The following is a 72,089-nucleotide window of genomic DNA, read 5'->3' on the forward strand; positions in this document are numbered from 1 at the left end:
TGCCATTACCACACACTGTTGATTATTATAGCTATATATTCAGCTTTAAAATTTGGTACGCTGATTCATTCTACTTTATTCTTCTTTTTACAAGATTATTTTAGGTATTAGCTATATGAAGAGGCTATATGAAAAAGCATTTGTCCTATAAAGTTTAGAATAATAATGAAAAAATACAAAAAATCTTACAGAGACTTTAATAGGAATTTTGTTAAACTTGTATATCAATTAGGGGAGAATTGACACCTCTACTGTGTTGAGTCTTTTAATTCATAAAATAGTATGTATCTCCTTTTATTTAGATTTTCTTTGACCTCTTTTATCAGCAAAGAGTGACTGATGAGGAAGTCTGCAACACACCAAAAGTACTGCCTGTTTTTTTTTCCAATTTATATAGGTACAAATATGAAGAATATATGTGGCAATGGATATTAAGGGAGTGAGAAAATGATGAAAGGAACATAAAGATAGATCAGGGAAAATGTACTGAGATAGCCCCACTAGGCAAAGATTATTTATTTTAGCTTGAAGGGTTAGCAAGGATTTGGGTGTTTGGTTGGTTGACATGGGCTGAAGGATGGTCTACACCAACTGAAGTTCAAATGCCAGAAATACCTTGGAATACTGTCTAGGAAGGTATGTATTGGCTTAGGGCAGTTGGAATATTAGAGTGGATTACCATGTAGGATGTGCTCACACACCCTGGGAAGGTCCAGAAAAGACAGGTTTTATCACAACTGAGATAAACAGATTTTGGTGGAGAGCCCCCAGCATCCTTAAAGAGCTCTGTGGTCCCTCTTCTTAGTAGTTCAGAATTTGCAGTGGGAACTGCTACCATGAAACTAAATATTAATACGGATAATGGAATCTCTGGTGACAGAATAAATGACAGCACTTGATCACCAGACAAAATTGCTATGGTTCCTGTTATATGTGTAAGAGCCAAAGTGGTGACTAGAATAGTCTAACTTGCAGAGGTCTATGGCTTTGGCTCGTTCATTATGATAGTTCAGGAAAAGAAATAGATAGTCAGGTTACTAAGTTCTTAATTCATTGGTATAAGCAGAAGAGTCCTAGGTCTATTGAACAGAATTCTAAGTTGAATCTCCAAAACAGAGAGTCATGCATAGTCCCACAAAAATTCTCAGTGCCAGTTTACAATACCAGAGTCTCGAAATGAAGGAAGGTGAGGTACCTTCAGAGAGAAATGTGCTGCATGGTCTAAAACTTATTATTCATCTGTTGTCATCATTTTACAAACATCACTATGGCTATCATCAATAAAAGCCAAGTCGAAGACACTAGAACTGTCGTGGCTAGAAACATAGTAAATGAAAAGCAATAAAGCATTCTTGGAGGGATTGCAGAGATGAGTGCCACGAGCAAGGGCTGAAGAGATGCACACTAATGATTCCCACCACATGTCCTGTTGACTTCCCTATTTAGCCTGTGCAGAAACAAATGGATCTTGGAAAATGGCACTGAAACGTTGTCAACTTAATCAGGCAGTTTATCCAATTCCAGATGCACTGTCATATGTAGTTTCATTGCTTGAGAAAATTAACACATGCCCTAGGAACTGGTATGGAGCTATTAATTTGGCTTTTTAAAATCTATACTGCTTAGTAATGACCAACAGAGGCAGTTTGTTTTCAGCTGGCAAGGTCAGAAATACACATTCACTGTCTTATCTTAGGAGTATGTCAACTCTCTGTTCCATAATTTAGTTCATAGGGACCTTGATTGCCTTTCTCCTCCATAAAACATTATGACGGTTCATTACATTGATGGTATTGTGCTGATTAGACCTGGTGAGAAGAAAGTAACAACTATTCTAGAAATACTGACAAGACATTTGCATGTCAGAGGGTGGAAAATAAATCTGATGAAAATTCAGGGACCTTTCATATCAGTGAATTTTGGTCATATGTGGCATGTTGAAATATCCCTTCAAAGGTAAGGAATAAGTTACTGTTTTTAGCCCCTCATATCACCAATAAAGAGGTAGAAGGATTAGTGATCTTCTTTGGATTTTGGAGGCAACATATTCCTTATTTGGGTGTGATACTAGGGCCTATTATCAGAGTGACCTATAAAGATACTAGCTTGAGTGGAACCCAAAACAACAGAATGCTTTGCAATTCTGCTGCTGTGCAAGCTGCTCTGCCATCCATTAACTGAGGAAGAGAAAAATTAGGCCTAGTTTACAGATGATTCTGTGTGATATTAGAGCAACACCAGAAAGTGCTCCAGCACTACCATGTTTTTCTGGAACATTCCTAATGAACAATGGCAAACAAAATTCATCCAGTTGGCAGAAATTTTAGCAGTGCACCTGGTTGTTCATTTTGCCTGGGGGGAGAAATGGCCAGAAGTGAAAATCTATAGCAATTCACCCCAGCATCATGCAATATTCCCATGTGACAAATCTGCATGTGTGTCCCAACTATCTAAAGTAAAAGTTAATTTTTTAAAAAATCAATTCAATGGCTGTGGCCAATGATTTGGCTGGAATACCATTGAATAGTAAGGAACATGATTGAAAATTGGAGACAAGGAGTTCTGGGAACAAGGTATGTGGATACTCTTATATGAGTGGACAAAAAATGTAGATATTTGTGTCCTATGTGAATGCTTGCTGAAGGGTGATCTAGAAGAAGAAGATGTAAACAAGCAAGTGAATAGGATGACCTGTTCTGTGGAGACCAGTTATTCCCTTTCCCAGTAATTGCTGTCATTGTGCCATAGATTCATTAAAAAATGGCCATGGTAACAGGGGTGAGATTATGCATGGGCTCAGGTACACGGACATCCACTCATCAAGGGCAATTTGGCAATAGCCAGTGATGCATGTCACATCTGTCAGCAGCAGAGACCAGCGCTGAGTCCCTGATATGGCACCATTCCCTTGGGCGATACATTAGCTACCTCTTGGCAGGTTGATTACATTGGAACACTTCCATCATGGAAGGGGAAGTGTTTTATTCTTACTGGTATAGACACTCAAATATGTATTTGGATTCTCTGCATGCAATGTTTCTGCCAAAACTACCATCTGTACAGTTACAGAATGCCTTATCCATTTTCATGGAATCCCCCACAGCATTGTTTGCAATTAAAGAACTGACTTCACAAGTGAAGTGTTCCAATGGGCCAATGCTCATGTAATTCTGTGGTCTAACCATGGCCACCATCATCTTTAAGCAGATGGTTTGACAGAATGATCTCCAAACCTATTGTCTTTTAGACCACCCCAGTACAGGGGTTACACCCAAGACCCGTGACTGCTACTGCCTGACTGCTGCTGATGTTTATTCAAGGCTCAAGACCACTATAATTAGCAGGTGGTGAAGCCAGCCATAACTTGAGTCTATCCCACTAGGGTGGGAAATTCCCTTCTGACCCAGAGTGGGTCTAGAAGTGCTATTTGGGAGCAATGGCCTGGAATCAGAGGCTTTGGGATTTTGCCTGGTGATGTTTTACTGTGGTAAGGCTGGTACCAGATTGCAAGACAAGGTCCTCTATTCGCTTTCCTCTCCTTCCCCCAGGAAGAAGATTTTCTGCATACTGCACTGCCTGGAGCTGTAGGAGAGATGACACAGGCAGCCTCGCGGCTGCCATGGCTGATGTTGTGCTGGTGTGCATCCTGAGCCCACAGCCTCTGAGACCAGTGCAGCACTATGGTTTGCCAGGGAACTCAGCTGTTACTCAGCTGTTACAAGCTCGTTGCCACTCAAACTTATTCGGGGCCCAAGAACACATTAGTCAGCTGGCGATGAAGTAGGCCAGGACTTGAGTTTACCCTGCTGGGGCAGCCAATTCCCTTCCGGACCAGGGCAGGTCTGGGAGCTCTGTTCAGGGGCCATGGAGATCTGCCCAGTGCTGTTTTACTGTTATGGGTCTAGTACAGGGTTCCAAGGTAACACTCCCTGCACACTTCCCTCTCCCTCCGTCACACAGACAGATCCTCTCTCTGCATTGCACTGCCTGGGGTTGAGGGAAGAGTGGTGCAAGCAATGCAAGACTGTCCTTCTTAGCCTCTTCAATAGGTCTTTTATAATTATTGTGTTAAAACAAAGTACTGTAACCTCTCACCTGTTTTTTGAATTCTTGTGAAGGAGTTTGAGGGCATGGATAGTTGTTCAATTTGATATCCGTCTTGGGGTGGTGGGGATCACTAGGGGATTCTATTAGTCCGTCTTCAAGATTGGTTATTTGGGAGATTTTTATATTAAAACTTAGTTTTCTTCAGAATTATAGAGATACTCAAGTTATCTATTTCATATTGCATAACATATGGTAGATTTTTAAAAATAGTTCCTTTTATGTACCTTATCAAAATTATAAGTCCAAAAGTTGTAGGGTTTTCTTATTTTTTTGATGCTTATAGGAGGTGTAGCAATATCTCCTGTCTCATTCCTGATATTATTGCTTTGTGTTTTCTCTTTTTTATTTCTTTGCCAATCTTACTCAAATGTTAAAGTATTATGAATGATTTAAGAAATCATGATTTTGAATAATTTGTCTTCTTTTTTATTAAAATTTCATTTCATTTTATGCTTGTATTTATTATTTTCTTCTTGTTTTTGGTTTCTAATTTTCTTATTTTCTAGATTTTTGAGCTTGTGGTTTTGATTATTGATTGAAGAATTTTTCACTTTCCTAATTAATACATTTAGTGTTATGAGTTATCCTCTTAAGTTTATATTTTCATTCAGTTCAATGAATATTTTAATTTTCATTTCTTTTGAACTTTGGATTATTTATAAGTGTGTTACTTAGTTTCCAAGTGTTCAGATTTTTCTCTTTTCTTGCTCCCTTTATGCATTTCATATACTAACACTGATGCTCACTGGTAGTACTAACTCTCTTTAATTCCATCATGGTTGAAGAACACTCTGTGTATGATTTCCTTAAAACTTGTTAATGTTTGTTTTATGGGCCATAATATAAGCTATATTGGTAAATCCTTTATGAACCCTTCAAAAAATGTGTATTCCAATGTTGTGTGGGAGAGTATTTTATAAATGTTGACTATAGCCTGTTGACTGATGATATTGTTAAGATCTTCTGTATCCTCTCTGACTTTCTGTCTGGTTGTTTTATCATTTTTGACATGTGGGGGTTTTATTGTTGTTGTTGTTTTGTGACAGAGTATCACTCTGTCGCCCAGGCTGGAGTGTAGTTGTGCCATCTCGGCTCACTGCCACCTCTGTCTCCCGGGTTCATGCGATTCTCCTGCTTCAGCTTCCCGAGTAGCTGGGACTACAGGCATGCACCACCATGCCTGGCTGTTTTTTGTATTTTTAGTAGAGACGGTTTCGCCATGTTGGCAAGGCTGGTCTCGAACTTCTGACCTCAAGTGATACATCTGTCTGGGCCTCCCGAAGTGCTGGGGTTACAGGTATGAGCCACCGTTCCCAGCTGACATGTGGGTTTTAAAATGTCCACCTTTAATTCTAGATTTATTTATCTAGTTTTTTTCTTAATTCTGTCTGTTTTTGTCTTAAACGTTTTGCAGCACTGATGTTTGATTTATAGCCATGTAAAATTGCTGTATGTTCTTGGTAGATTGACATCATTTTATTATCATACAATGTCTCTCTCTATCTCTGATAATTTTTAATGCTCTGAAATCTAGTTTTTCTAATATTAACATAGAGACATCTGCTTTCCTTTGATTAATGTTTGTGTGATATATCTTTTTCTGTTTATTTTACTCTAACCTACCTAGATTATTATATTTGAAGTGAGTTTCTTATAGGCAGCATACAGTTTCATGATTTTTTTCAAATTCACTACCAATTTCCATTATTTAATTGTTGTGGTTAGACCATTTATATTTAAAGTTTTTGGTAATATCCTATTGCTTGCCATATTAAAAAATTCTCTGTTTTGTTTTTCATTTATCTGTTTTATTTTTTTCCTGCCTTCTCATTTTTTAAAATAATTCAATTTTGATTTTTCTATGGTGATTTTGGGCATACTCCTTTGAGTGGGGTAGAAATCTTATCTTTCCTTGCATTTATTTATTCCTTTATCCTCCCCTGCTTATAATTGTCTTAAATATTTTCTCTATGTACATTTAGAACCACATCTAAAAATGTTATAATTTTTGCTTCACATATTAAGCACACTAACAATTTAGATAAGTGAAGAGGGGAAGAAAGACCTATTATATTTACCATATTTTTACTATGTTCTTTCTGATGTTCAAAGGTTCATTCTATTGTTTCTGTTTATAAAAAGTACTTTACTCATTCTTCTGTGGAGCATTTACTGTGACTAATAATCCTAGTTTTCTTTTATCTGAGAATATCTTTGGGCTTCTTTCATTTCTGAGGGATATTTTCACTGAATGTAAGATTCTAGATTGGCAGTTCTTTTTTTATTTCGACATTTGAGAAATATTATGCTATTTCCTTCTGGCCTCCATATCCACTATTATTCATTTTGTTTTGCCCCTATAGTCAAAGGGTAATATTTCTATGATTGCTTTCAGGATATTTTTTTCATCTTTAGTTTTTAGAAATTTAATTATGATGTGTATTAAAAGGGTTTTACTTGGGTTAGTCTTTTAAGGAATGTACTTAGTTCTTTCAATCAGTAGAGTTATATTTCTTGCTGAAAGTAGAACATATTTAGCCACTATATCCTTAAGTACTTTTTTGCCCTGTTTTCCTTATCCACTCTAATACTTCAATAACACAAATGTTAGAATTATTTTTATAGACCCACAGGGTCTGAGGCTCTCTTTCATTTGTTTTTTTGTTTTTATTTTCTCTCTATTGTTCAGATTAAATATTTTACATTTTTTTGAGTTTACTAATTCTTTCCTACGTTCTCTGATGATGTCCTCTTCAGTCTGCCGAAGAGCCCAAATTCAGAGCCTTTATTTGGGTTGTTGTATTTTTTACTTATGACATTTCTATTTTATTTCGTGCTGAAACTTTCTATTCCTTTGCTGAGGCTTTCTGTTCTTTTCATTTCATTTGTCTCAAGCATGTTCATAATAGTTTGCTGATACATTCTTACTCTTACTGCTTTACCATCTTTGTCGGATAATTATCTGTCATCTTAGTGCTGGTATCTATTGCATTTTTAAAAAGTTATCTTGAGATGTTTCTGATTCTTAGTATGAATGTGATTTTCAAATAAAAACTTGACATTCTTATATTATTTTATGTGACTCTGGATCTTATTTCAATGTTCTTGGCCAGTTTGTTTTGCTGGATAAAGGAAGAGATGGGATATGGAAAGATTTTGCCTCAGTACTGCCAAGTAGAGGTTTCCTGTCTTCCACGTATTCTCTGTTGACACTTAGGAGGGGAGGCTCTTCACTTCTGCTGAGTTGGAGTGAGAGTTCTGCCCTCATGTCGTCATTACTGACATATTGGAGGTGGGAGGGTTTACTATGGGTCAGTGGTGATGAATGCACTGAATCCCTATTTGACCTTCAGTGACATAAACCAGGCAGATGCCTCATTACATCCTCCTGAGGATGGAAGTTTAGGTACTCCCCTGGGGCTTTGCTGGCATGGATTGGAGTAGAGCCACAGTAGTTTTCAGTAGTTTTTATCTGAATTAGAACAGTTATTATCTAAAAATATTATGTGTCTATGGGGTCCCCCTTTCTTCCTCATGTGGTTAGAGGTGGCAAGTTTTTTTGGCTTCTCTGTATCTGTTGGCATTTCTGGGGTGAAATCTTTTTTTTCTTTTATTTATTTTTTTTTATTATACTTTAAGTTCTAGGGTACATGTGCACAATGTGCAGGTTTGTTACATATGTATACATGTGCCATGTTGGTGTGCTGCACCCATTAACTCGTTATTTACCTTAGGTATATCTCCTAATGCTATCCCTCCCCACTCCCCCCACCCCACAACAGGCCCCGGTGTGTGTGATGTTCCTCACCCTGTGTCCAAGTGTTCTCATTGTTCAGTTCCCACCTATGAGTGAGAACATGCAGTGTTTGGTTTTCTGTCCTTGCAATAGTTTGCTCAGAATGATGGTTTCCAGCTTCATCCATGTTCCTACAAAGGACATGAACTCATCCTTTTTTATGGCTGCATAGTTTTCCATGGTGTATATGTGCCACATTTTCTTAATCCAGTCTATCATTGTTGGACATTTGGGTTGGTTCCAAGTCTTTGCTATGGTGAATAGTGCCACAGTAAACATACGTGTGCATGTGTCTTTATGGCAGCATGATTTATAATCCTTTGGGTATATGCTCAGTAATGGGATGGCTGGGTCAAATGGTATTTCTAGTTCTAGATCCTTGAGGAATCTCTACACTGTCTTCCACAATGGTTGAACTAGTTTACAGTCCCACCAACAGTGTAAAAGTGTTCCTATTTCCCCACATCCTCTCAGCACCTGTTGTTTCCTGACTTTTTAAAGATCACCATTCTAACTGGTGTGAGATGGTATCTCATTGTGGTTTTGATTTCTCTGATGGTCAGTGATGAGCATTTTTTCATGTGTCTGTTGGCTGCATAAATGTCTTCTTTTGAGAAGTGTCTGTTCATATCCTTTGCCCACTTTTTGATGGGGTTGTTTGATTTTTTTCTTGTAAATTTGTTTAAGCTCTTTGTAGATTCTGGATATTAGCCCTTTGTCAGATGGGTAGATTGTAAAAAATTTCTCCCATTCTGTAGGTTGCCTGTTCACTCTGATGGTAGTTTCTTCTGCTCTGCAGAAGCTCTTTAGTTTAATTAGATCCCATTGGTCAATTTTGGCTTTTGTTGCCATTGCTTTTGGTGTTTTAGTCATGAAGTCCTTGACCACGCCTATGTCCTGAATGGTATTGCCTAGGTTTTCTTCTAGGGTTTTTATGGTTTTAAGTCTAACATTTAAGTTTTTAATCCATCTTGAATTAATTTTTGTATAAGATGTAAGGCAGGGATCCAGTTTCAGCTTTCTACATATGGCCAGCCAGTTTTCCCAGCACCATTTATTAAATAGGGAATCCTTTCCTCTGGGGTGAAATCTTCTTAAGCTCCAAATCTAGAACATATGAGACAAGAGGGAAACCCAAAGGCTCACACTATATTGTTCCCTGGTTTTGGCTATACCTGTGAATCTGTCTTCTTCTCTCCAGCTTTTAAAGTCTTCCTGTGAGTGTTTTCTATATCATATTCAGGGCTTTTAATTGAACTTAATAAGCAGGAATAGGAAAATGTGTGTCTACTCCATGTTAGAAGCATCTAATATTTTCATCATATTTGAAGGTTTATATAAGGTTTTAATATATCACATTGTATGGAACAAAATCTACTCTTTGAAAAAAAGGGGAGAAGTAGAAATGAAAGAATAGTAGAACTTCAAATGAAATTTTGTACTTTTGTAAAATCTTCTATAGTGTTTTTAGTTTCTGATTCTTGAAAAGTAGGACCCATTTGGCAAATTGTGAAACAAATACATTATAGTTAGCAATAGAATTAAACATGAGTAATCTCCTTTACATTTATCATTTTTAATATATAAGTGCCTCACTGCTATAGACACCTGTTAATAAATATGATAAAAATTCTAGAACATTGTTCCCATGGACCATCATGTTAGAGTTTATAATTTTGATGTAAATTTACTTTACTTTTCCTGATTCACTTCAATTATTGGAATAGCAAAAGTTTCTCACTGGGAAATTGTGATAAAGTTTAGTAGATACAGCAACTGTGACAAGATAGATGTATGTTTTATCCTCTAAGATTGCTGTAATTAAAAAGTGATTTAACAACATTCAATATTATAGAAAACAAGAATAATCATCTCCTAAAACGAATGACGCTCAGGCTACAGTAGCTTGTGATATGCAAAGACCATCCCATATACTAAGAATGACTCTTGCTGGTATTCTTAACTTTCTCTTCATCTCCATCCCCCATACACAATCTTACTAGTGAGATCATTTATCAATTTTTTTATATCACCTTCTGTAGTCTATGTTTGAAAGACATAATCTTTCAAATATGAAATGTATATGATTTATCTGTGTTCTTCTTGATTCCTGAATATTTTTTACATTAAGTTATTTTTAGTGGAATAATAACCCAAATCTCTTCAAAACAGCTAGCTAAAGTTTTAAACTTAGACATGTTGTTTAACCTCTCTGGGTCTCAGATATCTTTTCTGTAAAATGAGAAAGTCAGAACAGGATTATATCTAATGGTTTTGTGCTTTAAGTTTTTTTTTTGTCTGTTCAAATATGCTAATTTATTAAAGAGAGAAAGTTCTATTTGAAAGTTTTTTTAAAAAATTATTGTATTTATGAAACATCTTAAGAATTCCAATTTTCAGATTTTTATCTAATTGCTCAAATGGTTGTTTCCTGTGTTTATTTATTTTTTTTTCAAATAACGTTTTTAACTCAGTTTCCCTACATCACTGTTGGTTCCTTTGCTTTTTGAACTCTTCTAATTTTGAGAAGATTTTTTGTTTTGTTTTTCAGTCCAGAGTAATGTCACATGTTTTTAGGCTCATGTGTGCATGTGTGTGCGTGTGTGTGTGCAAGAGAGGGTGGGGAAACAGACAGAGAGAGGAGGGAGAGAGAAGGGAGACTGTAGGGAGCAACTATTTGGTTTTTACCAACTTCTGCAACAAAGCAGGTTGACCAGTGGTGGAAGCTGTTATAAACATTGGGGAAGCAGAAGTGTGATACAAAAATTGATAGTAAAAAACAGACAAAACAAAACAAAACAAAAACAAAACATTAACTCATTTCTTCTTCTATACTGTGACTGGAACTCTAGCAATATGATTTACATTTAAAAGGTACACCAGATATAAGGGAGGCAGCTGATAATTACACTTAGTCTCGCCTTTTCGATGTGAGCTGTTGGGCTGCGATTCTTCTCTGGCTCAGTGCTCAGGTGAGCATAAGAATGTGCACACATATCCTCAAAAAATTATTTTCTATCACTGAGTAGAAAAATAATGTGATAAAAGTCAGGTATTGACTTATATTGCACAAAGTGGGAACTCAATCAATATTTATTGAATGAGTTGGTGAGTGCTCAACTCATAATAGCATTGTCAGACTATGTATTTTTATTATCACAAAGGAAACTATATTCATGCTAAAAAGGAACCTATCTCAAGTTGCTATGGTTTAAAACTGTGTCCCTCTAAAATTCATACTGAAACCTAATCCCCATTGAAGTACTTTTAAAAGGTGGAGTCTTTTGGGTGGTGATTAAGTCGTGTGGACTCTGCTCTCATGGATGGGATTAATTCCCTTATAAAGAGGCTTCAGTAAGCTACCTGGCCCTTCCACCGCTTCTGCCACATGATAGCACAGCTTTTGTCTGTTTTTCCCCCTCTGGCAGGTGAAGATGCAATGAGAAGGCAGTCTTTGAAGCAAGACAGAGCCCTCACGAGATGCTGAATCCGCTAGTGCTTTAGCATGGGACTTTCCAACCTTCAAAACTGTGAGAAACAAATTTCTATTGTCTATAAATTACCCTGTGGGAAGTATTTTGTTATAGTAGCACTAATAGACTAAGACAGAACTCAAGCATGCAATTATATTTCAGAGTACATCAAAGTTGAAGTTGACAGCTTATCAAATTAGCCACCTGTTGAAGTGCAAAAAAGAACATTAAAATAATCTTTATTATCTTTGAATTCTCAGAAGCCTCTGATCTCATACTTACATTTCTTCAAATATATCTTTTTTTTTTTTTTCCTTTGAGATGGGTTTTCAGTCTGTCACCCAGGCTGGAGTGCAGTGGCATGATCGTGGCTCACTGCAACCTTGGCTTCCCAGGCTCAAGGGATCCTCCCACTTTAGCCTCCCGAGTAGCTGGGACTACAGGTGCGTGCCACCATGCCCAGATAATATTTGTATTTTTCGTAGAGACAAGGTTTTACCCTGTTGCCCAGGCTGGTCTCAAACTCCTGGGGTTAAGCGATTCACCCACTTCAGCTTCCCAAAGTGCTGGGATTACAAGCGTGAAATACTGCACCTGGCTAAAATAATATCATTCTAGATGTAGAAATATGCGGAAAGTGTTGAGGTAGAATCATCCCACAGGAAGGGCATTTTACATTTGTTACAGTTGTCAAATAACTTTCCCTAAGGTGAATTTTTGTCAGTGTAAAGGACCAAGGCTGGAGTAGAAGCTCTGTGGCTTTGGTGAGAATCACTGGACTGAAAGACACATGAAGATTACAGGAAAATGTTTAACAGTCAAGAGCCTGTTAAACATTGGTTTCCAATGTATCTCTCTCAACAGACACACATATGCACACAGATAAAATAAATTGAAATGTAAAAATCTATAGAATGTATAAAATATTATAACTATTAAGTTAGTTTAGCAATATTACTGAATACACAATTAATGTAGAAAAATAGATGCCTGTTTATATCTCAGTAATAAAGAATAAGAAGTCAGAAAAATACATAGTATTTAAATATCTAAGCTATCTAAATATCTAAACATCATAATATATGAGGATAAATTTTTAAAATGTGTAATACCTATGCACTTAAAGCTACAAAACATTACAGAAATAATGTTAGATAAAGAATATCTAATTAAGTGAGGAGATACACTCTCTTCATGGGTCACTCAATATTTTTAAGATGCCTCTTCTCTCCAGCTGGATCTCTACATCCAGTTGATCATAGTGAAAATCCCTGCAGACTTTACTATAGCAATAGATAAGCTGATTCTAAAAGTCATACAGAAATGCAAAGGATCTAGAATAGCTAACAACACTTTGAACAAGAAGAACACAGTGGAAGGATGGCTAGGATCTGATTTCAAGACCTCTTTCCACGGAGACACACACTATTCTTCTCAGCCCTAGAAGATGGTATTGGGATTGCACAGTCTTTGACATTCTTATGTGACTTCTCTGTTTCTTTTACTCTCTTTCTTTTTCTGTCATAAACAGAGGCAATGTTTACAAACTACAAAGCATAGACCTTACCTATATAGTTTGATGAGCTTTGACAAGTGAATACACTTATTTAACCAACTACAAAAATAAAAAATTAGAATATTTTAATGCCCTAAAAATTTTCTCCACATTTGTTCTTTTTCTAGATACTTATTTTGGATATAATAGATCTTTTACATCTCCATATATGTCTAAGGATAAAATGGCTAGTCTTTACAAAAGCAAACAAAAAATCTGGGAATCTGATACAGATTGCAGTAATACAGAGATCAAATTAAAGACAAATAATAGTTTAAGAATGTAGTCATACAACCCATAAGTATAGTATATATCTCTGTTTAAACCAGGGAATGACAGGCTTTTTCTCTAAAAATCAGAAATAAAATATTTAAGTATTGTGTGTCACATATTTTTTTTCTGTCATAGACAGACCATTAGATGGAGATGTATAGACATCTCCTTAAAATTTTAAAAAAAAAAGTGCTTTGCTTGTGCACCACACTTAAACAGGCAATAGGTCAGATTGCTGTGCAGGCCATAGTTTGCCAAATCCTGATTTAGATCATTTAAAGTTACATTTTACAATATTTGTATTTTCAAGAAAATGGCCTTGTATATCACTGATAATTGTATTTCTAAGATTACAATTTTGGCATTAGTCCAAAAGGCATTGTTTTGAATTTAATTTTCTTTATTTCTGTTGCTAGTAAATAAAAAAAAAGTTACTATATCGATTTCGTGTCCCATACCTTGCTGAATCACTTATCACTTACAGTAGAGTTTTGTTCTTTCCTTAGGTTTCTCTGCATACAAAATTAAGTTTTCCATGAATAATGGCAATATCAGTTCTACTTTTGTGCCTTTTATGTCTTATTTCCAATTTATTTTATGGGATAGAATCATGAAGCTAATAGTAAATAGAAGTGGTAAACTAAGCTACCCTTTTCCTATCCTGATCTAATGGAATATGTACTAAACTTTAACCATTTATTATGATTCGTTGTAGGTTTCTTTATGGATTTTTTTTATCAAATTGAGGTTAATTGGTTCCATTCCTAAGTTATTGAGAGTTTTTTTTTTAATCATAAATAGGTATTGGTTTTGTTAAAGGCCTCTTCTGTTTGTAATCAGATATGTTTGTGATTACAGTATATTCTATATAGTGATTTATGTAGACAGGTGTTTTGCATTGTTGTGGTAAGATTCGCTTGGTCTTGATTTGTGTAGAGATGTGTTTGCCTTCTTAGTTCAGGAATTATTGGCTGTAATTTTTTAAATCTTGTAATGCCCTTGCAATTTTTAAAAATAATTGCTCAAATAAAAAATTGTAATAATCTTAAATAATGTTTATTTTGGCAACAAAAATGAATTAAGAAATATTTTTCTTTCTTTTTTTCCAGAAAGAGTATATATTTTTCCTTTTCATAATTGTGCACTGCAATTTATCATTTAAGGCATCTGGGCATTGGGTTTTACTTGTGAGAATGTTTCAGGTTACAAATTACTTTTCTAAATATACAGTTCATTATTTTGATTTTCAGTTTCTTCTTGACCCATTTTGTGAGTTATGTTTTTGCTAAACAAGTGCCTTGTCAGCCAGGTTGTCTGAGTCACTAGCATGAAGTTGCTACTCTTTATTAAGCTCTTATAGAAGTTCTTTGGTGATTTCATTTATGATATTTGTAATTTGTTTTTTCTCTCTTCTTTTCTTGGACTGGTTTACCTGTAGGTTGATCATTTTTCTTAATTGTGCTATTGCTCTTATGTACTTTCTTTTACATACATTGGGATTAATATACTCAACATTTTTCTTTATTCTTAAAAGTGAAAATTTAGATTATTCATTTTACATATTTCTTCTTTTTGAATAATTTTTAAAGGTATAAATATTGCTTTATGGTTTAAACTGCATCTCAGAAGTTTTTATATGCCATATTTCATTATTATTCAGTTTGAAATATTTCCTATTTTTTAATATCTTCTATGTTAATTATTGTGCTAATTTGAAATGTGTTGCTTTATTTCCAAATATAGAGGAGTTTTCTAAATATATTTTTGCCAATTACTTTTCACACATATCTTAAATAAAAATGACCATACTTTGAAATTTAATAAGATATTTTCATACTTTTGGTGAATGCTTTATGTGCGCTAAAGAAAATATGTATACACTGCAGTTTGGTTTTAGTCTTCTAGGCATGATAATTAGGTTTATTTAATTGATAGCTTTTTCTAATATCCTCCATTCTTAATTTTTCTGTTTTGTCCTGTCAATTATTTGGAGAAGAACGTTGAAACCTTCTAGCTTTGTGTATTGATTTCTTAATTCTGTCTAATTGTGCTCCATTTATTTTGTTAAATCAAGTTGAGCCTAAAGCTGCCTCCTTACATATTTTAAGTTTAGCCTAAAGGTTTCTCTGTACATTTTGAACTATAACAAGTAGGGATGTAAAGAGACCATAGCCTATGGTAGGCTAGTAGTAGGAGGCTATGGCCTGTTTACGTCTCCACTTGTTATAGTTCAAATGTGCAGAGAAATCAATCACAGAGTTTTGGCCAATTAAATGTAGCAAGCGCCAACCTGTAATCAATCCCGCTGTTCTTATATCTCACTTCATTTTCTGTACCTCGCTTTCCTTTTTGAGACTGTCCGATTCACAAATCGTTCATTGCTCAGTTAAAGGTTTTTTTTTGTTTGTTTGTTTGTTTTTTTTTGGACGGAGTCTCGCTCTGTCACCCAGGCTGGAGTGCAGTGGCACGATCTCGGCTCACTACAACCTCCACCTCCCTGTTCAAGCGAAGCGATTCTCCTGCCTCAGTCTCTCTAGTAGCTGGGATTATAGAAGCGCGCCACCACGCCCGGCTAGTTTTTGTTTTTTTCAGTAGAGACGGGTTTTACCATATTGGCCAGGCTGGTGTCGAACTGCTGACCTCAGGTGATCCACCCGCCTCGGCCTCTCAAAGTGCTGGCATTACAGGTGTGAGCCACAATTAAAGGTTTTTAAATTTAATTCGGCTCAGGTTTTTCTTTTCTCAAATTTGAAACTCTCTTACAGGCATTCACATATAAAGCTGTGGTATTCTTCCTGAATGGATCTCTTTCCATTATAAAATGATCCTTTGTTGTTGTTGGTTAATACTCCCCATCTTGAAATCTACTTTGCATGATATTAGGGATGCTTTATTATGACTTTCATTTACATGCAATATATTTCTACGGCAGTTTTTTCTATCTGCCTTTATTTTTAAATTGTGCCTATTTTAAAAAATGTAGAATTGTGTTTCAAATTTTAAATTTATTTAAAAATTGTGCCTATATTAAACAACATAGTATTCTTTCTTTTCTCTACTTTGACAATTTCTGCTTTAAAATCAAAGGTAGGGTTTATCTAGACTTAATGCGTTATATTTTTGTGTCTTTGGAAATTTATGTTGGTTAATCAATTATTTATTATTTTAATTATTAACGTATTTCCACGTTATTGGACTTTTAGCTATTTTGTTTTGTTTTGTTTTTTAATTTTACATTCAACAAATTACTTATGGATGGCTGGGCACTATGGCTCATTCCTGTAACCCTAGCAATTTTGGAGGCCAAGGCAAGAGGACTTCTTGAGTTCAGGAGTTTGAGACCAGCCTGAGCAATACTGTGAGACCACATCTCTATATAAAATTTTTAAAGTATTTAAAAAATTATTTATGGATTATATTATATATTAGGAAAAAGTTACAGTACACTTCACTTCTAGGGTAAAAAATCTACAATAGTAAAATTTTTTTATACTCCCTCAAGTTTTTGTATTATTATTTTCAAACATTAATTTATAAAATTTTTGTCTTACTAAATATTATTTTGCTTTATAGGACTATAACTTAAAGAAATTATAAGACATAGCCTTTTGCATTTACTAACACATTTAACATTCCTATTAATCTATGATGTTTAACATATAATTAATTATCCTTTTGGTATCATTTCTCTTTATCCTAAATAACTTTATTTAATATTTTGGTAGTACATCTCTATAAACAATAAATTCTCTTGACATTCATTTATATGATTTTTTTTGCCTTCAGTTTTAAAGAATATTTGGCTAGATATATAACTTTAAGGTGACAATTTTGTTATGTATTCTTTCTCTATTTTAGAGAATTTTCCTCCATATTTTTGGGTTTCATGGTTTCTTAGATTCATGATTTCATTTAAAAATGCAATTCAGAATAATTCAACCATTTTCATCATCACATCTGTATCATTTTCCCATTTATTTTTCACCTGATCTTTTGGAACTTCAATCACCCATATGGGAGATGACTTAATACTGTCTCACCGTCCATAATATTATGCTTTTTTTCAGTCTTTTCATTTTTATAGTTCATATTTTACTATTAACCTGTCTTCAGATTTATTAATTTTTTGTACAGTATTCATTTTTCCTTTGACCAATTTATTTAATTTTTAAATTTGGCATTTTTGTATTTCAGTTCTATAATTTTGTTGTTTTGTTTTCAAATTTCTTCTGAACTATATTATCTCTTTAGCCATTGTAGTAACCATTTTGTCTACATTTTATATTTATAATAATTATTTTAAGCTACATTTTTACAAATTTTATTATCTACATAATCAGTGAATAACCATCTATAGACCTATTTTATTTTCTTGATTTTAGGTCAAAATTTTCTGCTTTCTGCATATTTTGAAATTTATTAGTATATCCTGAACAGTCTCTTTTAGGGATATCTATAATGATTTAAATAGTTTTATTGAGATAAAATGCACATTCCATATGTATAACTGAGTCTTTTCAGTATACTCACAGTTATGTGCATCATCACCACTGGAAATTTGAGATTTTGATCCCCTCAAAAAGTAACCGATGTACTTTATGTGTTATTCCCTTGTACCACGTACACCCACCCCAAACCCTTAGCAAGCACTAATCTACTATCTGTCTTCATAGATTATCTATAGATTTTACTTTTTTGGAAATTTCATATTAAAAAGTTTTCATAGAGTATGTGGCCTTTAATGAATGGTTTTTTCACATAGCATGTGTTTTCACGGTTTATCTGTTGTAATATGTACTTCATTCTTTATGGCTTAATAATAATCCATTTCATGGATATATTACATTTTATTTGTCCATTTGGAAATTAAGTATGTAACTGAATTTCATAATAATGCAAGTGACTAGAGATTTCTGTTTACCAACCTTCTTCACTCTGACTTTCTCATGAAAATGTGAGGTTGGCAGAGAGGGATGGCTGAGGAATTTTTAGGTTAAGCAAGTTTTTTTTTTTTTTTTTTTTTTTTTTTTTTTTTTGAGACGGAGTTTTGCTCTGTCATCTAGGCTGGAGTGCAATGGTGCGATCTCGGCTCACTGCAGCCTCTGCCTCCCGGGTTCAAGCAATTCTCTGCCTCAGCTTCCTGAGTAGCTGAGGTTACAGGCGCCCACCACCACTCCCGGCTAAGTTTTTTGTATTTTTAGTAGAGATGGGATTTCACCATCTTGGCCAGGCTGGACTTGAACTCCTGACCTCGTGATCCACCTGCCTTGGCCTCCCAAAGCGCTGGGATTACAGGCGTGAGCACCACACCTGTCTAGTTTTTTGTTTTTTGGTTTTTTTGTAATTAAGTATCTTCCAGACCCTGATTCTTCCAGCCAATCCACAGTATTGTTAGAGTCTTGATGAACTTATTATTAACTCTGCACACCCCCATCGCACTAGGATTTGCCTCAGATATTGATGATGCTCTGATTTTGTACCCAACCACAAAGGATTTATTCCACTGAAATTCAATTTATTATGCTTTACTTGCATTCCTTGCTATTCAATATTTTTATAGAAAATTATGATTCTAATTATATCTAGTTGTTTCCTGTAATCACCCAGAGATCAGGGGTCTTTTATGTCCTATGTTTTAATCGAAAAGAGAAGTTCCAGCCTCATAAATACTTCTGTAGTGTGAGTTAGGTTAACAAATTAAATGGGTTCTAAATGGAATATTACTTATTTCAAATCAATGGTGTTACAATACAAAGTTTCTTATATTTCTTTTTCTAAAATGGGCTCCTCTAGGGTGGGTGGTTGGTTTCAATAACGACTTTTTACATGTCGTTTCAATGGGAAATTATTGGAATTTAATTTCATATTCAAAGAGTCAGTATGTTCAAAGAGTCGGTAAAGTTCTTTTCCCAGTCATTTTCCACACTGTTTTGTTTTGGAAAGTAGGAGTGTGAATGGAGTAGGATTGTTGTGTCTCAAAAGCAGGAAATTCAAACAGGAACACTTACTATTAACCTATCAGAAAAGTGTGTGAATTGAAGGAATCCTGGACAACAAAAGGGCCCTGGAAATCTCAAGGAGTTTGTCACTGGAAATTTCTCCTTCTTCTCCCTCTCCCCCTCCCCATCCTTCTTCTTCTTCTCCTCCTCTCCTCTCCTCCTCCTCCTCCTCCTCTCCTCCTCCTCCTCTCCTCCTCCTCCTCTCCTCCTCCTCCTCTCTTCCTCCTCTCCTCCTCCTCTCCTCCTCCTCTCCTCCTCCTCTCCTCCTCCTCTCCTCCTCCTCTCCTCCTCCTCCTCTCTTCCTCCTCTTCCTCCTCTCTTCCTCCTTCTCCTCTTCCTCTTCCTTCTTCCTTCTCTTCTCCTCTTCTCCTTCCTCTTCTCCTCTCTTCCTCTCTCCTTCCTCCTCTCTTCCTCTTCCTGCTCTTCTTCTTTCTTCTTCTTTCTTCTTCTTCTTTCCTAAGACAAGCTTACTTTTAAACTTTATTCTAATAAACTTGTTTCACTGGAAATGAGAACAAAAATGCATATCTTGCCACTGCCTCTGACTTTTGACAGAATGAACAATTTCCAAATTCGATTCAAACTTAATTGACAAAACTGTCAGATGTATTCTATAGGAAGTCAAGGAACCCACACCTAAAAAATAATATCTTTTTCTAGTTGTCAGAAAAGAAAAACTCATCACTATATTTCCCCTGTAATCACCCTGAAGTTATCCTTGAATTATGGTTCCTATGATACAAATTGATGGTGTGTATGCTTCTTGCCATAGAAAAACTGTCAAGACCAACGAAAACCTAGTGAGTGTTACTTGTACCAGGAATAGTAACCACGGCTCTTACAGAACTCGAAACTAAGTCATTAATTACTTAATTACTACACAGTACATGGGTCCAGGCACTAGTAATCGATCAGAAAGTGCTGTCCTTCAGATTTGTAATTGTTTATGGCACCTGCCTCCTCCATCATTCATTTTCTCAGTTGAGACACAAATAAGAATATTTTAATTCATAGGATTTCATAGTACAGAGACTAATTGAGTCTTCTTCATTGGACTAGAACATCATATAAAAATCAAAATATCTGAGAAGGTTATTAACTGAATAGTAGGATGGCAGAATTTTGTGATGCAGAGGAGAGGATATGAATAAGTCACCAAAACAAGCAGGAAGGGAAGAAGACAATTCAAAAAGCCAAACTACAATGTCAAAACATTGGAAAACTTCCAAGTAAATAGAAACAGAGAGTAAAACAGTTTAGATAGGCAAATGGAGAAGCGATTTTGGATGAGTATAAAAGACAGTGTACTGACTCTGGTAAGATTTTATTCTATAGTACTTTATATGATGAATTGCCAAGCCAGCTCTGATGAAAGAACTGTAGACAGAGTGTACAAAAATGAGTTGACATTGCAATAAAAAGCATTACAATATTTCCTTGTTGTCCTTGCTGAACAAATTTGTTGTATATAATTAAATTACACTAGGCCATCATAAAATGATTCTAAAAAGTATATGTAGTGCCAATTACTCATTAAGGACTTTTGGTGTGAATGTAAGTTGGAAGCACCTAAAAGTATTAACATTTCCATGCTTTTGTTCTTGGTCTTAGAGGAAAATCTGAAATGTGACAATAGGCAAAAACCGTAACAAAGGGGATTATTGTTTTCTGCTATTACGTTCCTGGTGTCTTTTCTCTGAGAACAATATATTCATCTGTAGATCTAAAAGAAATAGGAAAAATGCTTATTTCAGAGCCTTAGATAAGGATAGCAAGGTATCATTGAGGCAAATAAATTAGTGTTGCGTGTGTGTGAGAGTTTTGTATTTTATTCAGAATTCCGCCTTTACATGGAATTTTTCAACTATTTCTTTCCCTTTTTTTTTCTTTTCTTTGCTTTTTCCTTTTTTCCTTCTGTTTATTTTCAAATGAAACTTGAGACAGGATATAAGATTAAAAGTAAATGTTCTGATTGACGCAGAGGTCTGTACTGTTATCAGTCACCCATTATGTGATAGTTTATAAGGTATTTTAATGAAAGCTTAGGGATCTTTGGAACACCATTTGAGAATCATTGCATTTAAGAACCGTCAAAATTGAAACTTAGATGTAGGTGCAGACAACTGAAGATAAGCCATGTTTTTAAGGTCAGATACAGCACCCACACAAGAAAAATATCTAAGAGAATCTAAGACCAACAGAGCCTAATAAAATTCAAGTTATTAGGCAGTGTAAACAGCAGTAATAAACCTTTCCATTGAGGCCACTGAATGCTAAGCAAATTCAGTTTCAATTTGAGAGCGCTTATGTCATAGTTTTTATGGGCATGGCAGCAGAAGACCAGACTGATAAATCCTATGAATTTAGAGAAATTGTTGTAATTATGAATGACTAGCAATTATATGAGGACACATCATTAAAAATATATGAAATTTGATGTGTCTTATGTCAAAATAAATATTTATTATATGACATTATGTAGTATTGTTTTGATTCTTCCCTAACATATCTTGGGGTATTTTCCAATTTCCTCCAAGAAGTACAATTTCAGGGCTTTCTTGTTTTGGTTTGTTTGTTTGCTTTGTTTTTATTTATGTTCTTTGTGGTGTTTTTAAAAGGTTTTTTTGATGGTTATGTTCGTTTTGTTTGTTTTAACAGGGGTCAAAAGACTTTTAGAAACAAAATCATGTTTACTCCTACACAGTGGTATAGAACTCCTACACTGACAAGATTTAATATGTATATATTTATTGCTCACAGATTACTAAGTATAAATAAGCACATGAAGAAAAAAAAACATAAAAGATCTCCAATGTTCAGGTGTGGAAATCAAAGTAAGGCATGAAAATAATTTGAGCGGCCTCAGGACTCAATTGTCCTTACAACAAAATATTTACTTTCTTAAGTGGTCTTTGTACTGATGGTCAGTTTCCAAAAACAACCAATTTGTTGTCATAAGCAGGCAGAAAGCAACAATTTTCAAAGCAATTTCAAACATATAGTTAGTTTCCTGAATAATTATGTGTCATTATACTTTTAAATAATCCATTGAATGTCTTAGTGATATATTTTCTATAAAGTATTTAATTTATAAATTGGAAAAAAATGCCTTGGTATGGAGAGAAAAATAAGATCTCACTCTTCAGTTACAACACTTGTACTTTTACTTTACATGATTGAATATAAATGCATATTACAATATTTAGTGCTATCAAGTACCCCGTCTTTCCTACACATTTTTATACTCTAATACAATAACATTATTTAGTTTAATTTTAGGGAGGTAAAAGGATAATTGGCATACCTCCCCACCCCCCAGAGGAAGTTAAATGACTTTTGGTAAGAAACATGGTCTTTCCTCTTAATATGAAAACATGCTTCATATGAAACAGAGTGCTGGCAAATGAGGTTTTAGTTTAGAAAGTCAATGTACATATAAAATGTCTTGTGGTTCAAAGGCTGAAACCACAACTAGAAAGGAGGACAGTGAGAAGTAATTTTAAATTGCTTAATATTAAAATAAGCATCCTGGAAAAATTATTGGCCTCTTTGATATGGTTTAAAATAAGTGGCTAAGGTGGTACCTCTGAGATTACAGAGTGAGAACTTCCATAAATCTGTTCCCCACTAAAAATGGTAAAATTGTCGAAATTAATATTTTTGGAGCCCTAGAAATTAACCAAAACCTTGCAAGTATTTGAAAGAAGTTTAAGGAAAACTATTGAACCTCAGTACGGAAGGTTTGTGTGGATTTTTACCAAGTCACATCCTCCTACTTCATATCACCCTCTCTCTAGATCCACAGAAACGTTGAAAACCAGCAGGCTGGAAAACATATGAGCTGCAAATGTACCAATTTAGCAGCCATTGAGGGGCAGACCCAGTTTCAAGCTTCTCAAAAAAATCCAATAACTAGAGCCTTATCACTATTTGACCTGTCTTGCAGTTCCCTGAAAAAAAAACAATTACAACTGTTATTGACCAGCTTAGAGCTCACTCTGCTTGGAAAGTCCTATCTTCAGGGCATTTTTCAAAAACAATCAGTAACAGTAATCCAACTTTATGGCTGCCTGAGGGCAGGATACCAGTTGGGGTAAAGTGCTTGGCCAGTCTTAGAAAAGGAAGATATTGGGAGCAAGATGTATATTAGGACTTTTGAAAAACACTTATGTATTCACATATTACTTGGGATCTAGAAAATGAAGTATGCATGTAGGGCTGGTTGAATGTCCAGGAGAGATGAGTGGGTCCCATCTGTCATCCTTAGCTAACACTTGGGACCTATTTTAACCATTAAGGGAAGGCTAAGGCAAGAACATGAAATGTTGTCAACTGCTAACTATTGAAAATTATTTCAACCTTCACCCAGAGCTTCTTGGCAAAGAGTAAAAGAACAGTGATTAAAGGCATTTAATGAAATCACTGACCAGTAATTAATTGAGTAATAACCTAACTAAAAAAAGATACCACTTGGCTAATACTATAGAAAATACAGATTTCACCCATTAGTCCAGACAAGTCACTGAATGAATAAATAGCAGCAACAACAGCAAATAAACAATAACAATTAGCCCTGAAAGGAGAGGAAATATAGTTTTCAGAGTTGAACATTGTATTATCCATTTTAAGTCCTTGATTTAAAGCCCTGAAAGGAGAGGAAATATAATTTTCAGAGTTGGACATTATATTATCCATTTTCAATACTTAATTTAAAAATCAAATTTTCACTAATATATCATTAAGCATACACAGAAATAGAAAGTGTGTGTGGAGACTGAAGCAACTCCCTCAGAGACACTAATCCACCATGTTGACTTCTGATTAACTACAGTTGCGGGAAGGCTTGTGATTTCCAGTTTATCTATTGTTCCTTGTGTAAAAGTCCATACTTACCATAAATCCTTCAGCCCAAGCAACCTAGATATAATCGCTCTTCAATTGTCCTACACAATTCTTCTGAATCATGTATTCCCTTTCCTATGGTTATATAAGCCCTGGGTCTGGAGGGTAATGGTGAGGGGATCAATGTCTTGTCTTGCAGCCGCCAAAAACACAGATGCAGATTCTAGTCGGAATTCCTTATTAGTTTCTTTGTGAGCAAATGGATATGACACCTTCTTTTTTCAGCCTCTCCGCTTCCTTGGACCTTCAGGAGTAGGTTTCCATAGACTTGCCCACCAATGGAACAGTGTAACACCTATGAACCTACGAAAAATGTCAAGAAAAATTGTCCCTGAGAGAGCTCAGGTATTGGCCAGAGACTTCAAATCAGCTATTATAAATATTTTCAAAGAACTATAGGAAACTGTATCTAAATAGTTAAAGCAAAGTATGACCTTATTGTCTTACCAGATAAAGATTATCAATAAAGATATAGGAAGTGTGTGTGTATGTGTGTGTGTGTATATATATATATATATATATATATATATATATAAAGATTACCAATAAAGCTATAGAAAGTATATTTTCATTTTATTTCATTTCTGTGGTTCTTTATATATATAGTATACTATATGTATGTAGATATGTATATATACACACATATATATATAAGTTCCTGTGGTTATATATATATATATATATACACACACATGTTATTTCACATGATCCTGTCATGTGCAACATGTATGAACCTGGATGTCATTATATATATATATATATGTATATATATAAAGAACCACAGACATTAGAAAGTAAAATAACTGAAATGAAAATTTTACAAGAGGAACACAACAGCGAATTTGAGGTATAAAAAAATTAGCAAATCTGAAGTTAGGTTATTTATTTTTTTATTTTTTTTATTTTTTTGAGACGGAGTCTTGCTGTCGCCCAGGCTGGAGTGCAGTGGTGCGATCTCGGCTCACTGCAAGCTCCACCTCCCGGGTTCACGCCATTCTCCTGCTTTAGCCTCCCGAGTAGCTGGGACTACAGGCGCCCGCCACCGTGCTCACTTAATTTTTTGTATTTTTAGTAGAGACGGGGTTTCACTGTGGTCTTGATCTCCTGACCTTGTGATCCACCCACCTCAGCCTCCCAAAGTGCTGGCATTACAGGTGTGAGCCACCGCACCTGGCCTGAAGTTAGGTTATTTGATATTATTTAGTCTCAGAAGTGGAAAGAAAAAATAATTAAGAAAAATGGGTAGAGCCTCAGGGGCTTGTGAGATACCATCAAGGGTATCAGCATATGCATAACTGAAACCCCAGAAAAAGAGTGGAAAGAAAAAGGGGCAGAAAGAGTATTAGAAGAACAAATAGCCAAAAATTACCAAAGTGTGATGAAAACTTTAATATAAACATTTAAGAAATTCAAAGAACTCCAAGTATGATGATCTCAAAGAGATTAATGCCTAGACACACCGTACTCAAATTCTAAAATGTCACGAAAAGGGTATCTTGAAAGCAGCATGAAAGAAATGACACATATACAATTCCCAATAATATTTGAGCTTATTTTTGTATAGGGTGTAAACTAAGGACCTAATTCTATTCTTCTGTATATGTATATCCAGTTTTGCCAATGCCATATATTGAAGAGACTGTCCTTTTCCTATGATGTATTTTTGGCATCTTTGTCAAAAATCAATTGATGGCTAGGTGTTGGTGGCTCATTCCTGTAATCCCAGCACTTTGGGAGGCTGAGGTGGGAGGATTGCTTGAGGCCAGGTGTTTGAACCAGCATAGGCCACGTGATGAGGCCCCATTTCTACACACACAAAAAAAATTTAGTTGGGTCTTGTGCTGTGGGCCTGTAGTTGTAGCTACTGGTGAGGCTGAGGCAGGAGAATCACTTGAGCCCAGGGATTCAAGCCTGCAGTGAATAAAGAAAATGTCGTATGTATACATGATAGAGTACTATCAGCCATGGAAAAAAAAATGAAATCTTCTCATGTGCAACAACATGCATGAACCTGGGTGTCATTATGTTAAGTGAAATAAGCCAGGCACAGAGAGACAAACATACGTTCTCACCTATTCCCGAGATCTAAACATCAAAACATTTGAACTCATGGGGATAGAGAGTGGAAGGATGGCTTTCGGAGGCTGATAAGGTTAGCCCGTGGGAAGGAGGGTGGGGCAGGGGAGGGTGTTTTTCCCTCTTTTTTTTTCTTAATCAGGCTAAATGTTTGCCAACTGTTTTTTTTTTTTTAACTTCAAATAACCAACTTTTTGTTTCACTGATCTTTTGTATTTTTTAAAAAATTTCAATTTCATTTATTTCTGCTCTGATCTTTATTATTTCTTTTCTTCTACTAATTTGGGGTTTCATTCTTTCTTTCCTAGTTCTTTAAGATGCATTGTTAGAATGTCTATTTGAAGTTTTTCCTCTTTTTTTAAGGTTGGTAGTTATAGCTATGAACTTCCCTTTTAGTACTGCTTTTGCTGTATCCCTCAAGTTTGGTGTGTTTTATTTCCATTATAGTTTGTTTCAAGAAATTTTTCAATTTCCTTTTCAATTTTTTTATTGACCAACTGGTCATTCAGGAGCATATTATTTAATTTCCATGTGTTCATATAATTTCCAAGATTCGTATTTTTATTGATTTCTAGTTTTATCTATTGTGGTCAGAGAAGATGCTTGATATTATTTCAATATTTTGAATGTTTTAAGCCTTGTTTTGTGACCTAACATATGGTCTGCTGTTGAGAATGATCCATGTGCTGAGGAAAAGAATGTGTATTTTTCAGTCATTGGGTGAAATGTCCTATAAATATTTATTAGATTCGTTTGGTCTAGACTGCAGGATTAAGTCTGATTTTTTTTTTGTTGATTCTCTCTCTGGAATACCTGTCCACTGCTGAAAGAGCAGTGTTGAAAACTAATGAGAAAATTTTTAAAATAGCCATTTCTACCTAATATGTTGAACATTTTTATTTTAACTTTTGTCTTTTGGAGAAAATGGTGGTGTTTTTAGAGGCTAGCCAGAAGAATTATTGTTGTAATGTAAATTTCAGGCCAAGGAAGTGAGGAAATCTGTTCCAATAGAAGGCTATGAAGGAATATTTGAAACTTTGAACATATATCAAGGTATGATAAACCCTTCAGAGGCAGCCTGTGGAATTTTATATGAAAGATGTTTGAGAACTTTCTTATTTGATAAGTAGACTAATTTAACTGTCTTGCTAAATTTCTGAAGCCATTACTTTTTTGTCATTTTGAGTTAATTGAAATTAATAGGATATTGATATTTTATAAAGTAAGTTAGTATTTGTCTTAATGATATCTTGATAATACATCAACACTTAGAGAAGTGGTAGAGACTGAGACATTATATAGACTGAGATACTATTGAGTTGAACACTGATATATTTTATTGTCTCCCAGTGTCCACTTTTGTAAACTAGCTCTGAAGTTCATTTACACTAAAATTAATGTGGGTCTTCTGAGCCACTTACTCTGTTATGGGTCTATATATTATATTGTATATAGTATATATTCCATCCCTTTGCAACTAGCAGGTAGATTACTTTGTTAAGGATATAAAATATCGTGAATGTAGAAAGTTTTCATAATTTATATTTTAAGAATGGTGGAATCTTTTTTTATAACACAAATTTGAATACAAAATTAGAATAAAAATAGTAACATAGGAAAATATTATATAATATAGTGAATATTGTCATTGCTATATGTCTTTTTGGTGAATAATTTTTTAGTATGTGATGTTCCAAGAGAAAAATTATTTAATCTCCCCTACAACTAATCAGTGAAAACTGTGTCAGTGTTAATGGAGAAATTTCTTCTTCTACTGTGAGGGATTTTTAAGCCAGCTGTCAAAATAAGAATTATATGTATTGTTTATTGAAAGAGAGTTGTTTTCTTCCTTCCTAGAAGGTCTATCCTCTTTATGCAAACTTGTACTATTTGAGTGCATGCTCTAATTCTATCAACCTATATTATGTTTCTGAGCTAGTCTTTGAATCATGGATTACTTTTGTTTGAGAACGTTTGGAAAGGTTGCTACCATACAATAAAAAAGTAAAATTCATAAATGCCATGCTCCACTCTGTATTATCCTACTACATAGCTATAAAATTAAAAACCCATGAAGTTTCAAAATATAAATATGAGGTCAAACCATTTCAAAAGAAAGAATCAAGAAAGAAATTCATTTACAAAACAACCACCAAATATATCTGTTCACAGTGTTTATCTCCGGTGACGTTCCTTTCTGGTTAGAGTACTTTAAGATAGCAAGAAATGTAGGATGTTACAACATCAGGAACAAATAATTTTTTTTTTACCTTTAGCAATTTATTGATATTTATTCCGCTGAAACAGAAGTTTGGAAATCAATGTTTGGCAGTTACCTGCAGCTAGACTATAGCAACAACTTGTAGAAAACAGAAAGTCCATAGACACCAAGATATTTGATAAGAGCTACTAAAAATGCTTTTTTCCATCACTGTCCCACACAGTTTTTATTAATCAATTCTACTTTCTTTCTGGTTTTCATTAATTAGAAATCAATTTTATGTCATTGGAGGAATTCCCCATGAATCTGACAAGTCGTGCATATTAGTATTATGATTACTTTAAATACACACACACACACACACACACAGAGAAACTTTTTGTGTTCTAAGTACTTTTTGACCTTGATGCATCTTTGCAAGGTAGACAGAACAGTCTCTCATATGCTCATGCCATAATGGAAACACCTTAAACACTATGAAGTTCTATTCTAAATCACAGCACTGTTTCTTCTAACTCATATAATAAAATGAAATGTATTAGAAGTTAAATACATTTTTAAAAACTATACAAAGGAAAGATATGGCCGGGAATATCTGAGTCCCCTAAACCTATAATTTTGACTTCTAGTTCCTAGGTCATTTTCATACACAGAGGATGTTAATACCCACTCACCACCCTCACACAAGATCTTAAATAGGGAAAAGCACATCAATTATTTCCTTAGTCCTTTGCTCAGGCAAAGATAACTTTTAGAAAAACAGTTCTGTAGATAGAAGATATTACTAAGAATTTATTGTGTGCTAGCCTCCTGAGGCTATTTGAATATTACTTCCTGTGTAATGTGGGGATAATGTATTTCATTGCCTATGAACAGTATTTTGATTAATTAAATGCAGTTATTCAATTAAATGAACACTTAATAGGAGGTTTATCATAAAAATTACAGTTCTGGGCAGCACTGAAGATTCAGCTAGGGTGAGCACACAGCATAGTGGGGATCGTAGTTCTTATTAAGACTCTTGAAGTATTATCAGGAAAAATCTCAGGTAGCCCCTAACTGCACATTCCCATCATGCTTTGGCTAAAGCATAAGAGAGATTCAGTGTCTGTCCTGCAGCCAGGTTATGCAAAACCACTCTGATTTTAACTGACCAATTTCTTCCTTTTAGCATTTAGTTTTCCTGAATTTCTTTGTATGTGTAAGGCAAGATTGCCTAATTTATCTTTAGTTATGCTTTTACTTTTTAAAATGACTATGATGTGTAATATCATAATATTCCATGACAGAATATAGCAAATTATTTATCTTTTATTAATTGATAGGAGCATATGCCTCCAAGATATTACACATTAATGTCACTTTGTGTATAGAAGAAGAACTCTTTAATGCACGATTGTTTCCTATTGACTAACGCAGAGCCCGGCACTTTATAGATAACAACATCGATTATCAATGAATGCAAGAATAAATAAATGAATAAGAGAACAAGCAAATGAATGAGTAAATGTCAGCGTTAATGAGAAAACTCCAGCTCAAATGACAAATGCAAAAGAGGTCATAATGAAAAAAAGTATACTGGAAATAGGACAGGATGCTAATTTTGCTACCCACCTGTTTTCACGTAAGGGTCAACTTATACATTAAAAAATCTGTGTTCATATTTCTTTTATTTGAAAGGTATTGAATCCAAACGTTGAGAGACTTGAGCAAACGTGAATGAATAGTGTTACACAGGATACGAGATAAGAACAGTTAAAAATGACGATTATTTCCTTAAGATCCACATAACCTAAAACTTCAACGAGATTATTTTTTTGTATTCATCTCCAGATATCCTGATGATGATTAGTCACCTCCAGTATTCCACTGGTAACTGAAACAAACAAACTGAAAGGTTGAGTTTGCCAAAAGCAGGTCTCAAAACAAGGATTCGTGTTGACATATTAACAACTGACTTCTGGAAACACTAGTCGTGTGTCTAGAGAAAGCAAGTATTAGGAAGGGATGGAGGCTAAGAAAGGGTGAAGTATCAAGCAAAATATGATAAGGAGTAACTTTGGCTCAATCCTGCAGGGAAACTCCAGGGCTAGCACAGGCCACGTCGGAGTTGCCCTGCTCAGGAGCAGAAGATCTGGAGCATTTCTCCTCCTGTCCCTTTTGAGTGCCGCCTCAGAAACAAATGTAAGTTCCCAGGCAATGTCCCCACCCATGAGTGCCAGCAGGCAGGATATCACAACCTGAGGGAAGGCTTCTGGAAAGAGACAGGTGTTGACTGTTGGGTGTCAATGTGTTAAAAACGTAAAGGCATCCAATGGTGATATGGGCCCAAGCGTTGAAACAAAATGTTTGCTAGATGGCTCAGTCCAAATATCTTTAGGCCATTTTCAATTTAATGTTTCTTCTTATAAAACTTATACTAAGAAGTAGTCATTTATTGTAAGCGATGAAAAACTGTAAAGATTGAATTGACAAAAAATGGAAAACATCAGCCAAAGTCATTTTTTTGTTAGAGTGTTGCAAGATTGATACCCACAAATTAAAAAAAGAAGACTGGAACCTAGAACCAGTTTATAAACATACACACACACATGCTCACACATTAAATATACATAATAGGCAATTACTTTAAAAAATACAAATATAATTATGTTCATTATGAACCAAAAATTCAGTTTAATGTATTTTCCCAGTTATACTCAATGACAGATACTCCTCTTCCTTCTTCTCTGTATTTTTGCCTACATGCAGTCAAGTCCTTAACTTGTATATAACTGTCTCCCTTCAGTTTTTTTTTCTTCACACTGCAACCAATTTGCATTTCTCAACCTGAAATCTGATCAAATTACTTGCCTGTGAAAATGGTCACTATTTCCCCATCACAAACAGGATTTTGTTTGCCATTTTCTTAGAAAGGCTTCAGTGTCCACTATGATCTAGCACCTACGTGACAAACTGGTTTCTTTTCTGAACCTCTCCCATTCAGTGTGGAATGATGAATCAAGAATCCCCGTGATCCTTCAGGTCTTCATGTTTTACACAAGTTGTCTCCTTCCCTGTAATGGTCTCACCTCCTCCTGGCTGACTTGTGCGCTATCCTAGTTATAGTTCAGGAGGCTGTTCAGAAAAAGTGGCGTGTGAATACGACTCTGACCCCTCCTTTCCTGCACTCCCCATGCACACCAGAATTAATCCTTTCATAATCTAGTTAATTTTTTATTTCTTAACACTTTTGTTTTTGCATTTATTACACTAGAGCAAAGGTTCTCACCTGGGGGTGATTTGCCACTAAGGGACATTTGCTAAAGTTTGAAGAAATATTTGCTTCTGATCATTTAGAGGGGATGTGTGTAGATATTAGGATTCAATGGATAGATGCCAGGGATGCAGCTAAACATCCTACAGTGCACAAGGCAGGCCCTACAACAAAGCATTATTTGGTCCCAAATTTCAATAGTGCTGAGGTTGAGAAATCCTGCCTTAAAATGACTTTATTTATTTATTTATTTATTTATTTTTAATATGTGTCTCTATTACACTTTAGGCTTCTTTAGGAAGAGTGTTATGACTTACTCACCTTTGAGTGCTTACTACTGAGTACACTTTCTGGAATGTGATAGCCGTGTTATAAAAGTTTAGTGTAATTAATCACATTGATGCTAACACCTGGGAAAATTAGTGGGGGAAATATGTGCTGACATATTTAACTCTAAAACAATCACTTTTTTTTGTCCTGGTTTTTGGTTTCAAACTAGTTTTTGGAAGCAAGAAGTCCCAGACCAAGGTGTCAGGAGATTCAGTGTCTCGTTCATAATAGGTGCCTCTAGCTGTGTCCTCACATGGTGGAAGGAGCAAGGCAATTTTATGGGTCCTCTTTTACAAAAACACTAATCCCATTGATGAGGACACCTTCCTCAAGATTTACTCACCTTCCAAAGGTCTACCTCTTAGAACCATTGTATTGGGAATTAGGTTTCAGCATACAAATTTGGGGGACAAACATACACACCAAAGCAGTGGCTTTCACAGTGAGTTAAAATGAGCCCCCAAAATGTGTCATCTACATAATTGCTTTATATTCAAGGAGAAAGCAAACAATTCTTTGACAAATTTATTAAAGGTCCAACTGTACAAATTCTATAATACTTTTTAAAGCTTTTTCTTAATTTAAGATTCCTTCAGGATTCTGTTATGAAATTTATACTAAGAGGCAGTCATTTATTATAAGAGATGGAAAACTGCAAAGATTGAATTGACAAAAATAGAAAACATCAGCCAAAATTATTTTATTGGAGCACTTCAAGATTGTAACCTAGTCCCAGTTTATACACAACACACAAACATAATCACTCACTCACACACCATATATACATATGCAATTATTTTAAATAAATATACATTTGGCAGGAGAATTAATGTAGACAGCAGAGCATGGTGGCTCAAGCTTGAAATCCCAGCACTTTTGAGAAGCTGAGGTGGGAGGATCCCTTGAGCCCAGGAGGTCAAGACCAGCCTGGGCAGCATGACAAAATCTCTTATCAACAGAAAAATACAATTTTTTTTTTCTGTGATTCCATATACATGCATCTGTGTTTCCAGATACTCAGGAGGTTGAGGCGAGAGGATCATCTGAGCCCAGGAGGTCTGCAGTGAGCTGTGATTGTACTATCACACTCCAGCCTGGGGTACAAAGTGAGACACTGTCTAAAAAAAAAAAAAATTAATATAGATAATGAGCATAGTGTTAGACAAATCAAAGGTTACAATGTAAGTGTATTAAAGACCATTTTAAGCATTTTAAGAATTAATTTACTAACAACTTCTTTAGCTTCTGAATTTCTCTCCACTATAAGAAAGGGAAAAACAGCAGTGAATCAGTCCTAATTGGTTTTTTTTGTTTGTTTGTTTTTGTTTCCCTCAGTGTGAGAACTATCACAGAAACTGTTTATTATTATCCTGTATTCAAATTTGGGGTCTGCTATGGTTTGGATGTGTCCCCGAAAGTTCGTGTGTTGGAAACACAGTCCCCAATGCAACAGTGTGGGAGGTGGGATCGCTAACAGATGACTAGGGCATGGTAGTTCTGCCTCGTGAATGAATGAATGCTGTTATGGGAATAGGTTCCTGATAAGAAGATGAGTTTGGCGCCTCTCTGTCTCTGGCATGCTCTGTTGTCCTTCTGCCTTGTGCCATAGATGACACACCAAGAAGACCCTGGCTCAATATGAGCCCCCTGACTGGATTTCTTAGTCTCCAGAAGTATGAGAAATAAATCTCTTTTCAATATAAATTACCTAGTCTCAGGTATTCTGTTATCACAGCACAAAACAAACTAAACAAACTAAGACAGGACCACATTTTCAAATCTAGGGCACTTACTGTTGTGATGGAAAGTGACTTCATTCTAGCCTGACAAAGGTGGGTCCAGTGGATGGCAGCAAACACAATTATTGAATAGATCAGAGAAAAATTTCACAATTTTCTCAGTCCTTAATTGCTTTAATATTTAGATCCTGGCCTTCTGGAAAGTCTCAGGTGGTGAAATCAAAATTCATATTAAAATGCAAATGGGCAATTAAATAATTAAAGTTATTTAAATAATGTATATTCTTTATTTTCATACCTGCTTAAATATATATTGTAAAGGCGAGTTAATTTATGCTAAAAAATTACAAGACTTCTGAAAAATGTTCTCACTCAAACGTTAATCATTTCTTTCTCCACCTGTTCTTGTTTGGACCCTTTATCATTTTCCCTTTTTTAAAACAACAATATCATTCTTTGTAAATAACCAGTTGGAATAAAATTAATTATACAATTTTTAATTGAAAATTTACAAAAATTATGAAAATATGCAATTAAGGCAAAACATATATATATGTCCACAATAAGAAAGACCAGTAATACGAGCAGTTATATGCATATGTCATGTTAATATAATAGTTTGAATTGTAGTATATGCAATAAACATCTAATCAAATCCTCTATAATTTATTAGAACCATCTCAAAATCGTGGCATATAAAATATGGTTGCATTTGGATCAGTGAGATATTTAGATTCTCCACTAATAAAATATAATGAAGAATTTTGCTCACAATAAGGTAGCTGAGAATTTTTATTTTAAACAATAATTTGTATGCATGCAAACAAATACACAGGTAACATGCTTATGGTATGAAAAAGGAAGGGCAAGTCTTCCTTCTTACAGTGGTTTGCTGTTGAGTTTTCTCTAAAATACATTTATATCTTTTAAAAAATAACTGTAAAAATACATACACAACTCTATTATGTTCTTTAAAATAAATAGTTATCTTTATTTCCCAGAACTTGTGCCACAGCAAATACAGCAAAAACTACTCAGCACGTTACAGGAGTGGTGAGCTGTCTATCTTCTTCCGCAGGGAAGACACTGACTTTATTTTTTTATTTTATTTTTTATTTTAGTATCTGCCAATTCACGAAAGTGAGTTATATATTCCTTTCATTCTCCCATGAGCCAAAGGATAAGAATAGCATCCTAGGTGTCACTGATCAACCACACACGCTGGCTGTGCAACTGCGCTTGGAAGAGGATATTACCTGCCTGGTGACTTAAGCAACTACCTCTGCCTTTTAATGAACATTCATGAAAAAAATGCAAAGAGATAGCCAAATTTGTGTTCGCTAGATACATAATCCATCACAACTACACAGCTGGAAGAAGTAGTGACAGAGATGGGGGCCAGGAATCCACTCAGCTTTTTGTCCTGTTTAAAATATATTTTAAGGATTGGCCCAATTGACAGTGTCGGAGAAGGCATCACCTTGAGGGCCAGTTGTGGGGTCACTACAGCACCGTTATGAGAACATCCATCTAGCCTTCATTGTGAATGGTTTTAAGAAATTTGGAAGGCCGAGACAGGCGGATCAGTTGAGGCCAGGAGTTTGAGACCAGCCTGGCTAACATGGTGAAACCCCGTATTTACTAAAAATATAAAAAAAATTAGCCAGGTGTGGTCGCGGGCACCTGTAATCCCAGTTACTTGGGAGGCTGAGGCAGTAGAGTCACTTGAACCCAGGAGGCAGAGGTTGCAGTGAGCCGAGACCGCCTGGGCAACAAGAATGAAACTCAGTCTCAAAAAAAAAAAAAAATGAAATTTGTATACAGGGGATGGAAATGCTTATAGGTTTACTGAAAATCCTTTCATTTGAAATTAAAATTATTTAGTAAATAATGGCTTGATATTTGGGGCAGGGTTTGAAGGGGAGGTAATTAAAAGCCTGTTGATTATGCAGAAAGGTGCTGTTAGTGATGATAGAATGCCTTTATTTTGTACATCATTCAAAATATTAGACATCTGACATTTTCAACCCAAACTTCAATTATATACTGTGATTTTTTATTTGTTGCAATACATTAACATTTCAGAGCTACATTGGGTTAAAAAGCAGGGATTTCTAAGTCAGTATGTACATGTGCATTTCACATAAAAAGCTGTTAATGGTATGCAGAGTATTATATACTAACTGGACTTTTCCACATCTGTATGTTATATGTATTTTGTGGTATTGAAATTAAAGAAGGTTTAGCATGTCAAACATGCATTTAATCTTATTTTTAAACAAATTTATGACAATTAAAATATTTGGAAACAAGGGTATCATATTTTAATTTTTAGAGAACTTTTTACTCTACTGGTCATTAAGATGCTTATAATGCCAAACCATACCTGGAGAAGTTGAATAAATATCAAATAGATCTTTTAAAAAAGAATTGTCACTTTTTTGGTGGAAATGCAATTCTGAATTAGGAAGACAGACAGAACCCAGATTCCTCCTCCATGTTGAATTTTAAATAGTTGTTATCTGTTGATAAAAAGGTTATCCAAAGGAAAAAAGTTTCTTTACTCTGATTAATGCAGTGACATTTTAACTAAGTAAATTGTAAGTAAACTAAACTAAATAATTTATTTTTTAAAGATTTTAATGGCACACACACACACACACACAAAACATAGCTATAAAACTTCAATTTTGTAACTAACCAGGCACCTGGGGTCTACCCTTAGGGAAAAACAGGGCTTCTCTCTGCTTCTTGCCTGCCCTTTTGACAATATTCTACTCTCCAGATCCCCAGGCACGGGACTGAGTTCTAATAATAATGTTTTGGTTTTAAGAAGGTCTCTTCTGGAATTTTTTATAAAAAGTGTGTTTCTGAGCTTAGGTGGAGATGCTTGTCTACTTTTCATATCTTTTCTTCCATGAACTGGTGCTAAGATTCTGTAAGGGAAATATGGCTGCATGCAATTTTGGGCCATTCTAAAAAAAAAAAAAAAAATCCAGTAGGTGAAAATTTTAGAAGCAGACAGAGCTGGGTATATGACAGCTTATCTATTCACATGTTTAAAGTGACCCTGGACAAGTTATCAATATTCCTAATAGCACATTGTTGACATTATACTTTGACTAAACTGTCTGGCACAAAGAAGGCTCATAATTAATTTTCTTTCTTCCCATCGAATCCTTTTCTTCCCTTTTTTCTCTGAATGAGAAATGCTACCAATACATAGTTGAGGAACGTTGAGTTACAAAGCTTTCTTTCTCTTATTAGGTCCTCTTTCCCTTTCAGTGAGTGATAGTAGTGTCTACTCATTTTCCTATTTTTCTTTCTTTCTTTCATTTCCTTCTATCATGTTTTTCATGATGCAAGTTAGACCTTATCACTATTTTCCAGAAAGTTCCTCTGACAACATTTGTTGCATTTTAAACAATTACCATATAGACACTTGGAACACAATCTGTTTGTAAGTCAGTGATTTCCTTCTTTTGCCTATTTTCTGATACATGTTACCTGGTAGAAGAAAGGAGAAATCACTGTATAAAATATTTTTCTATCAAGATTAGAAATGGAGTAATTAAATGTCTCTTTCTATTGTTGTACACAACATAATATGAGAACACACAAAAAGCCAAAGATGACACTATTCTAGTCAATAACAAAGAAAGGGAAGGAATGGATGAAGAATGTCATTATTCTCAGGAGTATACAATTGCGTGTGCTTCTATGGTGATAGCACCCTTCCCCTGCATTCCAAATTGCATTGTCTCCTTTGTATAGTAAGAATAGAGAGGCTATATCCTACCATGAGTCATTTTTCCCCTATAACAAAAAGAGATTCTTTCTATTCAAGAGGCACTCAGGGCTCATGGCATGCCATGAGGTACAGCAGTGGGTAATTAGCTTCTCTTTCTCATTCAGCTATCCTAGTATCTACTTCCTCAGTTCATCCTTTCATTCTTACACCATAATAGAGGTGCTACACATAATTATATTTTTTATAAATAAACGTTTATGAAGATCACTACCTAAAATTAAATCTAAACTAGAGGTAAATAAAGTCACCAGATACCTCTTACTCTGGCAGATTTGTTTTTAAAGGAAAAGCTATATATGTATGTAAGTTTCAATTTTGAGTCAGTTCACAAGAATGCCCATGTAATTTGGAAATACCTTGTACAATTGTTTTCCTCCTTTTCTACTTCTTGTGTAGAATTTGACAGCTGAAACTTTAAGAGTATCTACCATGTTGTAAAGATCATGCAAGCATATAATAAGGGCAAGCCTGAATCCAGATCAGAGTTCCACAATTAAAAGAGATGAATTGGTACTGATAATTTCTTTACTTACCTAATTTTAGTTGTATAGCTACCTATGACCCTGAGGCGAAACACACTCATTTCTTCCCCTGCTTATATTGTAGCCATTGCTCTTTGCCAAGCTTCCTGCTTTTTGGAAATCTGGCATCAGGCAAGCTCTCTAAATGTGTTTAGCTATACCACATACCAGAAGGAAAAATAAGGTATATATGATATTAAATTATTTGCTAAATATTTTTAAGTAGTCTGATATCTAGTGAGTTTGCAAACAAGTACACGATGGTAGACAGAAGCTGGGCCTCTAGTACTCAAGAGCGAGTGAAAATGCAATAAAATAGCTTGGACTTTGACAAAAATACATCTCCACTGATTAAAATGTTGCAGATATTAATACTCAGCAGTTTCAGATGATCTAATCAAGACCAGCATATTGAAATGAACATATTTACTCACATATAAGAAATTAAGATCTTAATAATTATTTGTTGGAATGAAAGATGGAAGAATATCAGAAATTAAAAAATTAAACTGCTTATAGCCCGCATAGAAAAAAAGACAAAGAAAAATTCACTTATCAAGTAAGTAATAAAGTTGATAACCTCTGTGGGAAACTGGGCACTGCCCGTTATAGGAACCTAAAAGGAGGAGGGCACTTACCAACTGGTCAAGATGTGAATGATCTTTACCTTCCAGTTGATTCTTATGCCAAAATGGCTAAGTTGTCCATAGATGTGCCAAATACTGCTGTCACAGAAGGTCTGTGGCAACAAGTGAAAGATAATACATTGCAGCTGAGATGAGCTGCCCTCAGTTTAAACCTTTTCCTCGAGGAGTAGTATTTGCTGGAATTCAGAGTTCAAAAAGGATTTATAATAGAGCATACAATATCTATACCCTACACCATTCAGAACATTTATAACCTACAAAAAGTCTAACCCATCACACAGCCATAAAATTGGTGGCTAGTTGAAATCCGTAGTCCGTGGAAGTAGGACTTCTAATCCACCACACCATGGTATATACTTACAAGTTTGAGAAGAACATATTTCACAAATACATCTCTAGGATTGATGGTGATGGAGCCAAAACCGACATCACTGGTACTCAGACCCACATTCTAGCTATTGCGGATATAGGACTCCTGTATTCACTGGGGTATAATATATATACTGTGTTCTGCAGGGTGTTATCCCTGAGCTATCATCTTAACAAAGAATTTAATATGTCATCTAAATGGACACTTCAAATTGACGTGGTTTAACAGGACCAATAAATCCTATGATCTTGACCCAAATGTTGCATCTCTTTTAATGCAAAATGTGTCCCTTGATTTTAGATAATATGTGGGATCTCTTTTGGCAAATCAGATATTTTGTTAGTTTATGGATAGTGGTTATTTCAGGCTCATTTTATAAAAACTGGTCTGGCTAAGAAGAGAAAGTAGCTTACTTGCACTAGAAGAGTTCTACCCTTCTCTTTTAGTCATTGCTCCTTGGTGATGATGGATGCTTTCTGGTCTTCATGAAAATGAGAAACAAAGATCACCATTCTTTTTTCCCTGTCTCATATATCCATACTACTTTTCCACTTCCCAAACTCCCTTGGCTCCAATTCTCTAAACTTTCTTCTCCAACGTTCTTGACTAAATATCTGAGCTACTTGTTGAGGAATTCGTCTATATCTTTACTTCAGGCATCTCTCCATATAAGGTGAATGACCAAGTATACTACTAACTGCTCCATTCAGTGGGAAGATTTCTCTTGATTATTGCCTTGAAGGCTGTCCTTGATAGGCCTATTGTGTAGCAAAATAAATATAATGCACAGTCACTGTAGTGCAGCATGGTAACCTGATGAATTTGTGAACAAGGCTATTATTCTCTTCTGCAGGGTTGTTATGGAGAACTTTTTACAAGGCTACATATATAAACTGAGTAAGAAGCATTGAAGTAGCAGAGGTAGGTGACAAAGGAATCTAAGTCACCAACTTATTCAAAATATTTTTTGCCTTCTAAACCTTTTGAGGCTAGATCTATAATGCATTATTTCCAATATAAATAAATTTCTGCTGCAGCTGCCCAAGCTGTCTAATGTATCTTAGAATAAGCAGGTCAAGATGGGCAGCTCTGGCTGCAAAGTCACTGATGCTCTATTAGGGCTCAAGCCCGAATAGGGACAAGTACCACGTCAACAGCTGTTTTTAAAATGCTGAGGAGTTCTCTTCCAGTCAAGTCAAGACCTGGCTTTTGTTTTTAAGAAATGCTCTCTGTAACTCTCCTTTTTTTGGCATGCCAGAGATTCCAAAATGGACCTTATCTTCTCAGATACCTCTGGTAGTGTCAGATCTGTGGAGTTACACAGCATGAGTGGAAAGGCAGCTTGTACTCGGGCTAGACATGATGCAGAAGATGTTCTTGCTCAAATACTTCTGAGTTCCCTGATGAATTCCGTGGAATAGCATTCCAGATGTCATATATACCATGTTCAGAAATCAAAGAGGTCCAGCAAGTTTTAGTAAGATGGTGCACAAAATTCCAAAAATAGCCTTGTGCCTTAGAAGAGATACAATGCCATGGATTATACTATTAGAGCCTCAAAAAAGTGATTGAGGGGCAGGTCCTTTAACCTTTGTGGGCCTTATTTTCCACCATCCCATCTAGAGAGCATCTATCTTGCTGTGGTACCTAGAGAACTACTGCCTGATTAGTGTGGTCGCAATGAGCACAGTTGCATCAGTATAATGCACCAGAGTAGTGTTCCGCAGAATAACTGAAAGGCAAAAACCCTGCAGAGTATATTGTGGCAGAGAACAGAAGAATGAACACAGCCCTGAGCAAGGCAATGAATTTGTACTGCTGTCTTTACCATGTAAGGTAATATTTATTGAATTATAAAAGAAAGGTTTCAAAGAAAACAAATCAGATGTTTGCATATTGGTATCTTTTCAGACTGGACACACTCTTATAGCCATTCCCACAAAAAGATGTAGAGTATCATCAGCTGTTTTCTAATCATCGCTTTCTTCATGAAGAATAATCACTATCCTGACACCTAAAACCACACATTGCTTTTGCCTTTTTCAGTACTTTTTACTGTACTTCTTTTCAGTACTCCTTTATGTCTGTTGACTTTTGTTCGACATTATCTTTGTTAGATCTGTCCATGTTATTGTATGTAGTTGTAAATTATTTGTTCTTTCTGCTCTATAGGATTCTGTTTATGAATATATTACAGTTTAATCAGCCAACTGTTTATGCACATTTGGGTTTTCAAATTTGGGATGTTATAAACAGCACTTCTAAAAGATTTGTTTACATGTCCTTTGTTAAATATTCATATACATTTTTCTCTGGAATAGACCTAGGAGAGAAACGATTAAGTGATAAAGTTCACAGATGTATGGCTTTAGTATATACTACCAACCAGTTTTCAACTGCTGTTCTCCCAGTTTCCACCTTATTAATAAGCATGAAAATTCCCATTGATGCACATCCCTCCAATGTCATTGTATTTCTTTTTTGTACTTTAGCAATTTGGGTGCATGTTTATCACATTGTGATAAATAGAGTTGTGTGTTATCACATTGTGAGGTATCACATTGTGATTTTAATTTCTATAACCTTGATAATGAATGATTTAAGTATATTTCAGTATTTATTGCCAACTGGCTATCTTATTTTCTGAAGAACACACACAATTAGTTGTGCCCTTTTTCTGAGTATATTACCTGAATTTTTATTGATACACAGCACTTTTAAATATTTCAATATGAATAATTTGATGTTTATAATTATTACAAGTATCTGTCTGGAGCCTGACTTTTGAACTCTCTCATTGGTATCTTTTAATGGCAGTTCTTAACTTTGATCAATAGCCACATACTCAGTGCCAGAGACGGTGTTAAATTATTTAAGTGTCAATACCATTTGGGACTCGACAGCTGCAACTGAGGTACCATTTGTTTAACTTTATGATGCCTTGCCATTCTTTGGCACAATTTGTCGATTTTTATAGTGACCAGACTGGAACTAAATGTGGATGTTTAGGGTCTACCACCACAGAATACTTTAATTGTTTGATGGTTGTGTTAATCTTTTTAATTCATCCTAGTATAGAATTCGTTTATGTGGTGGTGGAGGAGGAAAGTTTCAGGGACTTCTGCTTGGCCTTTCCCATCTGAATAGACTTTAATTCACGAGATGAAAACATTTATGTAAATGATTTCAGTTAAAGTTTATCCATCCTAACTACACGATTAGAAAAATAATCACAGGGTGAGTACATGGACACTCTGGAGTGACAGAAATATACATGTGCCTGAACCCCATTACTCTATTGATCACCCAAAGTATTAGTCAGGGTTCTCTAGAGGGACAGAAATAACAGCATATACGTATATATGAAAGTGAGTTTATTAAGGAGAATTGACTCACACAATCACAAAATGAAGTCCCATGATAGGTCATCTTCAAGCTGAGGAGCAAGGAAGCCAGTAGTGGCTCAATCTGAGTCCCAAAGCCTCAAAAGTAGGGAAGCCCACAGTGCAGCTTTCAGTCTGTGGCCAAAAGGCTGAGAGCCCCTGGCATACCACTGGTGTAAGTGCAAGATTCAAAGGCTGAAGAACCTGGAGTCTGATGTTCAAAGACAGGAAGCATCTAGCATGAGAGAAAGATGAAAACTGGAAGACTCAGCAAGCCAGCTTATTCCACTTTCTTCTGCCTGCTTTTTCTAGCCGTGCTGGCAGCCAGTTGGATGGTGCCCCCCCACCTTGAGGGTGGGTCTTTCTCTCCCAGTCCACTGACTCAGATGTTAATCTCCTCTGGCAACACTCTCACAGACACGCCCAGAAACAATACTTTGCATCCTTCAGTCCAATCAGGTTGACCCTTAATACTAACCATCACACCTGACTTCCATGACTTTAACCAGAAAGCATGGTGTTTTGGTTCTGCTGGTGTCAGAATCATCTCAAACCTGGTAACTGAAAGCTTTTGGGTGGTTTCAGTTTTTTAATAATGTGTGTAGTACACACACACACACACACACACACACATTTAGGAGTCCTGATCTCTCCTTCAATTAAAACATTCTGCATCTGATAACTGGCATAGAATTGTAATCGCTACATGTGGAGGGAGGAACCTGAGCGAAGGTGATTGGATCATGGGGGCGGTTTCTCTCATGCTCTTCTTCTGAGAGTGAGTGAGTTCTCACAACATCTGATGGTTTTATAAGTGGCAGTCTCCCCTTCTTCTTCTTTTCTCTCTCCTGCTGCCCTGTGAAGAAGGTGGTTACTTCCCCTTTGGCCATAATTGTAAGTTTCCTGAGACCTTTCCAGCCATGCAGAACTGTGAGTCTATCAAAACTCTTTCCTTTATAAATTACCCAGTCTCAGGTATTTCTTCATAGCAGTTCAAAAACAATCTAATACACCAGGCTTGCTGCCTTTTATGGCAATTACCTTCACCTTGTCTATTTCGCTTAATTACCACCACATGGCCTCTGATGTTCCAAAATTGTATTATCCACACTGACAGTGGAGAGCTTAGTTCTGTAGCAACATTGCCTCCTGTCAACTCCAGCATAAAAAAGGCAGCTATTGCTTCTCACAAGTGTTGCTGTTTAACTTACCTAAGAACTTATATTTCTTGTGGCTTTAAAGAATGAAGTGACCTTGTATCACTCACAGGGAATATAGGTGATACATTCCCTGTGATCTTACATATTAAATCCATCCCAACATCCACATCTCCATATCCCTGAGGCTTTTGATACCTTTCTAAATATTCTATCATTTACTGTAGTCATCCCTGAGTCCATTATGAAGCTATCCCTACTGCATACTGGGAATAGCTCTGGATATCATTGACTCTTAAGTATCACCATGACTGCTTTACATTGACACGATGCTTGATCTCAAATTGTAAGGGCATAGTCCCAAGTCAATTAAATTTTTCCATATCTAGCCTGTCAGGTCTCCCTCTCTGATCCAACACCTTTGAGATTTACTACAACACATAATCACCTGTTTCCAGATCCTGCAATTCTTTGGTGAGTGGGTGGTATCTTCCCACAGCAGGGAAAGAACATACCAGCTTAGGCTCTGCTGAGACCCAATCCAAGTTTGGAGGCAATAAGGCAATAACTAGATAAATGAGAAAGATTTTTAGGACCAAGTGGTTCATGCCTGCAATCCCAGCACTTTGGGAGGCTGAGGCAGGTGGATCACTTGAGGTCAGGAGTTCAAGACCAGCCTGGCCAACATGGTGAAACCTCATCTCTACTAAAAATACAAAAATTAGCCAGGCTTGGTGGTGCATGCCTGTAGTTCCAGCTACTTGGGAGACTGAGGCATGAGAATCGCTTGAACCTGGGAGGTCCAGCTTGCAGTGAGACAAGATTGTGCCACTGCACAGTCCCACACTCCAGCCTGGGTGACAGAGCAAGACTTCGTCTCAAACAACAACAAAAAAAGATTTTTAGGCATGCAAATTTTTTTTTTTTTGGAAAGAATCTGTCTCATGCTAGTGTCATGCCAGTGGGTTCAGGAAAATCTCAGGGTCCAGGTTTATTCACCCAAGTTTTTCTCTCCCATGACTCAGCATCCTGTCCTTTCTCTCTCAGTCCTGATTTTGGCAAAGGCAACCTCCTAGGGCTAAACAGTCAGTTTCCTTCGTAACTTGTCAGCTGCTATCAACAGGTATTCAATCTGAAGTATTTATAATTACTATTTCTTCATTTAATTCGTGTACCACCACAAAAAAATGAGCAAACTATTCAGTTTCTTCCTGTGCCTTTTCAAAATAAATCACTGGTGAAATAAATGTAACTGTGAAGCTGCTAGGTGTCAAGAATCAGCAGCTCCACACCTACTCCAGCAGTAGTGTCCTTCTGACTGATGGGTGAGGGTCCAATTCCAAAAACCCCTGCAAAGGGTGTTCTTTTGGGGGCCACATCTATAAAAATTCCCTTAACCTGTATTCCTCCAAAAGAAAATATCTTGAATGCGGGGGTTTATTCATTTTATATTTTTTCTAAATAGAGAAGAGGTCTTACTATGTTGCCAAGGCTGAGCTCGAATAATTCTCCTTTCTGAGCCTCCCAGAGTGCTGGGATTACAGGAGTGAGCCAATACAGTCAGCCAAGGGTTTTATTTTTGGAAGTGATCCCAAGCAAAGAGAAATAGTTATGAAGAATAAAACAGGAAAGAAGGAAGAGTTGATAAAAAGTTGAAGTGTTTAGCTGATCACCACTGTGGATAAATGAATTTTATCCTGCTGGCAACTTTCTAAAGATCCTTATAGTTCTAAAGAACTACTTCTTTCCCAAGAACCTCAGACTTCTCCACCATAAAGACAGATTAGAAGAGCATTTATTCACCAGATAACTAGGTAACTGCCTTTGGCAAGGGTTGCCCTGTAAGGGGTAACTTGCTTACAGATCAGTGTTTATACAAATTCATATTAGCTGAGGGAGTACCCGTAGAGATGTTTTCAAGGGCATCTGTGGTGTCTGAAGCAAGATGCTGTCAGCTTACAAGTCTGATCAAGTGGCTGCAGCAGTAATGGTGGGAGTCAAAAGGGACGTGAGAAAATGTCTAGGTGTACAAACATTTTGTTCAATTATCTAGTCTTAAGTAGCGATTTTTGCTTTCTTTCTGTCTTGTTGTGTGTGCGTGTTGTATTCACACGTCCAAAGGCTGTGTGTCTGTTAGAGTACAATTAAAGTGACATATTGATTTGAGTAATATAGAATAAGAAAGTTATTATAAGAATTAGACTTTACTCAACTTAGAGAGCTGGTAAGGTGTACGCAAGTCCTTTTCATCTGGACAGCGATGCTGATGGTAGAGAGGAGAGCTGAATGTGAAGGGTGAGGGCCAGGACAAACTAGTTCCTGCAAGAAAAACCTGGGACACATGAGAAAAAAGTGAAGACGGTGACTGTCTCCTCTCATCTCATCGGACATGCAGGAGAAGAGGTCCCTTTAACCCATAGCAGCTCGGAAGAGCCACAGGAGGAGCACTGGGCTCACAGGCACCTCATGCCAGCAAGGTGAGTTAGCCAGTCAGTGACAACATTGAGCTGTCGCTCCCAGAGTCCTGGCTCCAAACTTTCAAAGTATATACATTATCTTCTTCATTTCACTAACATCTCATGTAAATTTATCTCACAGCCAGGTCCAACCTGGAATCACAGAGGGATTGAAATTCATGGCAAAGTATTTCCAGCTTAACTAAGTTGACCCCCAACAAAATCAGCACAGTCCACTTATTGTCAGCTTGGCATCATTAGGTATCTACTTTAACGCTAATTAACTTCCAAACAGAGACAATAAGAAAATTAATCTTGCATCTAACAGGAGGCACCAATCCCTCGTAGAACTGAGAACAAAATAATCTGTTCCCCAAAAGAGGATGCAAAGCACCTTCATCCATCTTTGGGTGATGTACAATTCCTTTCCTAGCTGAGTCACACTTGTCCTTTGATATGTTGTAACTTGAATATGGAGAAATAGGAGGTTTCATACTAACACATCTTTTCAATTGCAGACATTCTCCTTATTACCACCATTATGCAGTAGCAATTCAATTTCCCTTTGAAATCAGAATTGATCATCATGGCCATCACAGTAACATCTTTCTTTACCTGTTCATTCACTGGCATTAGGATCCCAGAATGGCCAGGTGGTAGTACCCACTTCCAGGTAAGTGGAAGCATTGCTGTGCCCATTGAGATAGAAACAGCCCTTCCTGGAAACAAAGATTACTAGACCAGTAGAGCTTAAAGTCATGGAAATAGCAAACAATTTACTAGTGTATCACTGAAAGCACTAGTGAGAAGATCTATTCCCATTTTCACCTCATTTATTCCTAGACCTGTGAATCCTAGCTGTGGGAGGAACACCACCATATATTAGTCACAAAATGGGAGCAGAGGCTGCTTCCTGGAGGGCATCAAACTATCCCTCAAGAGGCTGACACATAGTGGGTCTAATAACTGATATTTGTTCCACAGTTCTAGAAGGCCAGCTGCTTCACTGTTATGGATAACAAAAGAACAGTGGTTTCCAAAAGCATGAGCCCATTGCCACACTTTATGTGCTATAAAATACACTTCTTGGCTGGGCGCGGTGGCTCATGCCTATAATCCCAGCACTTTAGGGGGCCGAGGCAGGCGGATCATGAGGTCAGGAGTTGAGACCAGCCTGGCCATCATAGTGAAACCCCATCTCTACTATAAATACAAAAAAAAAAAAAAATTAGTTGGGCGTGGTGGCAGGCACCTGTAATTCCAGCTACTTGGGAGGCCAAGGCAGGAGAATTCCTTGAACCGGGGAGGCAGAGGTTGCAGTAAACAGAGATCATGCCAGTGCACTCCAGCCCGAGCGACAGTGTGAGACTCCATCTTAAAAAAAAAAAAAATTATTGTTAGGGACAATGCTGGATAGGATACCATTGTGGTAAATCAGATATTTTGCAATTCCAGAGATGGCAATTTTAGCAGAAGAAGAGTTTTCAGGGTAAGAAATTCACATGCAGAGTAAGAGCTAATAATAATGAGAACAAACCGCTGCCCTCCATGATGGAAGTATAGTCCTCCTGACATCCATTGTGGGCTGAAACACCCTCCCTATGGAAACAGGATAATGTTGAGGACTTGGTGTTGATCTCTGCTGTTGGCAAGATGAAGACAGAGCAGTGGCTCCAATCCATATTGCATAACCTACCGTTCTGCTGCCGTGAACGCTTGATTTACGAGCCCTTTGAGCAGGGTCACAGGTGGCTGGGTCAAGTGACTGCCAGATACAGAACAAGTCATCTTGTTCACCTGATTAAGATTTCTTCTCAGCTGAGATTTTTCTTTGCTGAGCATTCCAACGGCTTACAAATATCTTTATACTCTGTGTCCTTTCAGAGAGATTTATTTATTTTTTGGGGGGGAATATGAATTTTATTTTATTTTCTTTTTAATTTTTTTTTTTAATTTTTTTTGCACACAAAAACAATAAACATTTTCTAAAAATACATACAAACAAAAAGATGCATATCAAACATATTAGGAAGGTTACACATGGGAAGTCGGGGAATAGAAATGGGGGGTGGGAGTTAAAATAAATGAGAGAGGGACTTTATATGGATCAGTGATAATAACTCAATCCTCTATTTGACAAAGAAGAGGGAGAAGGAAGAGGAAGAAAAAGAAAGTGGGATAAAGGATCAGAAAGGGAAGAAAATAGAAAAAATTAGAGTATGACTCCAGGGTAGACCTGTTTTGTTGTCACTGAGTTGGTTGGTTGGTTTGTCTGTTGTATTTTTCATGTTTCGCCAAGTTGGCCAGACTGGTCTCGAACTCCTAGCCCGAAGTGATCAACCCGCCTCGCCCCCCAGATTTAACCACAGATTTCTTCCCTCTTGTCCTCCTCTTGAAACACAAACCATTGTTCACTTCTCATTAAGCAGTTTAAATCCATGCTTTTTGCTGTCTACCCTTCCATGTAAAATAAACATCCGTTATCTATAGTCCCCATGCTGTATTATTTCTCCCATGTAAATTAAATATGTATTATTTGACCAACACTCCCTAGCCCTCCCCACCCAACTTCGCCAGCCTCTAGTAATCACCACTGTACTCTCTACTTCTACCAGATCAACCTTTTTAGATTCCACAGGTAAGGGATTGTATTATTGAAAAATACTGAGAGTAGATGTTATGTGTTCTCATCAGTTAATTATAAATCATTAAATGATAACTATGTGGGACAATGCATTTAATTAGTTTATTTAACCATTTTACTGGCTATAGGTACTTCAAACCATTATGTGGTACGTGATAAATACACGCAATTCTATATTTCAATGAAAAATATATAAATTTGAAATAATAAAAGTATTAAAACTAAAACATACATTCAGGTGCACTACTTGAAGTTTTGCCAACTGGGAGAATTTTCCTCACCCTTGTCTGTCAGTGCCACAACAGAGAGTGATTGTAATGTCACAGACATTCACTTTTGGTGAAGAAGCATAGAACGTAGTACTTAAACACAGTGCTTTGAATTTTTTATAACTCAGTCTGCTCATTACAGGGAGTTTCTCATGAGACCAGCATCGTGAGTTAAGAAGTAGAAGGCAATGTAGCAGGAGTATGGGCCAGGGACATTATGAGTCATTTGCACATGCCACTTATGCCTTTAGGTCATTTTTTAGACCTGAAGCATTTACATTTGATGATGGAGTATGTTGTGTATGCTAAACTTTAAGGCTTGCTGAACTTAATGACAGGCAGCTTAGGTTTTAGGGTAACTTGGTGGTCTACAGTCTAAGGTTCAGTCACCACTAAAGACAAGTTGTTAGAGGTATGTCTCCAAAGGATTATTTATCTGCAAGAAATTGAATAACTTTTCTCCAAAATCCTAAAGGTCAAAATCCTAGATGTTTGGCTTCACCTACTGATAAGAATACCACTAATGGGGTGATATAGAATAAAGGATTTGACGTTATGCATTTGGGGAGGCTCATGGAGATATCTGCTCAAGGACACTATGTGGATTGTTAGGTTGAAGATTGCATAGTTCATCTAGCCATGTGGTTGGAAAGGAGAGATGGACATAAGCCCTAGTGGGAATCCTTGATGACAAACCAGAACATGCATTCATCCCTCACCAGCTCCAACATTGATGCTATAGGTGATCTGCAACAGAAGCTGACATGCTTTACCATGTAGCTGCGTACATACCTGGTACCAAAACCCAGAGAACTAAAGTGGTCCTGCAAAGCTGGAAGTGCTTCTCCAAACCAACAAGGACAAATGGTGTGCATGAAATCCTGATGTGCTGGTTCACAATTCTGATTTTAACAGTGTGGAAAAAATAACTACTTCTTTATTTTCACCATCCAAATCTTGTACAAATGTCTCTTTTTTTCTATAGTTTCCTATTTCTGAACAATTACTGCAAACTTGGTAGTTTCTAGCAAAACTATATTATCTTACACCTCTGGTGGTCAGGGGTCTGAAAGGCGTTTCAGAGAGCTCTCATAAGCAGGCAGGGCTGCATCTCATATGGAGACTCTAGGGAACAATCTATTCCCTTGTTGTTTTTTGTTTGTTTGTTTGTTTAGCTTCCTGGAGCCTGCTATATTTCAAGACTTGTAGCACCTTCAAAGATAGGAATCACATCACTCCAGCCACTGCTTCCATATTCCCATCTCTTTCTCTGGCTCTTCTGCCTTCCCACTTCATATTTTAAGGATCCTTGTTATTTCCTTAGATCCATCTAGGGAGATAATGCAGAATAATCTTCTCACTTCAAGATTCTTAACTTAGTGACATTTGTAAAATATGTTTGCCAAGTACAGGTTATAGAGATTAGAGCATGGTCATCTTTGGGGACCATTATTCTGGCTACCACACCACCCTATAATTGCACAGAAAAGAACTTTCTGGGAAGTGTTATTTCCATTTTAACTAAGCTGACTCAGAACAAATCCACCACATAGTGTAAATATTTAATTCTATTCTAACAGGATTTCTAAGGCATATCAAAAAGAAAAAAAAACAGCCAACATTATTTTTTCCTTAGTTCACTGATGGAGAGCATTGAATTTTTTTAAAAAAGAAGAATACCGTACATTTTCATGTTAGCATATTGTAGAAGAATAACTTATAATGGTTCGTAAGTTATTGCCAACTTAAATATATATATATATACACACACACACACACACACTTATATATGTGAGTGGCTAGTTACCTGTCCATCTCCACTCACCAAACAGATGTGCCCAAGGTTTACAAAGACATTACCTTATTGAATATGTTCTCTGTTATGACAGATATAAAGGAAAAGCCTTCTTATATTTTGAGAAACATGAACCTAGAGTATTGAAAACAAACTACAATTATATTCATCATATCACACATGTCAAAATAAATTTTTTTCAAATAATATTTTCCAGTGAAATAAATTTGCTATGTGAATGCCTCACTCACTATGTGAGTTATTTCATGCTCATGCTTCATTGTTTTCTCTTTTGCATTTGATTCCCTTGCTGTGCAGGGATGATACCTTTTTGCTTTTCTTCCTCAAATCACTGCAGTCTCTTGCCCAATCTACAAGCTTGTTGAACACTAGTTTATTTGAAACAGAGTGAAGCCATCACCAGTGGGTAATTAATTTCTCTAGGGATGCAGGATAAGGCAAAGATATAGGGTGGGAGATGATGTCTTTCTTACATGGTGACGTTTGTAATCAAAACAAATTTTGCAAATTATCAGGCTGATTTCTTCCTCCTCAGGGATTTGTGGAATGGTTTAAAAAAATGCATGATATATTTGTGAATGCTTAAGAACTGGGTTCCATCCTAAGCTTAAAATTATGATAAATATTGCACCCAGCACAAATTAGGTAAGACCAAATCACCATGTGGTTGCTATAATTAACAAAAATGATAAAGACTCCTGAATTTGTGTGTTGTGTGTGTGTGTGTGTTTCTGCTAGAGCACTACAGGAAGAGGATGAAAGATGCACAGGGAGTTTTATCAGTGAGTGTTGAGAGCACATAAAATAGGGATGCATACATTGATAACAATTCTCATTTTTCTGCTCTAAACACAGTGTGTGCATTAAAGGGAAGCAGGCACCACCTGTGACCACCATCACCAATTACTTATTATTTCACAATAAAATTATATTTATAAACAATAGGGTCAAAATTAAAAAGACTATAGTCAAATTGTTGCTTTAATTTTGCCCAGTGGCTTTCCTGTTTCAGAGCACTGTATAGAAAACTACTGGAATTTTGTGCCTAGAGGGATGATTTTCCTGCTGTGTAGAGCCATATTCCTCTTAAACCCAAGCAATGACTCCCCTGTGCCTTCCAAATCAAGGATTAACTCCTCAGTTTGATGTTCGTGACCTTCCACCATCTGGCTCGTACATTTTTACTTTATATCCTCTTACTTTCCTGAAAAAAGTCCTGTCAAGTCAAAGTAAATTTTTCTTTTATCTCTTAATATTCCTGAATCTTGCTACTTTGCCACCTTTTTTCCTGTACTGAGAATATTTTTTCTACTCTTTAGAAAAGTCACTCTTTAGAAAAATCTTACCTATCATTTAAAATCTGTTTCCAATACCATCTTCTCCATGTAATATTTCCTTATATTTTACACTGAATATCATCACTTTAGCTTTCAAATGTTCATTCTCTCCTTTTGCGCCCTCTCCCTTTCGTTCTCTGCCTCCCTGCGTTATCTCGCTATGATAACATATTTCTGTATTTTTCTAATTTATCTAAGATTTAATTATATGTAAACGAACTACATAAAACAGGTGTGATTTCGTGAACTTTCCCTAAAAGTAACTACCAGTGTTAGTTCACCTGCTTGAGTTGTACTATCAAAAATATGCCTTGGGACAAGGTGTAAGATGCATGTAGATGGGCATAACATAATTAAACTTTAAAATCTATTTTCTGGTTTATATTTTACAGTGGAAACTTGAAAAGAAAGAATGTTAAGTATAGAAACATTTTTATGAAATAGTGCTCATTATAGATTATTTTCTTTTTTTTCAAAAGTCAGTACAATTCATAAGCCTCATACATTAGCTCCTCCCTTGCTATTGTTCTAACAGATAAAGAGAAAAAAAAATCCCTAGATATTAGGAGGCAAATGAGAAAGAATTTTTTACTGTGAAGAGGGCAAACTCCAACCTCTTGTATTTGCATGGATATGTGTGAGATATATTAGGAACAGAGTTAAAGATATCAATATTTTCCTGGCAAAGCCACTGGTCCTCAATATGAACCATTGTAAATCACCTATGTAAAAATAAAAAATGTTCCACAATAAATACATCAATGATGATAAAAGAAATAAAAGCATCAAATAAGCTAAACAGTGTTTAACAATAAGACACATGTCTTCTATTTCTCCCTATTATTAGAGGATACTTTGCTAAGTGTAGAGTTCTTTAGAGTTTTTGAGTTAAGAGCCCATTAGCATTTCTGTAAAAAGAAGACATGGTCTCAAGATTCCACCACATGGTAGATGTCGGGATTCCTGATGTGTATGCATCTAAGGTAACTGCTTCATTAGCTGTATATCATCAATTCCACATGTGAGTTCTTTTTAAAAATCTTGTTTTACAAAGTTCCACAATAAAATATTATCTGCAGTTATTATTTTAAATTGATTTATTTTTTTAGATGGATTTTCGCTCTTGTTGCCCAGACTGGAGTGCAATGGAGACATCTCAGCTCACTGCAACCTCCGCCTCCTGGGATCAAGTGATTCTCGTGCCTCATCCTCCCAAGTAGCTGGGATTACAGGTATGTGCCACCATGCCCAGCTAATTTTTTTATATTTTTAGTAGAGATGGGGTTTCACCATGTTGGTCAGGCTGGTTTCTAACTCCTGAACACAGGTAATCCACCTGCCTCGGCCTCCCGAAGTGCTGGGATTACAGGCATGAGCCACCGTGCCCGGCTGGATTTTAATTTAAGGAAAAAAAAACAAACCCCATCCAAAAGGCTTCAAGATCCTTGAGTTTGTTATGAATAAGCTGGGTAAATAAAACAATTAATAGGAAGATATCTAAGCAAGGCAAATTATTATTTGACTAATCACAATTATAGAAATGTAATTATTCATGTTTAGCCTAATAAACTGTTCATATTTCCTGAGAAGATTAAATACTATGCCAAGAAATATTCGGTTGCAATGTTTATCAATTATTTCTCAAGAAACTCTAAAGAACTCTACACTTAGCAAAGTATCCTCTAATATTAGGGAGAAATAGAAGATGTGTCTTATTGTTACACACTGGTTGGCTTATTTTGATGTGATCACTGAGAACCATGTTGTCTGTGGAGCTTAATAATTATGATGGCTACAGGTATTCAATAAAAGAAATTAAAAGATGAATTAAATGAAAGTTCTACCGATGACATGAACGTCTTCAAAACCCCCTTGGAAGTGACCTATGATAAAATTATTCTTGGTAAAAATTGGATAGGAGAGTTTATTAGCTGAAAATACTACTAAAGATAACTATATGAGGTAATGCATATGTTAATTAGCTAGATTTAACCATTCCACAATACTTCAAAGCATGTTGTCCCTGATAATACATACAATTTTATTTATTAATTTAAATAAATAAACAAATTTGAAGGGGAAAATACTACCAAAATTGATACAGTTTCTGTCATAGTTTCTCTTTTTTAGTCATGGACATGAAAACATGAAGGAATGAAATTTAAAGTATGGCGATATTAAAAAGATGAGAATTACCTTTTATTTTTGTCTCACATGCAATCAAGGACTATACTCACTTTGTGGACCATAGTTGAAAATTATGCTGCCAAATCATGAATATACACCCTACTATAGTTAATAAAGATACTCTATGCATGTCATACATTACTTCAGGAATAAAATAATCAGCAGAAATGTGTATCCATTACTTTTGGGGATCGATGAATGTCCCCTGATTTCCAAACTCAAGCTAATGTTAAAAATGAACATTTTCCATGTTTGCATTTCTTTGCACTTCAGAGAGGCAGCTGAGACCAGAAGCAGAAATGCTAATATTCTATGAGAACAGCTGTTGTTATGGTATTTCTGGACTAGCTGCTTGCAGGAAGATTAAATCTCGCTGTAAAACTTGCATTTTCTCCTAGAATCCTCAGCTCAATTTCATAAATTCGAAAGGTATGGGCAGGTGAGATGCAGTTGTGATAAGCAACCCGTCAGGTTATTTCTCTGCATTGCAGCAAGCCTTTAAACTTTTCTCAGCTATAATGCATCTCCATTAATAGTGAGTTTAATGTCATGAGTTACGGTGGAAGCCACAAAAAATATATATCTATTCTGCTTAAAATGAGAAGTCCCAAAATTGGAAAAGGAAATCTGGAGTGAGAAAAAAAGCCCTGGAACTTATTTTTTTTTTAATCTTTGGAGATATAGAGGCGGAGGTTGCAGTGAGCTGAGATGGCTCCATTGCACTCCACCCTGGGCAAGAAGAGCGAATATCCATAAAAAATAAATAAATCAATTTAAAATAATAATTGCAGAGAATATGTTATTGTAGAACTTTATTAAGCAACATTTAGAAAAAAAAACTCACATGTGGAATTGATGATATACAGCTAATTAAGCAGTTACCTTAGATGCATGCACACCAGGAATCCCAACAACATATCTCATATGCTTAAGCCCCAATAAGAGGTTGTCCACACACAGAGAACCAGCAAAATACAACAGCAAGAAAATGAGGAACCCAATTCACTGACACCAACAGCCCTGTGTACTTTAACATAATTTGAGTGGGCTGGGTGCTGCAATTAGCACATGTGTGGTTGTGTGCTTAATAACAAAGTTGATTTGAAGGACTTCTGAATGTCTCTTTCATTCAAAACATATGGGCCAGCTTGTTGTGGTGACTCACGCCCATAATCCCAACACTTTGGGAGGCCGAGGCAGGCACATCACTTAAGATCAAGAGTTCAAGGCCATCCTAGCCAACATGGTGAAACCCCATCTCTACTAAATATATGAAAATTAACCAGCATGGTGGCGGACACCTGTAATCCCAGCTACTTGCGAGAATGAGGCAGGAGAATCACTTGAACCCAGAAGATGGAGGTTGCAATGAGCCGAGATCACGCCACCACACTCCAGCTTGGGAGACAGAGTGGGACTCTGTAAAAAGACAAAAAGAAAAACAAAAAAATATAGATAGCATTTATATATCTTGGAAATATTTGTGTTCAATTGAATGTATTATTTTAAACTCTAGTCTTATTTTAAATATATTTTTTCCAATGAAAAATATGCCATTGAAAAGACAATGCAATCACCACAAAAGTAACATAAATAAAATTATACATTAATTAAATTTTAAGAAATAAAATTTTAATATATTATTGATTAGCAATTCCAATTAATCAACCAAGTGCAGATGTTAATTAAACACCTATTCTGTATTTTGGGTTCCCTGATGACTTCAAGTAAAAGAAATATTATTCTGAAGAAGCATATAATCAATCCTGGAAAAAGCAAAGATTTAAATCCTTCAATTATCAAACACATTAAGAATTCCACTACTAAATTGTTCTCTCTGAACAAAAGTCTATAAATTTCATAGGAAGGAATGCTCAATCTAGTTTTTCATTGCTAAGAAGAAAGACTTTATGAGCAAAACACAAAAGGCTGGTCTCAAAGTATTAAAACAAGCTGAAAGAATTCAGGTACAGGCAACTGCATAATTACAGTGGGCAGCCTGACTCAGTGTCCTGAAAAGAGAGGGTAGATCAAATCTGAAAAGTGGACATATCTTGAGGATAACGTATAAGTGCTTACATATAATGCGTGATAACAGTTAACACGTTTCGCTGATAATAACTGTCATTGTGTAGGTAGGAAAATGACTCAAAGAAGGATAAAATTAGGTTTAAATCAACAATAGTCTGTTGCCATGAGGCAAAGAGGTACCTGTCAGGTATTTGAAACTGTGTTGTTGGCAAAAGAAAATTTATGACTTTTTTACAAACTAATCTATATTCATTGACTTCTCATTATGTCTAGCATCTATTAAGTGCTCAATAATAATAATTATTTAACTTGTTGAACCAAAAGAGATTTTAACTCCTTCTTAACTTTCTTAATCTAGTTATTCATACAAACAAGCACAGGTCCACATTAGAGGGAAGGGTTTACCTATATCATGACTTAGGATATCAATGTTAAGGTCCAAATGAACAACAAATCTTGGTCCCAAATTAGAAAGTGGTATGTTTTACAGTAAGAATATCAAAAATAAAGAAAAAAGAAAAATTACAAGCATCATGTGTAACTTTGAAATCAAAAACAGACAAGGCTTAAAGAAGTAGAAAAACGATCAAAAGGAGCGAGGACTTTTGAAAAACAGGGTAAATCCTCATGCACCAGATTAGATATGGCTTTATCTGATGCTTATCACTCCCATTAAAATCTCTATTAAATATTGTAGGAAGGGAAATAAGTAGATTTGTTTGAAAACTGATTATTCAAATTTAATTGCTTCACTACGACAACTCTGTTAAAACTGTTATTTCCAGAAGGTCGTGAATGACATCTTATTGATCAATTATATTTTCATATTTGAATTTCTCATCTCCTTTCAATATATTTTTATCTTGCAAGACTTCTGTGCCTATAAACTAAACCTTGTATCCCAAACTTCAGCAACACACAGTTTACCCAAATAACATCATTCATTCATTCATTCATTCATCTATCCATGCTAAATTAATGAATCTGGAAGATTAAGTGCCTGTGTTTTCACAAAGTTAGCCTTGAAGTTTCAAAATTTCAACAGATATTTAAATCTTCCTCTTCTTAATCAAGCATTGTTAATCCATTTCCAGTACTGTAAATTCTCCAGTATTTTAAATTCTTAAATACTGGAAATTCATTTCCAGTATTTTAAATTCTCAGTCTTATTAAGGTTTTATTGCAATCAGTCCTTCAATTTCCTTGAAAATTGTCTCTTAAGAATGGTATATTGGCCAGGCATGGTGGCAAAATGCCTGTAATCCCAGTTACTTGGGAGGCTGAGGCCGGAGAATCACTTGAACCTGGGAGATGGAGGTTGCAGTGAGCTGAGATCGGGCCACTGCCCTCCAGCCTGGGCGACAGAATGAGGTGTGAGAGTCTGTCTCAAAACTAAAATAATAAAATAAAATTAAAATTAAAATACTATAAAACTGCTTTCAAGATTTCTCTTTAAAAACACCCCTGATAAGACTTCTCCACTGTTTAAAATGTTAAAATAGCTCCTTACTGACAAAGGAATATTATTCACTAGATCCTGAAAACAATCTATGCATCTCTGTTCACTGCTGTTCAACATTATCTACTTTTTATTTAAAAAGTGGTAAAATATGCATAACATATAATTTCTTACCACCATCTACTTTTATACCTGAAAATGTTATAAATCTCTCAAGAGGCTTCAAAAACCTTCAATAAACCACAAGGAATTATTTTATTACCCCTCATGTAAACATTGCATACTCCTTATAGCACGTCAATCCTGTCTTTCTTTTGTTGCATATGAGGTTGTGTACTTTAGTTCAGGTGTAGGTCTTAGTTTACCTAGAAATTGCTTTATATAAAAGAGCAAAGTAAGTACACAAATAAGAATTTAAGAAGGAATACTCACTTTGTCAAACAGTGGGATTATCACTGAGTAATGTCTCCAAAAAATAATCAATGATACCCAGCTAACATTAAAATTCTTTTCATTTTAAACGTCATTTCTGATAAAAGATGGTTTTGTTATGAGCTTTGAGAGACTTAGGAAATTAAGAAAGTTAAGAACTAAGAAAATACTAAGAATTAGTCTGTCACCTGAAAACAGTGAATCCTGAAACGAAACTGTATTTTGAACTTACATGTACAAAACCTTTGCTTCGAAAGAATAGAAAAATCCTTGTTTCTTGATGGAAACATGACATACCTCAACCCTATTTATTTCATGTATTCCATAACTTCATTTTTATTTTACTATAGCCAATCATTACATTTCAGTGTTACCTCAAGTTTGCAATTATAGAGTCATCCTTTTATGTATGTGAAAACTGATAGTCAATGCAACACATCATTCTAACGTTTAAGTATGTTGAATAGAGATGTTCTTATAATGATCCATAATATGCTATAAGCTAAACATTGAGTACACATGGCCATAAAGATGGAATGAAGAAACACTGGGGATTACCAAAGCGGGGAAGGTGGTGGGGGAGCAATTGTTGAAAACTACATATTGGGTACTCTGCTCACTACCTAGGTGGCAGAATCATTTGTATCCCAAACCCTAGCAACACAATTTACCCAAGTAACAAAACTTGCATATGTACTCTCTGAACCTAAAATAAAAGTTGAAAAAAATTAATAGGAAAGTCAAGGGCTTTAAGAGTGATTTTATTGAATCTTTACCATGATTAATGATTTTGGGGCATGTTGGGGGAAGGAGAGACAGTGTATCCCTGGCCAGGCTATGCAAAAATTTAACTGCATGTTCCTGGGAAAAGTGACTAAACATAGATTGTTTTCAAGATCTGGTGAATAAAACTCCTTTGCCAGTAAGCTATGGAATATTTAGTAAGATGCTAATGGTTGCATTCTCAGAATTCACTGGGATCTATAAACAAAATTAGCATTTTAATATAGATGTATATATATAAAATATACTCTAAAAACGATAAAATGTTGTCATCAGACATAGAAAAAAAAGGTATTTTTTGCTTGTCTTTTTTGTGAAACACCGTTTATATACAGCAAAGTGTGTATATCTTAAGTTTACCGTGCCATTTATTCTTACAGAAGCTTATGTCAGTGTCTTCTAAGGAACTATTTTTTGGGTCTTTTTGTCATTTTGAATTGATTTGCTTCTGTTTAACTTATTTATTTCTTGTTATTATTCATATGTTCTGCATATGAGACCACTGACCAATACATGTACATGCCTACCTTCTCCTAGTCTGTGGCTGGCATTTTCAGTATCTTAATATTATCTTTCAGTGAACTGCCAATTATCTGTTCTACCTTTATGGTAAATATTTTTCATGTTTAAATTTTTTTAAATATCAAATGTCATGAAGATTTTTTAATGCTTTCTTCTAGAAGTTTCATTGTCATACAATACAAATTTGTGCTTAGGTCTCTTCCAAATTAATTGTGTACTTTTTTGTAAAGTTTAAGTGTCATTTGTTCCTACGAATATTGAGTTTATGCGGTGTAAGTTCTGAAAACGGTGATCTTTTTCCCAGTGAGTTTTATTGGTGCTTTTATCAGCATGAGCTGGTAGCACACACATAAGTTTGTTTCTGTACTGTATTTTGTTATTTTGAACTGTTTGTCTATCTTGGTACTGATAGCATACTGTGTTAATGGCGGTAAATTTTAAAAAGGCAATATCTGGTAGTGTGAGTCATTCATATTTGAACATTTTCTTCCAACTTGCCATGGCAGATCTAGGCCCTTTGCTTTGCCATTATTATTTTTTTTTCAACTTTTATTTTAGGTTCAGAGAAGACACGTTCATGTTTGTTACTTGGGCAAATTGTATGTTGCTGAGGTTTGGAGTACAAATGATTCTGTCAGCCAAGTAGTGAGCAGAGTACTGACAAGTAGTTTTTCAATGCTTACTACCCTGTCACAGCCCCCCCTCTAGTAGTCCCCAGTGTCTATTTTTCCATCTTTATGTCCATGTGTACTCAGTGTTTAGCTCCCACTTATATAACTGAACATACCATATTTGATTTTCTGTCCTCGTGTTAATTCTCTTAGGATAATGGCTTCCAGCTGTATCCATGTAGCTGCAAAGAACATGATTTCATTTTTTCTGGTTGTATAGTATTCCATAGTGTATATGTACCACATTTTCTTTATCTAGTATACCATTGCCCATTTATATTTCTACCAAATGTTTTCCTGTGATTTTTTTATTGGAGTTTCATTAAATACTTAGACAACTTTTTATCAGGTATTCCAAACCATTGTCATAGTATATCTCTCCATTTGTTAAGGTATTTAATCCTTATTAACAGGATTTATGGTTTTCAGTAAAGAGTCTTAAACATTACTTCTTAGCACTACTGACATGTTTGATAGTTGATGCTGGTGCTTTTGTAATCTTTGTCGGCATTTATTTATTTTTATTTACTAATTGCTTGTTGCTAATATATTCTAAATCCATATGATTTTTATATATTTTCTTTGAATTCAGACATTTTGCTAATTTTACATATTAACTGTTCATCAGTTAACATGTAAAATTGCTGGATTTATACAAATAAAATTAAATCATTTGAGAATTAATGTAAATTTTAAAATTTTTTTCAGTGTTTCTATTTACATTTATTTTCATTGAATGATTTCACTAGGTGTATTATTAAAAGTGATGATGGTGGAAATTTCTGTCTTATTACTGAATACAGAAGAAAACAGTAAATATTTCGCATTTAAGTATAATCTTAGTTTTAGATTTTCAGACACTGTTTATAGGGCTAAGAAAGTTCTATTTTATCTCCACTTTATTAGTAATTTTAGATATTATCAAATGCATTTACAACATCTATTGAGGGAACTGTTTAATTTTTTTTTGTTAATGTGGTTAAATAAATTCATTGACATTCAAATATTAAGCCAAGCTTACATTTCTGAAATAAATGATACTTATTCATATGTATTATTGCCATTTAGGTTATTGGGTTCCATATGTTGATAATGTGTTAAGATTTTACATCTGTGCTCATGAGAATAGCCGTTAATTTTTTGTTCTTATAATGTTCTTACTAGTTTTTGTTGACAGGGTTATATTTGCATAATAAAATATGCTGGGAAGTGTTTTCTTCATTTTTATTCTGAGGAATACTGTACATAAGATTTATATTATTTCTTCTTTAAATATTGGCAAGAATTCACCAGTTAAACCTCCGGGGCCTAGACTGTCTCTGTGTGTGTGCGTGTGTGTGTGTGTGTGTGTGTGTATGTGTATGTGTGTTGTATATGTAAGTTCTTTAATTATAATTATTTTTTATTTCTTATGTTATTTCTGTGTTTTCAAATATTTTTCTCATTTTGTTAAATTTTTAAATATATTGATACAAAATTGTTTATGAGATACGCATGCAATGTTTTGTATGTCTGTATGGTTTGTAGTGATGTCCCTTCTTTTCATTGCTGGTGCTTAAAAATTTTGGTTTATTTATTTCCTTCTTGATTTATCTTGCTAATTGTTTATCAGTTTCATTTCTATCTTAAAACACCATTTATTTTTCTTTCTAAATTTTCTCAGTTATGCCTGGCTTCTCTCTCATTTATTTCTTTCTGTCCTACATTTTCCTTTATTTCTACTATTTTGGGGCTTATAATTTCCTTTACATGACTTCCTATAAATAAGTTCTTATGTCATTGGCTTTTTATTGTTTTATATAGTCCAGTGTATGTATGTATGATTATAAATCTTGCTTTCAGCAGTGCCGTAACTGAAATCTACAAGTTATGATATATTTTTATTTTCATTCCATTCAAAATATATTCTCATATTTATTGTAAGTTCTTAGTTGATTTATGTGTTATTAAAGGCATGTTGTTTTTTATACAAACATTTGAGATTGTCCAGATTAGTTATTAATTTCTACTACAATTTTATTATGGTCATAGAATATACTTTGTATGTCCTTTGAAATTTATTAAAATCTGTTTCCAGAGAAAAATGTCTATCCACATGCAAAAGAATAAAATTGGATCTTTATCTAACACCCTAAACAAAAATCAACTCACGCTGCATTAAACACTTAAACAGAAGACCCAAAACCATGAAACTCCTGAGAAAAAAACATACGAGAAAAGCTCTTGATGTGAACTTTGAGAGCAAAGGATGATAAAGTTTTAAGCCTCTGTAACTGAAGGGTTAGTATTGGCATTATAGGACATGGGGAAACAATTGGTAGAGCACAACTGGAAGAGAACATTAGAATTTTAGTTTTAGACATGTTAAGTAACCTGACTAGACCTAAGAACCAGCACCCCAATGCCTATCATGCTTGTCATTCTCTTCCTTTTTCTTTACATTTTTTAAGGAATCTTCTGCTGAGATGAACTTTTAAATACTTACAATCAAATTATACATAAAGCTTCATTGGGAAAAGCTAAAATTGGATATAATATACCAATGAAAGCCACAGCTGATATGATTTTCTTAACCATGCAGTTACAGCATGCTATGTAGTAACTGAGACCAATGGAATACATTTTTCTTCCTTAAAATTCTTGCTGATATGCTCTTCATGTAAGAAATAGTTTAGCTAACATAACATTTAAGGGTGAACACAAGTAACTAATAATTCTTTTTAGTCATAGATGGTTTAAAGTAATCAATAGAAGTTTTAGCTCAATGATGATTTGCCAGGTGTAATTTTCTTTATTTAAATACATTCAGCAAAACAAAGGAGAAATCATGACAGTCATCTAATTTTTATTTTTGACTATTCTTCAACTTGAAATATTTGCCTAGAATGCATTGTATTTCTCAAAAGCAATATAAATATCATAAGTACCATCACTTACTGCTACATAAATTGAGCGAATTATTTAGCAATCCTAAAGTTCTCTCTCTCTTTCTCTATTGCATATGTCAGTGATCCTGTAGCACTGGTTTAAAACTGCCGATTCACAGACCAAACGTCTCTCTGAGGACACTGTCATCTGTCTCACTGGTAGAGTGAGAAAAAATGTGAAAATATCATGAGTTTTCTACATAAGTTAAATACATCCATTATTTTGTAATAACATTTCTACTTTTTGGAAGTCAATTTGTTGATAGTAGATGATAAATGATAGCTATTGCTTTTGTTTGTTTTCCAAGTATATATTTGTCAAAATAAAACTCATATATTTGTTCCTATTTTAAGTGTTTTTGTCTTCTTGTTTAAATGTTACTACTTGTGAAATACATAAATTCTAGAGGCAATAATCTACCTAATAATGTCCAAACATTGTAAGTGTTTTAAAAGACTCTTCATTTTGTCCTATTCCTGTATCTCCCCACTTAATTTCCACCAGTTCTTTTTTATATTCTATGACACAGACATACTAAATTCTTACTTCCATATATGCCTAGTTATTTAAAGCCTCTGTAAGTTTTGATACTGTAGTCCTTTGCTTTACGAAGTTTTTCTACTAATCTCTGTCTGGTAACTCTTAATTATCCACCCACGGAAATGAAATCTTTGGCAGGGGGACATATTTTATCCCAGGTGTCTGGTCCTTTAATACTCAAAATACTTTATATTAACAAATTGGCAAGACATAGAAACTGTCAGTTCCAATTCTCAATCATTACTAAAATGCAAACATAAACATCATGCCTAGAGCTTGTGAGACTCTTCCTTCTCAAAATCAAAGAAACAATATCCATTTAACTTCTCATGAAAATTCTTCCTACTGGATCATTCAAATTTTAGAGCTTAACAAATAATTTTGATCAGAGTAGTAAAATCGTCTACGCAACTTCCAAATTTAAGGTGCTGTCTTGTTCCAAGTATTCTATATTTGTTTAGTTAATTTCTTTGTACCCACACTAAAAAACGTAAAACTAATCATTTACTTAATATGATTAATGTAGCTTAACCCAAGTAAGCTAGTTTCCTTACTCAGAAGTTGGTAATAATAAATCTTTTACTTTAATGCCTATTTCTTTACACCATTTTAATTATTTGCATGCTTTATCAAGGCAAATGGCTGGCATGGAAACAACCAATACCTTACAAGTTTGAATTTTATCATACAATGCTACATTGCTAGTATGTTAGTCAGTTAGCTACCACAGTAGTTGACCAAGCAGTCAGAGTAATTACAGAGAAGTACATGGCTATTCTTGAATTACCAACACCTTAGATGAAGCTGGTCAGCATCTGCTTCCAGAACCGTCCAAACATAAAATGCATTTCCCACAAAATTTTTTGAAAGCTAAATAATAAAACTAGCTGGGCTTAAAATAAATGCTACCTTAGTCTCAAAATACTCCTATTAAGAACATTATCAGGTCAGGTGCGGTGGCTCACACCTGTAATCCCAACACTTTAGGAGGCCTAGGCAGGCAGATCACTTGAAGTCAGTTCAAGACCAGCCTGGCCAACATGGTGAAAACCCATCTCTACTAACAATACAAAAATTAGGCAGACATGGTGGCGTGCGCCTGTAGTCCAAGGTACTCAGGAGGCTAAGGCATGAGAATTGCCTGAACCCAGGAGATGGTGGTTGCAGTGAGCAGAGATCGTGCCACTGCACTCCAGCCTGGGCAACAGAGAAAGACGCTGTCAAAACAAACAAACAACAAACAAACAAACAAAAAAACCCAGAAAACACTCTCTGCAATACTTTAACATGTATCTATTTTTAAATATGTATTTTTCTTCCTTGTAAAACTTTTGTTCTTGTCTCTTGACTCTATACCTATATTTAAAATTGCAGTAATCTTATACCTAACTTTATCAGTATTTGGTTTTATAGTTTTTCAATCATTTACACTGTTTTTATAAATATAATTTTAGAAATTCCATACTTTTTAGTTTAGTTGATATAATATACAATTTCCCTAGTACAATGTAGGGGTTAGGGGGCCTGACCCTGTGTGCAGTTGAAAATCTGCATGTAACTTTTGACTCCCTCTAAACAAAACTGCCAACAGCCTGCTGTTCACTAGAAGCCTTACCAATGACATAAATGTTCAGTTAACACTTTTTTGTATGTTTACATATTATATAGTGTAGTCTTACAAAAAAGTAGGCTAGAGAAAAAATATTAAGAAATCGTAAGGAAGAGAAAAGATATTTACTATTCACTGAGTGGAAGTGGATCATCATAAAGGTCTTCATTCTCATCTTCATGTTGAGTAGGCTGAGGGAGGTCAGGAAGAGGAGGAAGAGGAGGTGGAAGAGGAGGCAGGAAGAGGAGGCGGAAGGGGAGGCAGGAAGAGGAGGCGGAAGGGGAGGCAGGACAGACAGGTACTCTTGAAGTAATTTTACAGAAATATATTGTAATCCTGAGTTTTTACTTTTCCATTTCTCTCAAATTGTTCCTATACAGTACCAACTCTTCTTCTACCATTTGCTTTAGTTTCAGTGCCCGTATCATAGAGGATTCCATGTCATAAAAGAATTTGAAGCAGTCTTGAATAATTGGAGCCTTTCTATCAAATTCTCTCACGTCAATTTGTTTTCCTGCACTGCGTCCTCTGTGTCTTCTTCCTGGTTGTCTGGCACTGGTTTGAAATCATTCATCTCTATCAGGTCATCTTTCGTGAATTCCTCTGGTGTGGTGCCTGTTAGCTCTTGAACTTGTCCAAGATTCATATCTTGAAATCCTTCACTCCCCATCTTTTCTTGCCATATCCGTAATCTATGATTTTTCCTTCCTTCCTTCCTTCCTTCCTTCCTTCCTTCCTTCCTTCTTTCTTTTTTTGAGACGGAGTCTCCCTCTGCTGCCTAGGGTGGAGTGCAGCGGTGCAGTCTCAGCTCACTGCAATCTCTGCCTCCTGAGTTGAAGCAATTCTTCTGCATCAGCCTCCCGAGTAGCTGGTATTACAGGCGCCCGCCACCATGCCCAGCTACTTTTTTGGTATTTTTAGTAGAGATGGGTTTTCACCATGTTGGTCGAACTCCTGACCTCAAATGATCCGCCCACCTCGGCCTCTCAAAGTGCTGAGATTGCAAGCGTGAGCCACCGCACCTGGCCTGTGATTTTCTTGATAGGCTATGTTGTAAATTCTGTGAAATGATGCATGACATCTGGCCAGTTTCCTACAGCAGGAATGTATTGTTTCAGGCTTGGCTTTCACAGCTTTTCCTATAGCCATGGTCGCAGTTTCAGTGGTGTAATCCTTCCAGAATTTCACGATGTTCTGTCTATCAGGGTTTTCTTCCACAGTGTTGACAATCCCTTCCATAGAGTACCGTGTGTAATAAACCCTAAAGGTCCTTATGGCCCCCATCTAGAGGCTGAATCAGAGACAGTTTCAGGGTAAGTAGACCACTTCAAGGACTTGAGAGGGATGGAGGGAGGGAGAGAATGGGGGAAGAAGGGAGGGAAAGAAGGATGAAGATAAAGATAAAACTATCAAGGTGAAGCAGAATTTCACACAAAGATACGTATTTTTAATTTGGGTACTGTATCCTTATAAATAAAATTTTATCTATGCTTTCCTTAAATGCTAAATTTTATTTTCATTACAGTTCACCAACATACAAGAAACAGAAGCATGAGACAGACTCTCAGACCCTTGTATCTTTTCTATATAAAAAAAAACTGAAATGCAATATGTCCTCCACTTGAGATTTCCCAAGTTCACATAATTAAATGATTGAAAAAATTAGTATTATTTTATGTTTAAAGAATACAACTTCCCTAGCAAATATTACTGACTCTGAGAACATGCTATTTATGTTAACTTAAATCTAAATTCCAAGTTACATCTTTATACCGAATTATTTACATAGGACTTATTTTTCTAACTAAAATAAATTCATGTTAAAATAGTAACGAATAAGTGTGCACAAGGGCCAAGCCCTAGCAGGTATTATCTAGATCTAAGTAAAAATTTATTTCTAACAGAAATTGATGCTTTCAAATGTATAGTAACAACCTTTCACCTTTGCCATTTTCTCCTTTCTAAGAGAAGAAAGGTTGTCACTAAAAAAGCCTTTAAAGTGAAAAACAACTTCAAGCAATAAATTTTTCTTTTTCTTCCTGTCAGTGTGAAGTCCCATTTGGAAGCTGGATTTTCTAAAAGGCAAGGAGTTAGAGGGAGAGGGTTAGGGCAGGGGAGTGAGTGAAGTAAGGAATGAAGAGATTGAGGGAGGAGACAGGGTCTCATTCCCAACATGCCACTGTTACTAAATTCTAGGAGAAGAAGAAAAAAACTAAAAACTGTAGAGATTCTCAGGAGTTTGGGACTTTGAAAAATGAATAAAACATTGCATTTGAAATCCCTTTGTGCACTACAACAAAGAGATAAAAGTTTCGTCATAAAACAAAGATTTGACAACTTCAGCAAAAATGTCCATGGAAACAATTTACAAAGAATTGTAAATAAAATTATTTAAAAAAAACTCTAGAAACAAAGTTTGCCATATGTGTTTGAAGTGTGATAGGATGTTCTCTGTTGAAAGATGAGTCTTTTAAATTAATGATTATATAAATTTAGATTAGCAATTATTTATGTAATTTATTCTATGCAAATTAGAAATTATATGTCCTATCAACAGTTTCAGTTTTCTGAGAAAACCAATTTTCTCACAGATTTGTGAGAAAACCAATTTTTGGATATAGTTTATCAGTAGTAGTTCATGTCTTTCAATCTATTTACTGCACCCCTCCCTGACAAAAAATTCCAACTCGAAAACAGAGTTGGTAGTTTAACAATTGTTAGAGTGTTAAGTTTTCCCAAATGGGTTTCAAACTTGTCAAAATATTACAAATTGTTTATTTTGTTTATTTTTGAAGAGTTCTTTTCCTGTTAAGTATGTTTTGCAAACATAGTCTATTTTTACTACATTGTAAATGATCCACAAATTATATTTTACATAACATACTTACATTAAGATAAATGATATCTACTATTTAAATATTTGTAGTTAATACTTAAATTAAAATGACATGGTTGAAAATAAATACCCAATGGTTAATTGCATTAGTTCCTTGTAAAATCTCACTTAGAAGAATATGATGTGAACAAATGATGGAAAGTGACATATGGATTTTCCTACTACAAAATCGGAACATACATGTTAGAGAACGTTATAATATTTAAACTAGCACTAGTGAGTATTTACAAAGAAATATTGGTTCAAAATATTTTTAGTATGTGTTCAGGATATTAAATAAAATTACTGACATATTAGCTTTACGTCTTACAAAAATAATGTTTACTAAAATTTAATATTCAATATTTAAAATTTAGTTTAATCATTATGGAGTAGGATGTCATTGGTAAAATATAAAAGTAAGGATTCTAGTGTCATTCAAATACTAGTTCTGTCAAACACAAAGGACCATTGACTAAGCATGTTACATAAATCTTATCTGGTCTCAGTTTCACCATTGGCAAAATGAAGATAATAATACTAATTCCCTGATTGTGGTGTTCTAAAGATTAAATGAGTTAATAAATGTAGATTTTTGATTAAGAAGTCCTAAAAATTAACAGTTATTTGTTCAGAATGGGGCCTGAGAAGAAGCAAACATGATTAGATTGTGAAAATATATAAGATTCATCTGCTGAATAATTTGAAACTCCGGAAATAAAGAAAAGAGGAACTAAAGTTTAATCTTTAAAATGAAGTAAAATTTTTAAGTATATTTTTCTCTAGGATAATCATGTTTGATTTTATACTCATTCTATCAGATACCAAAATCCTGTTAGGGAAGGCACAGAGCCAGAATAGTTATTCTGACCATGATACTAATAAGAATAAGGAGAACAGGAAGGTGGGGGATGAGAACAGAAAGAGGAACAAGGAGACATCTGAGGAGGAGATGAAAAAGGAGGAGGGTGACATGGAAGAAAAGGGAGGAAGCGGAATGGCATATGGTGTACCTACAGCCATAGAGCCAAAGTTGGTCTGATTGTTTCTGTAAATCTTATTGGAACAGAGCTGTTTTCTTTTCACATTGTCTAAGGTTGCTTTACAGCCACACCATTAGCATTGAGTAGTTATGACAGAGACCAAATGGCACAAAGGCCCATAACTTACTGCATTCGTTTCCTATGGCTGCCATAACAAAGTACCACAATGTAGATGGCTTAAAACAATGGAGATTTTTTCTCTCACTATTCTGGAGGCTGGAAGTCTGAAACCAAGGTGTTTGTAGGTTAATTCCTTCTGGAAGGCTCCGAGGAATAGTGTGTTTCATGGCTTTTTGTAAGCGCCTGCTGTTTGCTAGCAATTCTTGTTGTTTTGGCTTGGAGGCATGTAACCCCAATCATGGCATGACACAGCATTCTGCATGCCTGTCTGTGTACCTTTTCTTCTCTCTGAAAGAACACCAGTTACATTGCATTAAGGACCCAGCCTACTCTGGTATTCCTGTATCTTAACTAATAACATCTGCAACAAGCCTATTTCCAAATAATGTCACCTTCTGAGGTTCTAGGAAGGATATGAATTTTGGGAGGACACTATCTAATCCACTGCACATCATAAAATAAATTTGCTGACGTCATGGTTATGTTACTGTACAAAATATGGGAATATATTATTAAATGTTGTATGTTTATGCCCAAATCCCAAAATGAGTTGTGTATCTTTATAAGTGCCCACCATATGTTTAGCTACACATCAGCTATTGTCCCAATGATATTAAAAAAATTAGTTAAAAAGTACAATACAGAGTAAAGGCAGATATTTAGTACTATGAAAATAAAAAAACCAAAATGACTCATTTCTATGTTAGAGCAATCAAATTCCTTTAATTAACATACAGATAAAAGGTGAAAAATGTCAAGCATCCAAATTGTTGAGAGCATTTTATTGGAGGCATTTTAATTGTTTATATTTTTGCTCAACTCCCTGCTTGATGTCAAACAAAGTGGAAAACTGGGTGACATACATACATACACACACACACACACACACACGTGTGTGTATATATATATTTTAGATATATATGTATTTTATATATAATTATATATAATTAAAGAAAATAAACCTTTTATTATTCAGATTATATTTTTAATTTTCCAGCTAGCATAAGATAATCATGTGAAGAATTTATTGATTTACTGTTATCTAGCTAAGGTTTTAATATTATATTTCTTTCTGCTAAAATATATCAAGAAATGCACATTTGCAAAATTATTTATGTTGAAGAACAACAATTTCTGTCATAAAACACAAATTTTTTAAAAAAATAGTTTGTTTGTTTTTTTTATGAGAAAAGCCATGCAGAAAAGCAGGAGGAAAAGAGGGAAAACACCCAACATTCTACCCTCACTTGCCCAGAAATCACGACAGCCAATATTTGAAAATATCATTCCATGTTTCGATACAAATATAAGCAGATAAAAAATGAAGAGAAATAATTTTACCAAAAATTGAGATCACACTACACATACTACTTACTAAATATGTTGTTTCTAATTTTAATTACTTTAAGAGAAGAAACACAAAAAATAAAAAATTTGAACCTCAGTGTATTCACAATAAGTATTATTTACAAAAAGCAATAATTAATAAAAATAACAATAAAATAAAATTATGAAAAACTAAAAGGTTGAATTCACTGAGTATTCTTTTTTATTTCAATAAAGTGTTCTTTGTTAATTTTTATAAGTTGTGTGGAATAAATTGTATTAGGTATTTCTTTTATCTATTTTATAGATTTTAACTGACAAATAAAAATTGTGTATTTTTCATATTTAACATGTTATGCTAACATATACATGGATTGTGGAATGGCTAAATCAGAAATTCTTTTACATTCATATTTCCATATTATTTACTTTTTGCTTTAAAAAGTATAAAAATGAGAATACTTATGTTTTTTTCCAATGTCACTGCCTTGATGCATTCACATTTTTGTTACATATTATTTTCCCTTCAACTAACAGATGTGTATTGAGTTTCTATAATGTGTCTGACACTGAGATGTTTGTGTTATGCATTACTGATTTATTTGTATTCTCCACACATTCTTGTTTTTGTTTTTGATTATTGTTGTCTTCTCTAACTACATTAAATGAATTTAAGAACCACCAATTGTCCTGTTTACCATGATTACAAAACTTTAGCTCATGTTTGATAGGACTATTTTTCTCAAGATATTTTTTTTCAAGAATGAGACAGGGGTTCTACAGTCTAAGTTTTGTGTATTTGAGAAACTGTTTTGATGATCTGTGGTATCTGAATTAAATCTCGACTGTGTATAAGTGGCTCATACTTTCTTTGGCTTGTATAGGGATTGTTCCAGGATTATTTTATCAAGAGGATTTATCCGAAGCCGGGCGCGGTGGCTCACGCTTGTAATCCCAGCACTTTGGGAGGCCGAGGCGGGCGGATCACGAGGTCAGGAGATCGAGACCACGGTGAAACCCCGTCTCTACTAAAAATACAAAAAAATTAATCGGGCGTGGTGGCGGGCGCCTGTAGTCCCAGCTACTCGGAGAGGCTGAGGCAGGAGAATGGCGTGAACCCAGGAGGTGGAGCTTGCAGTGAGCCGAGATGGCGCCACTGCACTCCAGCCTGGGTGACAGCGAGACTCCGTCTCAAAAAAAAAAGAGGATTTATGCAGATCATACTGATGCTTATCTTATTGTATCCATTTTGCTTTGAATAAAACTTTGCATACATTTTAGGTAATTTCATTTTTCTGACTGAATATTCAGGAGATCTTTTTTATTATCTACAGAGTTCAGTTATTACCAGTCATGTCTCATTACTCAGTCTGCATCTATTTTCCTTGGACACTACCTTCTTTTTTGATCAAGAGTCCAAATCTT

The sequence above is a fragment of the Nomascus leucogenys genome, chromosome 4, assembly GCF_006542625.1.
Source record: "Nomascus leucogenys isolate Asia chromosome 4, Asia_NLE_v1, whole genome shotgun sequence".
Taxonomy (NCBI): domain Eukaryota; kingdom Metazoa; phylum Chordata; class Mammalia; order Primates; family Hylobatidae; genus Nomascus; species Nomascus leucogenys.